Here is a 72,089-nt window from a genome sequence, read left to right as displayed (position 1 = left end):
TGTGCATTTATGTGCTTGTCATTTCAGCTTTCTATATGAAGGTTCTGATGAATGACAACCATTATACTGTTTTGAGAGCAATGAGGCATTCGCCGGTATCAGTAATACTCATGGCTTATTGTTTCATATCTTTATGGTTTGTTGGTGGACTCACTGGCTTCCATTTGTACCTTATCAGCACAAACCAGGTTTGTCATGCTAGCATGGATATTTATCTGGAGAAGTACATTTACGTGTTTTTTCGTTCACCCCTGTATTTTTCATACATTTTTGTGAATGTTCCATGGCTGCTTGTATTTTCTGTCATAAGTTACCTCTTAATGTTTTCTCTTTGTATTGCTGCTTGTTCACCTGAAAAGTCCCTCAAACCTTATAGATGTAGCCAACCAATCCTGAACAAACTAGTTGCATTGGCTATGTGCCTATGTGCGCCTTGCATAGAAGCTATATGTAACATCCATGGAATTTTTTTGAGAAGGCTATGAGGTACGAGATTCAAACTGCAATTCTCCCCTAAACATCAAGCAGTTATGCGGTTGAAATTTAAAATATTGCGGGCAAGCACTCCCCGTCCACCAATACACATGCATGGGTTTATGGGAAAGATACCATATGCTTTTCTAAGCTTCTGCATGTATGGCTAAGCAGAGTTACTATGACAAGTTTGATGAGAAGTCATCCTTGGCCAAGTTAAATTTTTTGTTGGAATGAGTGGCCTGTTAACACAAAAAGACTCTTTGACTTGATTACATGATCAAGTCCTTTGGGAGAGGCTGAAAGAGTGAGTGTTGATGTAGCGTCTGCAGTCTGGGACTCTGTTATCTCTCTTGACTCTAAATGTCTATTCTGGGTACTCCTAACTTAGATGTTGTTCTACTCCCTCTGTTTTGACAATGATTTTTTATTGGTTTTTACTGTACCATTTTATTAGACTCTATGCTAGTTTATTCCTTTGTTATATGGTCAAAAGATCATTTTGATGCAAAGAGTGACTTAGGCCCTGTTTTTTTGGTTGAATTTCACGACTTTCAGTTCAGTTAATTCAATTATTATTATTCAGCAATTATATTCAGTTCAATTCAGTACTATTCAACTCAAAAGAACAGGGTCTTAGTGTGTTTGGTATTTGGAAAGGTGTGTGACACGTGTATCATTGATGATGAGACAAATCAAATAGAGGAGTAACAAAGCCCTTCATATATTTCTCTCTTTTTATCCCTTTTTGGTGTGGGGAGGGTGAGTGTAGCAGTGGCTTTACTAAAATCAACTTTCAAAATCTGAATGTGATAGATGATACTCCCTCTGTATTTTATTAAATGGTGCTCTTTGACCGGCACAAGTTTAAGGAGGTGAGTTGATTTTATTAAAATAAGATAGAAGTGGGGTAAGTGGGGAACAAAAAATTATAATAAGAGATAATGGGGGTATTAAATTATTTATAAAATGTAAAAGTTAAGGAAGAAATAATAAAATAGATGAGGGGTGGGGACCATGAGAGGAGAGAGATATCTTATTACAATGTAAAAGCATACTAAAAATAGAAAGTGCACCATTTAATAAAATACTGCCGCTTTAGGAAAGTTCACCATTTAATAGAATAAGGAGGGAGTAAAACACACGGGCTTTACATGTTTTTGAGTTTGATGTCCTGTAGTGTATGCATCACAAATCTGGAATATTTGTTCTTTTTTTGTTTTCTTTGCAAATGAAATGATTATTCATTTATCTAGGAATAGGTGGATTCTAGCAATTTTGGTGTTCTAAATTTAGATCCCCTTTTTACTTAGGCTGAATAGTAAGTTTGGCTTATGAACTACAAAGAAGCTTATACATGATTTAGCTAGGAGAAGATGTTAGCTGTTTAATAAACAACAAACTTCTTGTTGAAAAATCCCAGTCAATGATGATTTCTAGTAACCTGATGGGAATGAAATGGAGAATGATGACAATGATTAAGATATGGTACTGCATTTGTCCGCTTAGCAAGCGGCTTTGTTTATCTTCTGACTGCTTATCATGATGGAGATTTACATGAGTTGGAAGTCTGCAAGCAATTGTTGCTGGTGAATAAAATTCAAAGTTAAGATGTGAGCAATTTGTCTGATAAGTATTTTGTGATCTATCTTGCATGTAGATCAGCTATGTCATCTGAGTTTCTCGATTTTATTTTATGATGCATATATTTTCTTGTTTATCTATTGGTCCATAAAGCCCCACTCCCTCCTTCCCCCTAATTGGTTACTGTTCCTTGTCACCTGATGTACTTTCATTATGTGTCCAACAGACGACATATGAGAATTTCCGCTACAGAACTGACAGCAGGCTTAATGTCTACAATCGAGGGTGTTTCAATAATTTTGCTGAAGTGTTATGCTCAAAGATCAAGCCATCAAGAAACAAGTTTCGGGCTTTTGTTGAGGAAGAGGTCCAACGTCCGCCACCTCCACGTACTACCCCAGAAAATGAAACTGTGGATGATACAGGTGACCGGCGCACCAAGGTAGAAGATGACTTAGAATTTGGGGGAGATCTGCTAAAAATTTCACAGCGCCGTAGTATTGAAGATATAGAGGATACTATACGCAGTGGAAGAAGCAATGTACTTCATAATGGTTCAGAGGGTGACTCTTATGTGGGTTCGGTTCGTTCGGAGTATCATACTGCTCCAATCCGCGCAGATCTGCGGCACCCTAGTAGGGGTAGAAGTGATAGCTGGGAAATTGCATCTGATGTCTCAGCAAGACATGGGCATGAAGGATGAAGCTATTGCTGCTTCTAATATGAAGTCATGCATGATTGGTGGAAGTTGGATATACTTTTGTACATTTTGATATCTGGGATTTAAAATCTGACCCCCATTTCGGTTGGTAGTTGGTACTCTCTTGCAGCACACTGCACACGCATGCGGCCCTGGCCCCTGAATCTTCATTTAGGAATTTCATCCTCCAAGTTGTATCTTCTTGCTTCGTATTATTGACATTTATCTGAAACAGTGGTGAATAGAAACGTATGTGAGATCTAGAAAGATTTAGTTTTGACATGATCTGCTGTCTTAATTGGAATTGTATCAGCGTTGCTGGTAGTTCTTTTTGTAAATACGAATTTGTAGGATGAAATATTGTAAGTGGTATGGGATCTTTATGCATTTTACTTTCTGTCACTGTTTCTGATTGAATCAATTTTTTCTGATAAATGTTAATATTTAGCTTTTGAACAGTAGCAAGACTAGCAGCAGACGAGTAGAAACTTCAATTCTTGCAAGATTTGAGTATCACATATCGGCCTTATTATGTCGTTAACTAAATTGCTGTATTTTGTCAAAAACTCATGGGCAATTTCTGTTGTTAGTTTCCTTATGGTATGGAGGGAAAGAGAAGAGAATTATACCAAATCCTTTCAATGTTGAGAAGATTTGGAAGGAGGCCGCAAGCCCGCATCTTCCATCCCCTCATACCTTAACTAAGATGGATTTCCAATCTGATACAAAACACGAAAAGTACACAAAATCTCGTTTACAATGGGTGTACAATAAATTATTGTACACCAAACCCAACTAACTGACTTTCATTATTTTGGGCTGGACTCACACGTGTGAGTAAGGAACGTGCTTTCTTCCTTTCATCTTTTTCTCTACTCTCGTCATTCTCGGTTCATCCTTTTTTTCTCTCTCCTCTCCCTCTCCTTCTTTTTGGTGATTGTTCTGCGATTTTCTTCGATATTGCTGCGAATTTCTCTGCAATTGTTCTTAACTGATTCAACTTCATAATCAAGGTTAGTTTTCTTCCTTTTTGTGTGTTTTTCTCAATTTTTTTCGTACTTTGGTATTTTGCTATTTAGGTTTAGAAATTTTAGTTTTGATTTAGGTTTTTTAGTATGATTTTCCACTTAATGTTTGCGATTTGGCTGTGATGATTTCAATGTTACGTTCGAAACATATGATTTAATTAGAGTAAGAAAAAAAGATATAGATTATACCCAGCAAACATGATGATAAATAAGACGGTCGATCCAACGACAAGACCTGCAAGCTCTCCAATCTGTACAAACCAGGACATGAAAATACAATTAAAAATATAACCTAGTATCAAGAAATCATATCATCATATCTCATACACATACGATTGTCAATAATTTCGATATTTACGTCAATTATTCTCCATATTTTTAAATGTATACAAAATAAATAAGTAATCATTGTTGTTTTAGATGTGATTTTTTGGGTTTTAATTAGTTTTAAGGCTACAATTTTTTTTTTTAGGTTTTCTTGATTATATTTTTGTGTTTAGTTTTCATGTTCATGTGTTGCTGTGTTAAGAACATAGAGGAACATGAAATAAAAGTTAAAAAAAAGTTAAGTTAAAAGTTAGGAATATTATGTTAAAAGTTACATTAATTTTACTTTATTCTAAAATTGTGGTTATGTAGGTTAAAGTTATGGAAATTATTCTAAAAGTTAAGATATTCTTCCGTCGTACCAAGCCTAACTTTTACTTTTAATAACTTAACTTTAACGATTAAAAGTGTGACTTTTATATTTCTACCTTTTTCCAGCTAATGTGAGTCATCCAATCTTTTTATTGCACACATTGTAGTTTTCTGTGTTAAAGTTGTAGTTTTGTAGGTTAAAGTTATGGAAATTATTCTAAACGTTAAGACAATCTTTTTCATCTCAAACCTAACTTTTACTTTTATTAACTTAACTTTAACCGCTAAAAGTCTGACTTTTATACTTCTCCCTTTCTTCGGCTAATGTGAATCATGCAATAGTTAAAGTTGTGGTTCTGTAGGTTAAAGTTATGGAAATTGTTCTAAAAGTTAAGACAGTCTTCCGTCGTATCAAACCTAACTTTTACTTTTAATAATTTAACTTTAACTGCTAAAAGCTTGACTTTTATATTTTTACCTTTCTTCAGCTAATGTGAATCGTGCATTCTTTTTATTTCACACATTGTACTTTTTTGTGTTAAAGTTGTAGTTTTATAGGTTAAAGTTATGGAATTTGTTCTAAAAGTTGAGGCAGTCGTCCATCATCTCAAACCTAACTTTTACTTTTAATAACTTAACTTTAACTGCTAAAAATCTGACTTTTATATTTTTACCTTTCTTCAGCTAATGTAAATCGTGCATTCTTTTTATTTCACACATTGTACTTTTCTGTGTTAAAGTTGTAGTTTCATAGGTTAAAGTTATGGAAATTGTTCTAAAAGTTAAGGCAGTCTTCCGTCATTTCAAACCTAACTTTTACTTTTATTAACTTAACTTTAACTGCTAAAAGTCTGACTTTTATATTTCTACATTTCTTCCGCTAATGTGAGTCCGTCAATCTTTTTATTGTACACATTGTAGTTTTATGTGTATTTAGTTGTAGTTCTGTATGTTAAAGTTATGAAAATTGTTCTAAAAGTTAAGACAGTCTTCCGTCATCTCAAACCTAACTTTTACTTTTAATAACCTAACTTTAACTGCTAAAAGCCTGACTTTTATATTTTTACCTTTCTTCAGCTAATGTGAGTCGTGCATTCTTTTTATTTCACAGATTGTACTTTTCTGTGTTAAAGTTGTAGTTTCATAGGTTAAAGTTATGGAAATTGTTCTAAAAGTTAAGGCAGTCTTCCGTCATCTCAACCTAACTTTTAATTTTAATAACTTAACTTTAACTGCTAAAAGTCTGACTTTTATATTTTTACCTTTCTTCAGCTAATTTGAGTCATGCATTATTTTTATTTTCACACACTGTACTTTTCTGTGTTAAAGTTGTAATTTTATAGGTTAATGTTATGGAAATTGTTATAAGTTAAGAAAAGTTTTGTACCAATCTACCCAATATGCAAATGTTTGAACACTAAGGCTATTAGCTCAAATGGTAGAGCAATGTGCATTTATGTACATGGTATGGGTTCAAGTCCCATATAGCCTACATACTATTGGGTTGGGTTGTGTTTTGATATATTGTGAAACGACTATCAAACCTAACTTTTACTTTTAGTAACTTAACTTTAACTGCTAAAAGCCCGACTTTTATATTTTTACCTTTCTTCAGCTAATGTGAGTCGTTCATTCTTTTTATTTCACACATTGTACTTTTCTGTGTTAAAGTTGTAGTTTCATAGGTTAAAGTTATGGAAATTGTTCTAAAAGTTAAGGCAGTCTTTCGTCATCTCAAACCTAACTTTTAATTTTAATAAGTTAACTTTAACTGCTAAAAGCTTGACTTTTATATTTTTACCTTTCTTCAGCTAATGTGAGTCGTGCATTCTTTTTATTTCACACATTGTACTTTTTTGTGTTAAAGTTGTAGTTTTATAGGTTAAAGTTATGGTAGAGCAATGTGCATTTATGTACATGATGTGGGTTCAAGTCCCATATAGCCTACACATTATTTGGTCGTGTTTTGGTTCGATATAATGAGAAATGACTAACAATATAAAGTCACCCACAAATAGGTTAATGGAAAATTACCTTGCCGAGATAGCCTCTGATCGGAACTTGACAGTTTCCAAGTTTACTCTATCTGAGCTCATTCCTAACTGCATATGTTGTTATTGACCATGTCCTCAAGCTAGCTTGTATCATGTTATCTAACTGCATATATTGTTTCTGTTCTTTTTGCTTCATATTCCGTTCGTCTTAAAGTAATTATATATTCTCTGTTCTTTCTTTCTATCAGACCAAAGACCATCAGATAATTCTGCTCGTCCAAAGTATCACTCTTTTGCAACATAAGTCAACATTTTATCTACCACAAAAATTATCTGATGGATTGTTTGTTGATCTGTGAGATCAACTGTTTCTCCCAATTTTTGTAGTCCAAGGAAAGAATTTAATCATGTATAATACATCATGTACATGTATCACTTTCAGTTAGCTCTAGATATTCAACATATGAGTCAGAATTCTCTTGATTATCACATGGCAATCTAAGAATTACAAGAAAAGACATATGTCCATAAAATAAATTGCATTTTGATTTTTAATTGAAAGCAAGTCTTGTATAAGTTCGTGGCATATGATGAGAAATGACTAATAATATAAAGTCGCCCCAAAATAGGTAAAAGTTACCCCAAATGTCGATTTATTTTTCATAATAAAATCAATAGCCTATGTAGGATTTGAACCTACATCTCCGCGCAAATTGCACGGTGCTCGGCCAGTTGAGCTAATAGGCTTGCACACGTTAAGGAGCAGTGCTGATATCCAAAAGAAACTAGGCTTCTTAGCGCTATGAAAGTTGAAGAAATAGAACAATAACATAAAAACAAGTAAGAAGACAGCCAAAGGAGGACCAAATAGTCTGTCTCTTAGTGCCTAGAAACTCAGTGCCTAGAAACTACTGCTCAGGACTGCATCTCACACAACCCACATATACTCCCAAAAACAATTATTTTCTAATTTTAACACAAGATGTAACTTCACCCCTTCACCCCCAACATATTACTGAAAATCACTTCACGTTTTACACCTAAGAAACATGATTTAGAGCTGCAATTTACATCAGCAACTGGTCCAAAATTGGCAGCAAAATTGGAGTAAATACCACTATTTCCTGAACTTTTAACTAGCAAAAAATGAATTTATATAATCTAACATACCAATTACAGTTATAACTAGACATAAAGCATATGAACTAACATGATTTGGGGCAGCAAAACACAAGCCAGAAACAGATCAAACTTGCAGAATGAATCGGACAATATAAACTCTAAATCGCAAATTTTAATTAACATAATAACTCTATAATCTGAACATGCTAATTACCATTATATATAAGCATGATAACATGATAAAATATGGAGCTTCTGTACTGGATTCAACTCCTTTTCGCCAAGATCTTCCACATAAAATGGAACCTAATTACTCAAATAAAAGGAAATAATTTAATCAATGCATTAAAGAAACAAAAATCAAACCTAATTAATCGAATCGTAGATTGGTGCGGTTTTGGCGGTGATTCGAACCTCTATCCAGCATGATTCGATGATCTAGTGGTGATTAGCGACGACGAGTGATTGAATTACATTAATTAGTGGGGACATGTTTCTCATTGCAAATTTGATCTTCATCTTCATATGCGTCTTTCCCCTTTCTCTCTCATCTGGTCTTTTCCTTTTTTTTTTTTTTTTCTCTCCCGTCTTATTATTTTGCAGGTGAAATGGTTATGCGGCTGTATTGAAAATTTTCGCACGTGTGAAGCTTTTGGTGTACATTAATATTAACGTACACTTGTTGCGCGCAAGACCGATTGCGAAAAGTAATTCCCTCGCATGAAACACACTTATCTACTGAGAAACAATAATTGGCTAATGTTGTGAAAACACTACTTATTATATCTTCAAAAAGTTGTTAATGAGATATACGGAATATGATTTATGCCATGTTCTTTTGAGCTGAACTGAATTGAATATAATTGCATTGAACTAAACTGAATGTTCATGAACTTAATTGAACTTAACTGAATTGAATTGAACTAAACTGAATGCTCATGAACTTAATTGAACTTAACTGGATTGAACTTAACTTAATTGAATATTACTGAATTGAAATAAATAATGAATACTCCATCCGTCCCTTAATACTCGCCCTACTTCTATTACTATATACTAAAAGAGACACCAGGAATGACACGTGTCAATTCCTGGTGCAATTTTTTCCCGCCAAAAACCCCATTCCTAAAAAAAATATTTACTTTATTCTATTTTTATTTTCTCTCATTTTGTATAAATGTTTATAAATAGAAAAAATTATAGGACTATTAAATATGACATTATTAGACAATTTTGGTAATATTTAGTCAGATAGTCATATCAATAATAAAATACATTCTTACCCAATATTTTGTTCATATTAAGCATATCAAATATTTAATTTGGTCAAATCATCATATTAAACATATAATATGTAATAGAGTAAAAATTGTATATTATATGATAAAATGAGTATGTTCGAGATTTATTAATTACGCAATAGATTTAAGGGATAAATATTTCAGTTAAAAAAGATGGTCAATTTATAATTTTTAAATAACCGTGCGTGCACGGGACCTAATCTAGTTCCTTATAAAACCGTCCCTTAATACTCGTTCCGTTTCTATAAATGATATACTTTTACTAATATTATATTATTTCTCTCACTTACCATTGTCCCACATTTATTCCTACTTCTTTAAAATAACACTAAAAATTTCAACCTAACCCCACCCCAACCTCTTTGTTTGACACATTTTCCACTAACTACATTAAAAAAATACCCAACTATCAACTATCACCTAATAAATTAATAAGTCAATTAAATGGCCTAAAATTTTGTGCTGGTCGAAGTGGGGCGAGTATTATGAGACGAACGGAGTAATAAATAATTTTCCTCATAAAAAATAAAAAAATAAACACACCGTGGCCATGTAATAAGTAATAAAATATAAATCAAATATTTATCATTCTTTAAGAAAAAATCGATTTTATCTTAAAATGTGAGTATATCTTTTTTTTAACAACATATTTCAATACTTAACCAAAATTTTGTACTTTTATTTTTAATATTGTAAAATTAAAATCCTATTTAATATTTCAATGCTTTTTGAAATAACTCAATACAATATTAAAAATAAAAGTAGAAAATTTTGGTTAAGTATTGAAACATTTTGTTAAAAAAGAAGAAAAAGATATACTCACATTTTAAGATAAAATGGATTTTTTCTTAAAGAATGATAAATATTGTAAAGATTATTTGATTAGAGATGTATTTATACCCATGGAATCCACCTAATTATCAACCCCACATCCCGCACCGTGCCCCTAAGGAAATACAGAGTACTTTTTTTTTTGGCAGTAATTACAAACAAAAGAAGGAAACAAGCCATGCTTTCTAGCTTCTAAACCTAGATCATGGGCACATCTTACTCTACCTCTAGTATATTTAGTTATACTACAACTGTCAAAGTTACGTTCCAGGTATTTGACTTCACTACAAATAGCAGCTAGCTCTAATCTGCAGTATGGGTAGTCCCTTATCGAAGTGATTGCTTCTACATAGCCAGTAAGAATTTTAATCCTGCTGATTTGAAGCCCACTAGCATGATGCAACCCCATAAGAATAGCTTTCATTTCTGCATGACAGGGATTAAGGGCTTCAACTCTAGTGCCCTCCTTTGCAATCACTCTGTAGTTTTCCTGCAAAACCCAGTCTACTGCTGTTGTTGCAAAACCTTTTTTCTTTACTTTTTTCCAAGCTCCATCAACATATAAGGTAGCCTCATTTCCTCTATCGGTTCCTGCTAAAACAACATTCAGTTTGTCAGATAATTTGTGTTTGCTCATCGTACCCTTCTTATTTTCCAATATCTTGTTCCTTATGGATGATGCATCAAGCACCACTCTGGTATTCTTGTAAGCCAACTGCACCACCTTTTCGGGATCTTGGTTTATGTGTCTAAAAATGATACTATTTCGATGGTTCCATATTTACGAGAGAACAAAAACAAATGAGATGGCCCTCTTGATATCTTTCCCATCTTCGTTTCAGAAAAAACACCAAGAAATTTCGTATCCAATGTATAACATCAATGTGATGGATGTGAAGCGTAGAAATGCCTAACGAAGAAGCTCTCCAAACATGTTCAGTAAAAGTACAGTCTCTGAATAGATGGGAGTTATCCTCTACATGAGCAATACAAAAAACACATTTTTCCTCCACAACCATACCTCTTCTTCGTAAATTATCCTTAGTGGCCAGTGCATTGTTGAGTAACTTCCATATAAAAACTTTCCATTTTGGAAGGAGGTCACTTCTCTACAGCTTTTTCCAAAAAATATCTTGCCTCTCAGCATGCTGATTTTCTTCTTTGTTTAACAATAAAAGTTGTATATTTCTTTGACAGTGGATGTCCATTCCTGTCAGCTACCCATTGGGTTTAATCATCTTTATCTTCAGTTGGCAGGTGACGGCATAAGATCTACCTGGCATTCTCTTTTTCAATACATTTCCAGATCAAGTGTGCATTCCAATTTTTGCGTCATTTCACATTAGATTTTTAACCTGCACAACCCCAACATGTCTTATTTCATTCAAGTTCTTATAATGAATTTTTCTCGAGAGTAACCATACATCCTCCCCAATTCTACTATTCCTACGAAATATAACCTTACCAAAACCTTGTTTTGCTAAACCAACACTCTTATACATTTCACTGTAGCCTTAAGAAGCTTTCATGTGGATATCATTTCTCATTACTGCCTCAATTGGAGATCTTTTATAAGCAACTTCCATTACTCGTGAAATAAGAAGTGTAGGAGAGTTATGAATCCTGGCTGCCTGTTTCACAAGCAAAGCTTTGTTGAAGGTATCAACACTTCTTAATTAACCCCACACCCCCATCCCTTTGGGGAGTTCCAACTTAGTCCTTTTAGCCCAACACATACCCTTCTTTTCTGTCGATCCTTTCCACCATTACTGCATCATAATCGAGTCAATTTTCTTTGTAATATTCTTTGGCACAAGGAAAACAGCTAAGACACTTGAGCATAAGGCAGCTAAAACCGCATTTATGAGTAGTAATCTTTCTGCTTATGATAAGCATAAGTGCTTCCAAGAGAGAAATTTTTGCTGCACCTTATCCACCAATGGCTAGAAAGCCTTAGAAGATATTCCATCAATCTCCACATTACATCCAAGATATTTTCCTAGCCGATCAGTACAAGGGATGCCCAGAATATGCTTTAATTCATTATTCATATTCTCTGAAGTATTCGGGCAGGATGACATTTGTTTTATCAAAATTGATGGCTTCCCCTGAGACCTTGCAAAAAAGGTCAATGATTTCTCTAATCTTTCTACAAGTCTTCTGATTGGCCTTGAAGCAAAAAAGATAATCATCTGCAAAAAACAGGTGGGAAATAGAAGGAGCAATCCGTGAAATTTTTATCCCCCTGATATGTCTTTCCTCTTTTTCTTTAAGTAACATTCGCGAAAGAAGCTCCATGACTAGAATAAATACATGAGGTGACATTGGGTCCCCTTGCCGTAGACCACACTTGGGCTTGAAAGGCTGACTTGGCTCGTTGTTGATAAGAATCGAGTATGAGACCGTTGTAATACATTATATAATCCAATGCCTCCATCTTGCTGGAAAGTGCATGTTATCAAGGAGCCATTCCACAAACTCCTAACAAACTCTATCGTAAGCCTTATTCATGTCTATTTTCAAAATCGCATAGCAATCTCGACCTCTTTTCCTTCGATTGATGTATGTTAACACCTCATGAGCCAGAAGACAATTATCACCCATATATCTCTTTGGAACAAAAGCATTCTGAAACGGCCCCACAATTTCTTGCATAATTGGCTTAAGTCTTTTCGTGATACATTTGGATATTGTCTCGTAGATAACATTTCAGAGGATTATGGGGCGGAATCAGGTAGCCTTTTACGGGCTTTCAACTTTCGGGATGAGAGAAATAAGTGTTTGATTCCATTCTTTTAAAAGAAATCCTGGTCTGAAAAAAAATGTAACACCGCATCAGTAACCTCCGTGTACACAATACTCCATGCTTTATGAAAGACAACAACAAGAATTCTATCTGTTCCCAGAGCCTTTTGGACCCCCCATTTGAAAAACCGCATTTCGAACTTCTTGTTCATCGAAATGTTTATTTAACATACTAACATGATGTTCTGATAATGTAGGAACTAGAGAAGCTAGACCATCAGGAATAGACCAATTAACTGGCCCATTTTCATCAACTTTAAAAAGATCTTTGAAATGTTTTAGAATAATTTCATGAATTTGGGCTGGATCTTAAGCCCAGTCTCCACTTTCATTCTGAATGAGTTGTATTTCATTTTTGGACTTTCTTTTCTTTGCACATATTTAGAAGTAGGTTGAATTGCTATCTCCAAGTGCTACCCACTTTCCTTTTGCTCGTTGTTTCCAATATGCCAATTTAAGCATAGCTTGCTCAAGGCACTCATCTCTTATCCTTTGATCATGACCCATTTTCACAACATCATTGATTTTCTCTTAAACTTTAACATATTTATCTACTGCTTCATCCCATGTGATATTATTTGTCATTCGGAATTCCTTACACCAACCAAAAAGATCATGACGAATTTGCTGTAATTTCTACGCACACCTACACATTGGAGATCCATCTTGCTCTCTTTTCCAACCTAAAGATATCAGCTCCCTTGGGTTCTCCATATCTAAACACCAACTTTCCACCTTATTAATCCGAATTTATTTTATTTTATTTTTATTTTATTTTATTAATCTTTTGGCTTAGTATCCAACAGAATTGGTGATTGATCCGAAACCATTATTGGAAGATTTAGAATATTTGCCTCTGGAAATAGTTGCAGCCAATTTTCAGAGGCATATGACTTTCATAAATACGATCATCTCCTTTTCTATTATTGCACCATGTGAACTTGGCACCATGACTTGGAATTTCAATTAAATTCCACGATTGCCTCCAATCCACAAAACACCCCCCTTCCCAGTATGCTTAATGACCCCCCCCCCCCCCCCCCCAACTTTTGCTCATGAAATTCTACCTGATTAAAAAATCCCCTAATAACATAAACTTTTCAGAAGAAGAACTGATTAATTTTTCCAAAGAAGACCATACCTCATTTCTCTCCTCTACATAGGGTGAGCCATATACCAACAAAAGATCTCATTCATTCAGATTTTTACCCATTACATCTGGCACTTTAAAAAGAAAAAAATTACTGGACTTTTCGGCTACAGTTAACTTCACGAAAGGGCACCAAAAAACAGCTAAGCCACCTACATACCCAGGTGCTTCAACATAATTATATTTTATATAATTTAAAATTCTAGCTATATTAACTATAAAATTCCTATCCGCCTTAGTTTCCATAAGAAAAAACACTTTTGGAGAAAATTTTCAGATGATCCAAGTTAAAAATGGAACTGTAGGGTCATCCGATGAGTTTAACCCCCTACAGTTCCACGCCAAAATCTTCATTGAGCTCCATGAGGTTGTTCAAGCCCAACCTCAAAGTCATTAACTGACATCAAAGTAGAAACTGAAACACTTTGGTATGTTGTCTCAATATCATGATCATTTGATAAAGCCTTATTCCCCCTGTTCATAATAAAGTTTCCCTCATACATAGCCTTAAAGAAATCTCCCATTACCTTCTTATACTCTGGATTTTCCATTGTAGTCTTTCCTATACCCTTGCATTTCTCCAACGCCATGGTTGATTCACTCGTACCATCCGAGCATACCTCCATTGACCTTTTTCTGGCTGGTCGTCTCACCTTCTTCTTCTCATTGAATTGCTCCTGCACTGGTTCTCGGATCTGCAGAGGTTGTTGTACCTTCCATTTCGCCGGAATCAACCGGCCACCAAGAAAATATTGTTTTATTCTTCGGTATTCACACGTTGTACTTTTTACCTTCTGAGCTTTCTTTCCTTTTCTCGCAATTATAATGCCTTCATTCGAACTTGGAGTGTTGATTTGCGTTAAACATGACACCCTTAATTTATCTGCCTACCGATTCACTTCTTCAATTCCCATAATTTGATCATCCATGATAGCATTGAAGATTTTCAAGTTTTCAAATTCTTCCCTTGATACATCTCGCTGCGGAGAGTAGTACGTGCTGGAAGAGCCTAACTGAAGGGAGGCATGAGAACTTGGAAAGGAAAGTGGATATTTGGGTGAAACAAGATTATTTATATCTTCCCATAGTTGGGACCATAACTCTGATCCAGAACCAGGAATTGTGTCTTCTGATATATATCCATAATATCCAAATCCCAAATTCTGATTGTGAATATCATTAGGGTTTTCTAGAACTGGGCCCATATTGTCATTCTAGAATGGACTCTGGTGAGGATCAACAGATCCAAAGGTGTGTTCATTGGACTCAAACGGTACTTGATTCGGATACTCCCATTCATTATCATCATGTTGATTCAGATCCTCCTCCATATAATCTTCTTGGATTGGCACGTAGCTGTTCGAATTGGGCTGCAAAGATCCTTGTGACTGGACTGACCCACCTATTGGCATGCTCCTCATCCCTGAAGTTGGTGTATCTGATGGCGAGCTCGGTTTTTTGAGGGTAATAGGTGAATTATATATTGGCGAGTTAAATAAATGTGGAGTTTTATATGGGCTAGTGTGAGAAGATAATTGTGGATTTATGGATGGAAATTGAGCAATTAGCCTTCCCATTTTGGCCCAATAATTGCTTCCGACTTTTTCTCTTCCAAAATAAATTCTCTCGATCTTCGCAATCTTCTTCTCTCACAACTCAGCATAGTAGATGAACTTTTGGGAAACCACGTGTCTTTTGGATATGAAGGAATTTTTTCTACAAGGCTTTTTAAAACAAAGCGTATTTTTATCCTTGAGTTTCCACCGTGGAAATTCCTTGGGAATCTCAATCTCCCCCAACTTTTGTTTTCCCTTGCCACGTTGGATCCCACCACTTGTCTTTTCCCCATTTGCAGCAGGTTAATCCATATCCATTGAAGCTGCCCTGTTTCCACCTTCAACTGGTTCCATAATGACTAAATTCATTTTTTTGCTGAACATTGTGCTCCACTGGGCACAATATTATAGACTGAGAGCGTCTCTTCGCTTGATGATGAAGACGATTGAGTAGAGCTGGACCACTGCTGCCATACTCTCTTTCTTCTTCTATGCCGGCGACTTGATCCCGCCTCATCACCACCTTCGTTAGCTGAGTCTCTCCCACCCTCACTATCATAATCCGACCCACTATAAAGATTTAGAACTGGCAGAGTCCCCAAAGAAACACGACTAGTTCTGAATAATTTGGAAGCCCTTATAATTTTATTTGAGTACATTGGTGAACTTTCTCGGCCATACATTACTCGTAAATACGTTTACTACTTTTTCAAAAAAAAAAAGAAAATGGTTGATTTGTTCATGAGGTGCGTTTTGTTGTTTGGGTTTGTAAAGATATATGTTTACAGCTTTATTTTTTTATTTTTTGTTCTCTTTTTTTTACGGGGATTTTATTTGTTCTCATGAGGTACTTCTTATATTTTGTTGTTTGGGTTTGCTTAGCTAATACATTTTTTCGGTGCGAATGAGATACAAGGGGCAATATAAATCACAAAGGGCGTGGTGGATTCGAACTTGTGAGTTGTTGTACATAAACCCTCATTCTTAACCCCAGGCCATGACCTCATTGGTTGTTTGGTTAATACTTAACACTGAGTGTACTTCTTTTAATATTTTTTCACTTTTTCATACTTAATAATTTGTGTGTATCATGTAGTATATTAACTTATACAGAGTACAAAGTATATTTTAAGAATAATCGAGGTATGGTTTCATGATTTTTTTGACAAGTTGTAACTATTTGTTTTATCATGTCTTAAGTAATAAATTATGTGCAGGTACAACTCTTCATATAATCAAGGTTTCATTCAGTAAAAATTTAGATTTACTACGAGTATAGATAATTTCATGGATTAACAAAACCAATATATTTGCAAAATTTGATTTTAGTTCTAGGTTTTTTTCCTTTCAGAAACATAGACGGGTGCTCATTAATTAAATATCGACCAATTATTAAAATACAATCCAAAACAAAAAATTATTAAAATAATCTGTGCATCGCACGGGAATCAAAACTAGTATTAAATAAAAAATACTATGTAGTAAATAATTAATAATTAATAACTAATTACTAAATAATAATAATAAATAATAAATAATAATTTATAGTAAATAATAATTTAAAAAAATAATAATAAATAATAGTAGTAGTAAATAATAAGTTTATAAATAATAATAAATAATAAAATATAATAAATAGTATTAATACTAATAAGTTGAATTGAATTGAATAAAAACTGAACTGGACTTAACTGGACTTAATTGAACTAAACTTAAATGAACTGAACTGAAAAATAAGATTTGAAACTGAAATTATAAGCCAAAAAAATCATGGCCTTAATAAAGCATTTAAGCATAGAAGATAATTAACGTCTTTTATTATACATCTCCCACTACTATAAATTTGGGAATAAGTAACGCGATAAATTAAACGCCTCTATAACATAACTGTTCTATATAGAATACAAAACATTCTTGTAAGATTACTGTTCTATAAATAATAATTTAGATAACGTGGACGACATTACACCGTTTTATATTCCCTCTTCAAATAAAATATTTTCGAAGATATATCAAAGCACAATATAGAACTGTATAACATCCGAGACCCACCCGTTCTATATACTTCGTACTTCTTAACTTTACGTTTATTTCGAAACAAAATTTTAAAAATCCCTCTTCTAATTAAATAAAGCCAGTTTTCACGCTTAATTTTTTTAGGAAAAATTAGTTTTAATAATCCAACCTTTAAGCCATTTGCCAAAATTAATCCAACCTTTTGATTATTTGTATTAATCCAACCTTTATACCCCTTTAACTTTTGTTGCACCTTAGAGGTTACCAAGCTGGTTTGGCCGGTCATAACTGATGACGTGGCATGTAATTCGTTGAAAAATTTCGTGTGGGTCCCATTTCTCACGTGAATCTTTTAAAAAAAACCCTTATTCCTATTTCTTTTCTTTCTCTGATTCTTTCACCCTTGCTTCATCATCTTCCTTCACCCCCCTTTCATCATCTTATTTCACCATCTCCATTGAAGACTTAGCTTCAATGAAAAAAAAATTAATTTTTTTTTTGAAAATTCAACGTCGATGGATTCTGTGGGCGTACTGGTACTAAAGTTTCTCAAAATTCAATGTCAATTTTTGTTTGATTAACCTTAATCTTATTTTCCCCCTCTTTATTTAAAATTGGAGTAGTTACGAAATAGATGACCATTATTAGAACACACATGAGAGACATTGGTGTATAGTGTTTGACAAATTAATTAAATTAAACAAACCCCTCAAATCCTTGATCTCAACGACGTAGTTTTTTACGAGAGATTTAGAAGAAGAAGAAGGAGAATCAGAAAGAGAAGCTCTTGAGTTTATTTTGGTGGGAGGGTTTTAAGTGTGGATGATGATGATAGTGGGTTGGAGAAAGGAAGGATATTGGGGTGTGGAGTCAGAAGAACGAGATGAAGGAGGAAGAAGACGCATTAAGGGGGAAAAAAAAGTGACCTCCCTAGCCAGTTTCAAGTCACCCGGGTGTAATAAAAGTTAACGGGGTATAAAGGTTGAATTATTAGATAATAATTCAAAGGTTGGAGTATTAACGGAAAATCATTGAAATGTTGGATTATTTAAAGTAATTTTTCCTACCAAGGCACAAGGGCCCATGGCCTTGTTGTGTTGGCCATGCGCAAGATTATAAATTGACAATTGACAATTGAAGATTATATATATATATATATATATATATATATATATATATATATATATATAGGTTTTGGTTCACGTGAGAAGTGCATCTTACGTGAGAAGTGTGAGAATTAATCTGGGCCGTTAGATCTGTATATTGAACATCACCTTCAACGTCGCTGATTAAAACCTGAGAAAAGAAGAAAAAACGCGCGGTTGAACATCACCTTCAACATTTAATTGCTTACTATGCTTCTCTCCTACTTCTCTCTGCTTCCTCTCTCTACATTACAGCAGATTCTCTTAGCTTCTTTCTTCAAATTTCTCCCACAATATATTTCAATTGAATGATATTACTTCTCAATTTCGGTTTTCCGATCAAATTCTGAAAACGTTGATGGTGAATGTTGAATGCGAATCGTATACCCTAAATTTTGAGGTAAAAATCATTACTGAATTTGTCTCACCTCTTTCTATTATTCGAATTTCTAAATTCCGGGTTGGATAATTGATTTATTGTGTTCAAATTGTTGTATAATCGATCTTAATCGAATATTTTAAGAGTCTGAAGTAAAGGTGCGATTTTCACCTACTATCTTATGTTTCTACAATCGGTATTTCGAGTAGCTGAGAATTTTCATTTGTGATTTGTTCAGCTGCTATGGCTTCATTTTAATTTGCATTTGCTATGGATCCGAATTTTCGAATTTGCATTTGTCATTTTTTGAGCATTTTATCACATTTATTTTTGCAAATTGTGCTAGATTTTGCATTTAGGTGTGGTTTTGTCGGTTGTTTGTTTTCTATTGAGATATAATACTGATGCTTAATCAATTCAATTCATGATTTTCTTTCAGTTATGTTTCATTAATTGTAAACGTTCACGTTTAGCTAGAGAATCTTGGCACTGCATTTTGACAACTTGCTGTAGTTGCTTATTTTGTTTAATTTCTTTTCAATTTAGTTCTTAATTGAGGGAAACTCTATCCTAATAGAGTAATTGAGTTGCGTAATCGATGAATTTAGAACACGTGTTTATTCATAATGTACCCGCTGGTTATTAGCATCATACTTGTAAGGCTGTTTTAAAGTTAAACATCTTCCCAGTAAATAAAGCTAATTTCAAGGATTACCAGCAGTAGAGAGTGGGAATTTGTGAGCTTCTCTCAGTGATTTATATAAATTATGAGGTTTTTCAAGTTGAAAAAATGCCCTGTCCCCCCCCCCCCCCCCCCCTCCCCCCCTGTTAGAGTTATTTGTTAGGCTCCAGTATATATGGTCTTCTGATTATGTCAGTTTCGTCAGCGACCCCATTTTCAGTAATAATAAACGGTACGTTTAAATGCTTGTATCTCTCATGGAACTGAAGAAGCATACGAAACAAGCCATCAGGATAGACCCCTCGTCCAGACTCACTGTATTCGTATGTCTCTACTAGCTTTAATCCAGCACCACAGACAGCTTCCTGATCAGCAACAACAACAAATAACTGAAGAAGTTAATTTCATCCTTTTGTAGGGACATCTTTTAGAAACAACTAACTAGGGTAAACAACAACCTGCCCATAATAATTTAACTCAACATAGTCCATCTTCTTAGATATGCTGTCCATAAAGGGGTAAAGAGTCATGTAGTTGGCGATTGTGACAGCAGCAATATCAAAGAGGCCATAGGGTCGCATAAATGAGACATGATGAGCAACGCCAACAAGTGGCTTTGATATTTTGCTGCAAGAAAACAATTTTATAAGTTAATAGCTACTTAGATTTTCTTCTAGAGGCTTGCCCTGTTGAATAATGTATAGACAACAATAAATGACATTTAAACCACCATAAGACACAACATCTGAAACTTGGGGAACCTAGTAGTGGTGAAAGTCTGCTCCTTAAACATAAACTTATAGGTAGAAACGGAATCGTAAATTCCTTTCATTTGTTCCTTGTTTTCCTATTTCTTGTACCCTTTAATTCTTATAGTCTTAAGAATTGACTTCTCTAGTGTTAACTTTTATACTCTGTTAGACATGTCCAATGTCACTCCAACAAAGTTCTTACCATTTTATTTATGTTGAATATTCTGTTTCAACTAGATGATCACCAGAAGCTTCTAAAGTTCTCTAAGCATTGATCTATTCGAATGTCTAGGGACTAGACTCATTCGATAATTAAATGGAAAAAGATATTAGGTTGTTAACCATTGGTAAAGCTGAGTGTTAAGCTCAATGGTTTATGATCTCAAAACTACATTGTATTTTGAATTCACAAGCACCAATCGGTTTGCCATTCGACTTTGATATTCGAAAACAACCATAAAATTCGCTAAAAGAAATGTACATTTTAAATTGCTCATTTTCTCTCATTTCCGTAAATAGTTCTTGGATTCACTACCAATCGAGGAAATTTATTGTTACCCTTCTAAAAGGATTTATTGCAGTAAAAGATATTTAATTATAAACAATAATTAAAACATACATTGAGGCATGCTAAGTCTAAACATTTATCATGAGTAATAACTTGAAAATAAAAGAAATCATGCAATTTAAACAAGTCATTGGCATTTTATTCGAGTTTTGTGTTTCGACGGGTGTGAATAAAATGAATCCAAGATCCTTAAATCATTGAAGAATTAAGCACATTATGTATTTAGAGTCAATTTTAAAATATTTTAGGTAAGCAAATCCTTTGCTAATAGTCTAGAAACTATTCTTGGTTGATAGGTACGTCTAAGAACTTATTAGGTAAACCTATCTAATTTTCCACGACATAAAAGGACTCCTTACTTATATCGTTGAGTTTTACCAAAACTAACATGTACTCACAATTATTTGTGTACCTTACCCCTTTAGGATCAACAAGTAACACCTCGCTATGGCGGAAAACTATTACTTAGATTGATGTAAAGGTTATCCAAGTAAGTGTTATTTTGGCATGGCACCTTTTAACTCAATTTTTAAAGTTTGGATCTTAAGGCTCTTACTATGTTGGTTAGATTTTAAGTGAACTAAAATCCTTAATCATGCAACATAATCAAGCCATAATCTCATGCATAATTAAGACATATTTAAAGCAAAAAATAACTTAAAGCATGCATAAGATATAAATGTGATCTAGTATGGCCCGACTTCATCTTGAAGTTTCAACTTCAAACTCCGTCTTGAAAATGGATTGGAAACTCCGTCTTGAATTTCACCATGGGAGGCGCCATTTTCTTCAAATAGGATATGCTATAATTAAAACTAATTACAACTGTTTGATGGTACGCAGACCATATTTAAAATAAAAACTTTGGTGCATTAGACCAATTTTACATTCAAATTAATGGTACGCATACCATATTTTCTATCCTATTTGGGTCATACTAGTCACTTTCCATATCCTACAAAACAGTACATTTACAATATACCATTCACCCATTCATTTATCAATAAACGGCCCATATAGCAAGTTAATAAAACAAATTACGCATCACATAAACATTTGCGTCAACTAATCAAAGGTTCCAATAATCTACAAATTATTCAATCCTTATTAGTTTTAATCGAGTTGTTTTAACCTTAAAGGAATATAGACCTAATCAAGAGTTTAATGACTAAAAGCTCCCACTAAAATCAAGAAATTTACATGCTTTACAAATTTTAAACATAAAATTGTATTTCCTAGTCCAACCGGAAACTTATAAACTTAATTAAAATTTAAAGCTCATATAAAATAATATTTAAATCCTTTAATTTTATTTTCAGTTGATTAAAATTAATTAATTTAAATTTTATCAAGGTTTTAATTATAGTAAAATAATTAGGATAAAATAAATTTATAATAATTAAATTAATCAAAATTATATTCCGAGAAAAAAAATTAAATTACGAAATTAAATTTAATTAAAATCATTTTCAACCGAAACATAAACTAAACGGCCCAAACATACCAAGGCAAGGCCTTAGGCCGAAGCCCAAGCCTCGCCCAAGCACCAACATCCGCAGCGCCATGGGCCGCGTGCACGAAACAACCCAAAGCCTGTGTTGCTGTGGCCTAGTGACGCACCCGCAGCGCAACAACTGCTTGTTGGCCTGCTGCCTGCTCGTAGCTGGCTGTGCGCTGGGCTGTGGCATGCGCAGCGGCACGCGAGCTCCCTTGCTCGTTTGCTGCTGCCTTGCCTCGTGCCTAGCGCTACGATGCATCGCTGCCCCTTTTGCTCGACCATCCACATGGCACACACGGCACAGGCCTTGCCTGTCGCGCATTCTTGCTTGCTCATTGCCTCGTCCGCATGGGCGACGAGCTCCCTTGCTCGTCGTCGCATGCCCGCACAATGCAACACCCCTTAAGGGTAACACTTAGCTTCCATTGCTTCGTGCGTGCAAGATTTGTGATCGGTTTTATAAAAATTAATAATTTTTATACTTTAATTTAATCGACAAATTAATAAATCATATTAATTTCATTAAATTTGGGCAAAAATCGAAAATTTATTATTCAAATTAATTTCCGATTACATTTATTTTTAGGGATTCAAATCTGGGTCATAAAATTTTAAAACTTTTCAATTTTAACAAATTTTATGGTGCTTTTTAATCATAGGATCCTAATTAAATTGCTAATTAATTATGAAAATCAAAACAAATTCGAAATTATTCGAAATTCAACAAATTAATTACAATTACAAATTAGGTTGTATAATTAACAAGATTAAGCCTTAAAATTGTTAAACATATACAGTAGGTCAATCATAGATTCAAGATTTACATACAAGATTCACAAATATTTAATTTAACATCATAAAAATTACAAAATTTGCGTTCGAAAAACTAAAACCTCCGAAAAGTCTTAGTTAGGCTTCGAATTTGGGAATTCTGGGTTTGGTGACAAATCTTTGATTTTTGTCAAAATTTTAAAACGTCGTTTACATGCGAAATTCACTATAAAAGTATAAGATTCAGACCATTATTTACAAAACTGCCGAAAAATCCTGCGAACATATAATCAAATAATCGCACGAATTTGCAATTAATTACATACACGAAATTAATCACCCCTTTAATTCATTGCAAATTTATAAAATTTATCCATGTTAACTATAATTGATTATATTATGGAATTAATTAGAGGCTCGTGATACCACTGTTAGGTTATGAAAAATATAAAAATATAATTCATGCGGAAAAACCATAAAGCCAGGAATCCAAATTAATTACCACATAGTCAATTAGCATAATTAGGATACATGCAATGTGATGCGTGCCTTCCCTAGCTACTCCCTAACTAAACAAGAACAAATTTAGGGATGCAAATGTCGCCCCTCCGTAGATAGTCCACATCACTTTCGGATCCGCCTCAGATTTAATTAACTAGAATATTATCTAAGGTTTTATGTGCACTCGGAAAGCTTATTATTAATTTTAGGCTAATTATTAAATTCTCTCTTGAACTTAATGTATGTGAATACTTATTAAATTGCCTTGTAAATTGTGATCATGAACCACATATTTATAGGGTGGAAATAACGGAGTTAGAATTCTACTAGGATTCCAATAACTAAATCCATTAGGATTCTAGTTAAATTATATCATTAGAATTTTATGTTTAATCAAATACCTAAGTATTTCGGATTTAACTAAAATATCAAATTTGAGTAGAATTAAGAAAAAGCGATCACTTGACGACGAAGTAATCCTAACCGGCCAAGAGAATGCATGCGTGGCCCTTGAGCCCACGCTGCTATGTAGCCAGCAGCCACCCCTTTGCGCAGCCCGCAGCACGCAGGCCCAAGGGCGCTGCTGCTTGCTCGCTGGCCCAAAGGCGCTGGCAGCATGCACGCGGCCTACTTGGGCGTTGCTGCTGCTCGGCCTGCCTTGCTCGGCGCGTGCGGGCTTGCTGGGCGCTGGGCCTGGCTTCGTGCTGGGCCTTGCGTCTTGCAAGCTCGTTCGTCGATCGTTTCGTACGTCGCGCTTCCGATTCGTTTTATGATTCCGGAATTCATTTCCGACGAATAAATATTTAATATTTCCTTTTTCGGAATTTATTTCTGATTCCGACAATATTTCCGATTCCGGTAATATTTCCGTTTCCGGTAATATTTCCGTTTCCGGCAATATTTCCGATTCCGACAATATTTCTATTTCCGATAATATTTTCTGATACGTACCATGTTTTCTTTTCCGGCAACATCCATGACTTAGATAATATTTATATTTCCGTCATGATCCATATTTCCGTTTCCGGCAATATCATCGTTTCCGGAGCATTCTATATTTTGCCTTTTGACGATTTCAGCTCCCACTGGAACCGAGATCCGTCATTTCCGAATGTTCATAAATAGAGTATTTAATTCACCTAAATACTTGATCCGTTCACGTACTATTTGTGTGACCCTACGGGTCCAGTCAAGAGTAAGTTGTGGATTAATATTATTAATTCCACTGAAACTGAAGCAGCCTCTAGCTAGGCATACAGCTTGATCTCACTGAATTATTAACTTGCATAATTAATTAATACTGAATCGCATTTATTAGACTTAGCATTGAATGCATACTTGGACCAAAGGGCATTATTTCCTTCACAATGGCATGTAACAGATCACCGGATTAAATGAATCGGAAATTCATTTAATAGCTTTTCGGGAATTAGTTCGGAAAAACATAATATACGATACGACCTTGCATCGGAATCGTATATCGTATCGCGAATATTCATAAGCTGGGGAAAACGAATAATCGTATCGTACGACGGTGATTCGTCGTGTACGATACGATAAATAATAGCCGTAAGGCGTTAGTCGCGAATACGAGCCGCAACGGAACTGCCGGCTCGTCGAGCCAAGCGCGCATGCGCGCAAGGCCCAAAGAGCCAGTGAGCTCGCGCAGCAAGCAAGCCAGCCCGCGGCACAGTGTGCGCGCACAAGGGGCAGCAAGCAGCGAGGCCCGCGGCCCATCGCTGCTGCTCGGCTACTGTGGGCTTCGGCCTGCGGTGGGCTTGCGTGTGGATGTGGCTTGCGGTGAGTGTGAGTGTGTGGCCGATCAAGGCCTTGTTTCTTGACCGGTTACAAAATTATAACCTAGGTTATATTCCACACTCACTAATCAGTTTTTCCAACCCTAAACCTAATTCTGAAAATTACGTTCTTTCAGTTTTGCTCTCTACACAAAACTGTTCTTCCCGAAAAAGAAAACACTCTTGAATATTGTCTAAGCTACCATTATCAAGACGGATCTGAACGTGTCGGTGAACCAAATAGAGGAACGACAATTGGAGTTTTTTGTTCGTGTTCGTTGATACTAAACTCGGGAAAACACGCTTCGAATGTAAGTTTGCTTAATCTGTGCTTTATACATGTTTCCTGGCTTTGGGGATCTTCCGCACATGTTATATGTATTTAACTGTATTCACCTACAGTTTCTTCTTAGATTTGGTCTTCGGAGGTTTCTTAGGAGGGGGGGGGGGGGGAATCTGGTGTTTGTGATTGTGGCTGAGAAACCCCAGGAAACACCTCATCAGCATCCTGTGTGTCACAAATCCTCACATACTCAATCACATCATCCTCTACATCCACCACTGTAACATCCACAACAACTGTGTAGCTTAATCGTTCCTCCATTTCCTTCCTCAACCTCTCCCTTTCCTCCTCTGCCCTCCACTACTACAAAACCCGCAGTTTAGAGACGCGCTTTCAGCCTTTTTTCGACGCCTAAAAGTGTCGACCATTTTGTCCTCGACGCTTTCAGTAAGCTCCTCTGTTCTTCTGCCTCTTTTTACATCTTTAAAAGCTCTTCTTGTCTCTCCCTTAACTTTCTTTCTTCCTCCTACTTGTGCCTCTCAATTAAAGCTACAACAGACCTAAAAGCTACCCCTGAAGAATCTGATTCCTCTACCCACAATTCTACTGTGTCCTTGCCCCTATTCTACCCCCACGTTCTCATCATTACACTATCATCTAACAATTCTACCCTCTCTTTAGGTGACTCAGTGTACAACCTAAACTTATCAGGCAAAAACATTTTGCCTAGACGATTCCTCAAATATATCCAGAAAAATGTCAATCAACTGACATCTATCAGTGTCAACAACCCTCACATCAAAATCATGAGACTTATAGTGCAGCAACAACCAAATAGCAGACATCCTAACACACAAAAGAACATCAAGAAAAAACAAAAATTTTCATTACCAACTTGACATGCAAGACATTAAACAACTAATTCATAAACTTCAACTTCTACAGCTTCCTTGCGCAATTCGCCAAAACCCCCTTTCTGAGAAATCGTGTGTGGTCAAAAACCTAGAAAATGACTTCACCAACACAATGTGTACCAAAACATTTAGGCTTTTTGTGTGATTGGTGATGCAGTTATGGTGGAAGAATGAGGAAGAACAGGGGAGAGAGGAACATAAACAATTTAAGGGTCGCAAATTTTTTAAACTGTAGAATGAGTAACCATGGGTAGGGATGAGTTATAGCGCTCAAAAGCAAAATAAGGGCAAAATGGTAAACTCTCTCTAATGGAGAGTTATCATCTGTTAACTGTGTGGGCATTCAATGGTACTGTACGAATTGTGAGGGATATCTTGTAAATTATCGAAACTTGATAGGCATTTGGTGAATTATTGCAAAAAACTCGGGGATGTTTAATGAAAAATCCGATTAATTTAACTAACCGGTTCGATCCGTTCCACAATTCCACATGTCTAGGGAAATTATAACCGACGTCCTAAAAAAGTAAAAAAAAAAAAAAAAAAAAAAAAACCAAGTAGTAGTCGAATTTGCGACTCCAAATGGTATTTGTAATTGGTACAGCACCTACCCAGTAGGGCACTACCCCACCATGCCAGTATCACCCATCCTACTACCACTTGGTTGTTTCATTCCCCACCCAACTAGCCGAAATATGTAAAGGTCGAGAATCGAAAGAGCATTTTGGTTTGTTAAACTAAATTGAAGTATGTTCCTTTCACTTTAAGCGCCCACCAGTACGGACAATCCAATTCCAATATTATTAAACATGCATTTCAATACACATGTTAGTAAGACTACAACTTTGTATCTTAGACTAAAAACAAAAAACAAATAAAGTTGAAATATATGTGAACATTAATTCACTAAATTCTCTTAACTTAAAAAGTTTGAAGAATAATATCTTGAAAAGGCAAGTAAAGCCATCATACTCGATCGATATCCTTCTTTATCCAATCATTTACTACATGGACAACTATATCGAAATTACTCGGTTTACAACGTTGCTATCATAATCTAATTGAATTCCGACGTCTTACTTTGTCCTTTCCCATAATCAATTGCGGATCCAGGATTTTAGAAATGGGGGTACAAATAAAAATTCTTATAGTCTACTAACGAAAAAACTCCAGGTCTAATTCCGTTATAAAAAGATCCAAGAAATAGGTCTAATTTCGTTATAAAAAAAAAGGAGTTGAAATTACATTTGTTGTAATATTTTAGTCCAAATAATTAAAATGTAAACCCACCGTTCACCTCATTTATATTATCAACGATTTACTAGTCTTTTGGTATATTCAGTAAATAATTGAACAATTAGAAAAATAAAGGGAGTAGTGAACTGTGAATATAAAAACCATTAATGAAATTGAAATCATATCAAATTTCAATAGAGTTGAAAATATTATTTTTCACTATGTATATTATATCTAGCATTGTGTTCACAAATTTTATTTTTTTTAAATTATGTAACCCATGCAACTAATTTTAGCTAGGTACAGAAGTGAAATTCACAATTAATCATATATTTGTTTAATTGAAATTAAACTAGAGAAAAAGAAATAACTCGCAAATGATATAGCTACAGCTAAAATCATTAAAGAATTGAAAAAAGGGAAGACTAAAATCAATAAATAGTTTAACGGTGGAAAAAGTATTAAGTGCTAAACAATGTGAAAGTAAAACATTAAGGAGCTAAATAAATGGAAAAAGAGTGGTGAAAAATAAGAGTAATCAAGGACTCAAACCCTGAATCTCTTTGCTCCAACATGATGGGGCTAAACACTCAACCAACTGAGACAAACTCATTTATCTGATACATGATAGGAAATTTCAAATCTATACAAAATACCTGTTATTGTTATATATTTTTCTGCGGATCTAGAGACTGGGGGGCATCGGTTCCCCTTGTACCTCCTAAATCCGCCACTGCCCATAATTAAGTCACCACTCGCACCAACATGCAATCTCATTTTCTTCTACGGAGTAACCTCGTGTTTTTCATCTTCTACATTACACCTTTGATTTTAGATAGGGGTGCAAACGAGCCGAGCCGTGCCGAGCCGAGCCGAGCTTTACCTTGTTCATGTTCATGTTCATTTAACTTATGCGAGCTCGAGCCCGAGCCCGAGCCCGAGCTTTTAACCGAGCTCAAAAATTTGTTCAAGCTCGGTCATTTTAAAAGATTTTGTGTTTGCGAACTGTTCGTAAACGACTCATTTATTAATCGAGCCGAGTTTATAAATCAGCTTTTTTCATGAACGAACTTTCTTAAACGAGCTTTAGAGTATAACCACTTGAAAATCTAACAAATTATAACCATATCTAATAATAAAGATTAAAGTACATTACTTTATTTGATAAACAAACTAATAATTTAGAAAGAGTCAAAGAGCACTAATTTAGCAATTAAAATTTTATTTCAAAATAAAAACATGATTTTATTTATATTTGAAAAACGTATATATGGTAAAATATGATACATAACATAACTAGACGAACGTGTTCACGAACATAAATGAACGAGTTGTTCATGAACATAAATGAACGAGTTGTTCATGAACATAAATGAACGAGTTGTTCATAAACTTAAATGAACGAGCATACCTATGTTCATGTTCAAGCTTGTTTATTAAGCGAGCTTCAAAAGTTGTTCAAGCTGGGCTCGTTTAATAAATGAACGAATTAACATGAATGAGCTTTAAACAAGCCCGAGCCCGAGTAGTTTATTGATCGGCTCGGCTCATTTGCACCCCTAGTTTTAGAATTAAACTTCTACTACATTATTACTCCCTCCGTCCCCATACTCGACCTGTGTTGACCGGACACGCTTGCCAATGCACAACTTTGACCACCAATTTCTTTAACTACATATTATAAAAACTTATAAAAATATTAATATTTTGAAAATATATATTAAGATGAAGGCAACAATATATTACATGCTACCATTTGTTTTCATATAATAGAAATAAAATAAGGTCAAAGTGAATTATGTGAATAGTAGAAAAGTCAAATTAGTTCGAGTATTAAGGGACGGAGGGGGTATATACTTCGTGTACATTATACATTGTGTCACTCTTAGGGTTACGATCATATACTTACATTATGTGCTCTTAGGATTACGATCATATACTTTTACTAGGAGCTAGTAGGACGTTGTTAACATTTTTTAGTGAAGTCCAAAACTTCAAAATTATACCTTAATATCAAAAATCTTATAATGCATTATTCTCAACAAAAACATGTTCACGTTTACAAAACGATATAAGAACAATATATAAATGAAACGTTGCTAGTTATAAATTAAAGATGGTTGCAGGCCGGGCCGACATGAGGCCCGACCTGACACGGTACGGGCACGAAAAAACACATAGTTATGCACGAACACAAATTAAAGTCGTGGGTCATAAGTTAGGTCGTGACCACATTTTTTTTGGAAAAGGCACGACAAGACATTACACAACTCGATCCGACAAGACAAAGTACACTAAATTTAGTAAAATTAGGCTTATCACAGCGACCTGACCTGGCCCGTGGCCCTGGGCCATATTTTGGAATTTATGGCCCGACTCGGCTCAGCACGATGTAGAATACATCATTGCCACGGCCCGACCCGGCCCACTCCACAACCCTCTTTAGTACTCCCTCCGTCCCTTAATACTCGCACCGCTTTTCTTTTCGGGTCGTCCCTTAATACTTACACCGCTTCTATAAATGGAAATTTATACCAATATTATATTATTTCTCACACTTACCTACTAACCATTACACCCCTACAAAAAATCATTTAAAAATTCACACCCCACACTCACCACGAGGAAGTACAAGCGCATATCAGATATATATGGGTAAATACATATCAGAACAAAAGACAAAATAGGAAAAAGGACAAAAAAGAAATTAAATGGTACTTTTTTAAACAAAAATGGTACTTTTTTTTTTACAGAATGGTACTTTTTTTTACAGAATGGTACTTCCTTTTTTGTCTGAGCTATTTATCTTTTAGTTGATATGTGTGTTTCCACACATATCTGATATGCGAAAAAACAACCTCCACTCACCACTCCCCACCCCTTACACATTTCCCACTAACTATATTAAAAAAACACTCTACTATCAACTAACACCTATTAAATTAATAAGCCAATAAACTGTATGTAATACCCCGAAATTTTTAAACTCGATTTATTAAAATTAATAATATTTTATTAACGTAATTTCGTTTTAATTATTAGAAATAATTTAAAATTTTCGTTATTTTAAACGTTTTTACGATTTATTTTAAACGATAAATTTATAAACGAAAATTTATTTATTTTTCGTTAACGATATTTTTATAAAGAATTATTTTAGCTTAACATTTCTATTTTTAGTAGTTTCCAAAAATGGCAACCAAATTTCTGAATTTAATCCAACTATGTAAAATTACAAAAATGCCCTTAGAAAATCAAAAATTCCATTTTTCCTCTTCTCTTTGCTCTCCACGTACATTGCAAGAATGAAGAAAATTCTTCATTCCTCTCCTTCCCCCAATTCAGTCTTGATTCATGCCTTGCTCCTCAAGGATGTCAGCTTCTCTTTCACTCTACTTGACTATACAAATCAATCCTAATTCCAATTGAATTTTCAACATCAAAAATCAGAGAAATTAAAACCAATTTTTACTCCCTTTTGCTCCTGCTCCGTGCGAACCACCACCACCTTCAGTGGCTGTTGCCACTGAAACCACCACCAATCGCCAGCTCCTCCACCATCTCAACACCATCGCACCACCATCATCCCTCACCTCTCATGCTCTTCTCCTCCCACGCACTCCCCTGCCTCGCTCTGTCTTTTCCCTTTTTCGGCACCACCAACGTCGCGCCACCACTCCTAACCTCCCCCACCACCTTGCAAACCAACTCCCGCCCCCACATACTCCGGCGAGACGCCGCCCAGGACCGCCCTAGAACACTCCCAAACTCCCCTGATTTCTCCCCTGTTCGCGCCCCTCTCCCCCTTCCCTCGCCTGTTTCTGCCGCCTCAAATCACCATCACCGTCGCCTCTCGGCGCGGTTTCACCGCCCAGGCTGAGCCCCCAGCCTCCCTCCTCTCTTCCTCCTCCTCGTGTTCCACCTGTTCGTGTTCCCCTGCTGCTCGTGCCCTTCAATTTCAGAAACAAAGTTTCTGAAATTGAAACTTTGTTTTATTCCCCCTTATTCAAGTTGGGCCAAATCAATTGGGCTTTGGGTAAGACAAACCTGAATTTCAGATTATCAATTCCTTAATATTCATGTTTTAATAAATTTTATGATATAATTATTTACTAATGAATTGTTATTATTTTCAGGAAATAAATAAATTTGATTATCGAGTTTAAGAAAAATAAATTACCGTACTAAATTTATCAAGGACATAAATTAAATAAATCTTGTGTAATTGATTTAGAATATATATATATATATATATATATATATATATATATATATATATATATATATATATATATATATATATATATATATATATATATATATATATATATATATATATATACTTCGATTGAAATTTCCATAAATTATATATATTACTAAAATTGGTGTTTAATTATATTTTCATTAAAACTATGAATTTATATATTTCTAACTTTATTTTTAGAAAATTCGTTATTTATAATAATTCGAAATTTCTAAGTTAAATTATTACCATATTAATAACTAATTCAATTATTTAATATTTTGAAAGAAATTGGACTCGGAGTTCAGGAAGAACGATCCATCGAACAGGAAGTATAAACTACGGTTGAGGTAACATCTATTGCTAACACCCACAATCCCCTTATTAACTGTGTTTTATGAATTTATGAAATATGTTTATAATGATATGTTTTAATGGATTGTGGGATATGAATTGTGTTTATAAAGTGTGTTTTATGCATGATGATATTCAAATGTGCTTATGAATGATTTTATAAGAATGATGAGTTAAGAATAAGATACGAAACATGATAAATAAAAGTGTAACCGGTTCTGGCAGTTAGTGGGGTTACTATTTCTAGGTCGTGCACGTACCGCCGTACCGCGGGACACCCAACAAGGTATTAAGGATATTAAGGTAGTACAAAGATAATAATGAACCTAAATAAGAAGATTACAATCAACTAAATATGGTAGTAAATACATTAGAATAAAATCTATACTAAATTAAATTATTCTGATTGATTGAAATCAATCAATTATTATATTCTAAGTCTATAATCAAGGAGATTATATCTCCTTGATATACTATCCTTAATACGCTCCCGCAAGATGGACGGCCAAAGGGAAAGTCCAATCTTGAAAATAAACGTACATGTGATAGAGGTACATTTGTAGTTCAATAAGTTGTGGACATAGGTGAGTAGCGACATGCAGGTTGCGCCATTTGACAGCTCTAGTATGAGTTTGAGCAACAACGAAGACGATGAGTATAACCAAGATGGAGGTGATGAGCGCTCATGTCGGGGTTTATTTGCACCGATGTGCCACTTATCCCACTAGTAGAGAAGGATTTTTTTTTTTTTTTTTGTGTGTGTGTGTGTGAGAAAATATAGAAATAGGAAGGAGAAGTTTCCTTAGTGGTAGTTTTTTTTTTTTTTTTTTTTTTACGATTGTTGAACCATATGAATCATTTATGGCCAAAAAACGTAATAAACATAAAAAAAGTCATATTTTGGATTGGGAACCCATCTTAATAAAGCATGAGAGATTGAGTTTTTTTTTTTTTTTGGCTAGCATTTGCCTGTAACGTATTGGTGAAAGGGGAGGAAGGTTCCATAGCCATGCAACATAGAATGAGAGGAGATGGTCGTGGTGTGATGATAGTTTAATTAAAGGGTTTTGTGTTTCTCCATAATGATTTGGAGAAGGCATATTGGAGTTTGGCTTGGTAGGTAAACTACGGGGTGCCAAAAAGTTGAGCGGAAGTCTTAATTTGAAGCTTTTTAGAAATGTTCGGCTTGTTTGGGTGTGAGAACGACACAACCACGCCATTAAATTAGAGGAGAAAAAGAGGGGAGAAAGAAAGTTATGGATCCATGCACCATTTGTCAATGATGGTCAACATGGGTTATGGTGCCATTGAAGAAGACGAATAAGGGGAAAGGGAGAAAAAAAATGTAGACGGATCAAGGCTGTGATACCATGATAGAGTTATGAGAAAGCTTGATTTTATTGATGTATATGAAGGAGTATCTATACAACCTTCAAAATATTACAAAGATAATAATGAACCTAAATAAGAAGATTACAATCAACTAAATATGGTAGTAAATACATTAGAATAAAATCTATACTAAATTAAATTATTCTGATTGATTGAAATCAATCAATTATTATATTCTAAGTCTATAATCAAGAAGATAATATCTCCTTGATATACTATCCTTAATACAAGGGAGAGTGCTCCTTGAGGGTTACCGCAAGCTAAAAGAGAAACTATTTAGGTACGGGCGTATGTCCAACAAGGGAGAGTGCTCCTTGAGGACTATCGCAAGGTGGGAGACGTTCCGCAAGGCTAACTTGTCAGTTACCAAGTAAAAAGAAGGTTTTATGAAAGATAATGGGAACTATCAAAGTTTCAAGTTATAAATAATGTTTCATTGCATTTATGAAAATGTTTTACTATGTTCTATTCTCCCTGATTGCAAAGTAAATAAAATGAATTGAAATGAGTTTACGCTGTTAGGGTAGTATGTTACTGGGCCTCGGCTCACGATGTTGCTTTTGTTTTAGGTACGAAGAAGATCATGTGATGCCTTAGAGTGAGGATGCAACCATCAAAGTCACGATCGATGTTTAATAAAGATAACTATGTCATTAGTAATAAAGGGATGTATTAATTAAACTCTAAGTTTGATTTCACGATTTGAGTTAGATTTTCAAATTAATGTTTAAACATGTTAGAAATATTTACTAAGGTTTACTTAGATTTCAATGTAATTTTTAAAGAATTAATCGAAGTGAAGTATAATTATTGTTACTCAACATTAGTCAGTAAATGTAAAAAGGTTGTGTCGCCTTGTATTTCCCACGAGGGAGATACGACAAGTGACGCTCCGACTAAATTAGGGTTTCCGCTGCTAATTAAAGATAATTAACCTAATTAATGGTGTTTAGAAGTCGGGGTGTTACACTGTATGTTCTTATCTATGGCACAAATTAAATCATCCAAATTGAGCATTCAAAGCTTTTTGATTGTCATCAAGATCCAGCTATATCTATATATATATATATAAATTTATGTATCACATGTATGATGTATTCATGTATCAGATTAAACTATTAAAGAACATCAAAATTAAAAATCAAAATCACCACCACATCCTATTTATGCACCTACATCATCTACCACAAAGTTATATAAATGACGTGGTGATTTTGAAAGATTTATGATGTGATACGAACCAAGTAATGAAAAGATTGTGTTGGCCTCCTAAAAACAAAAATTTATGAATGATATGAAAATAAAGAATTCAAATTCTAGCTGGAGGAGGATGGTGGGTGGTAAGGACTACCATATTGAGACCAATAACCTCCCGGAGCATTCGAACCGCTACTGCTACCACCTTGTGACGGTGGCCGGAAAGTTGTTTGATCACCGGGGAAATTTGGGGGTAACTGCATGTTAGATGGAGTTACAGACGATGATGACGATGATGATAATGGCGGTGAGGAGAAAGAGAGGGATGGAGGACCCATCAACTGCCCAGAAATTGAAGGGTAGAGTATATGCTCTAACCCAGGAAAATTGAAATCCCCTGAACTCTGTAACAGCTGAGAGTACTCCCAATAGTCTCTTGCAATGTCAGAAGTAGTATGCTGTTGTTGCTGCTGTGGTTGGAAATTGATTGTTTGAGATAGCCTGCTCGGCGGAAACACAGATTCCGGTGCCGGGGCTGGTGAGATGTTGGCGGTGGTTGTCAGTGAAGGACGAGCGGGTGGAGGAACTGATTGGACGAATTCTGGGAAGTTTAGCTTGGCGCGGTTGCCACGGAAGCGGAGGGCGGCCTCGTCGTAAGCGCGAGCGGCAGCCTCAGCGGTTTCGAATGTGCCGAGCCAAACCCGAGCGGCCTTGTGTGGGTCGCGTATTTCAGCTGCCCATTTTCCCCAAGGTCTCTGTCGGACTCCCCTGTATCGCCTTTTCCTCTCTCCAACTTGGGTTTCTTCCAAGGCTGAGGTGGTGGTACCGGTAGTTATTGGAGGTGGTTGGTTGACTGACCTGGGTGTGGAAGAGGTGCTGACTGTGGAGCTGGGATGAGAATGGGAATGTATTTGTTGTAGGGGACTTGGTGTGTGCATTTCATCTTTCACTGTGGACAACAAAAACCACAGCAATTTTAGTGCTGTAACAAAAGTTACTACGCAAATTCTTTAAAAAACACTTTTACAGATCACAAATCATTCACTGCTGTAACAAAAGGCAACAAGGTAAATAAGTTCAAAAGGTCTTGTGCGCATAAGGTGCACAATAAATTTATTGTACACCAAGATAACTTTAACCATTTTTTTTTGTAACTTTAACTTAGTTTTGATTAACTTTTATATTTGTATAAAAAATTGATAGATAAATATTTTAAAGGGTTAAATTATTAATTTTATACATTTTTAGTGATTTTGAAGAAATAAGTTTTACTAAAATGAAAAAATTTATCACTTACAGATAGATAACTTTTACATATATATGCTTAACTTTTAAGCATTTTTAGTTAACTTTTACTCTGGTGTACAATATTTATTGTATACCCATTGTAAATAAGAATTTGTGAAATCAGTTAGTAGTCTAATGATATACTCCGTACTATATAAAGTATAAGCCGTTTAAAACTACAAAATTACAGAACAATAAATTAATAAGTCAACTAAATTGTCTAAAATTTTATGCTGGTCAAATCGGGACGAATATTAAGGAACAGAGGGAGTAATACTCTGTAAGAGACGAGCTATACAATCAATACATAAAATAAAATAATCTCGTATGTTTTGATTATTTCTTTTTACCGATAACCTACTTTACGAGAAATCTTGAGAACCAAATGATCACGAACAATGTTTTATTTGGTTCCACATCTAAACTCCGTTTAGTTTGGTGTAAAATGTTTTCACGAAGACAATTCTACATTTTTCAATCATTTACGTTGTTTGGTTTGAAAAGGGATGGAAAACAAATTTTCATCTCTCAAATGTAGAAAAACCTTTTTCCAATTAAAAGGAAGAGAAACCAATTTTCTTCTTTACCTCCCTCTTCCTTCTTCCAACCAATCTTCCCTCACCTTCTTCCAATTTCTTTTTATTAACTTTCTAGTAAGGAACCAAACAAACAAAAAAAAACTAATAATTGTGTTTTTCTGGAAAAAAAATTCAATGAAAATTACTTTTCACTAAAAACGTTTTATGCCAAATTAACCAAACGGTGGCAAAAAAAAAAAAAAAAAAAAAAAAGAAGTAAAGAAACACATGCAATAAACATGTTGTTACTCCCTCAACATCATTCTAATTTCTAACTACATAATCATTTTCAAGAGTATCAAATAATTAACGACACCTAGCTACTTAGCTAGCTAGCCGCTGCCTAAAGGTTTATCCTACAATAATTATCATGGATAAAGAACGAGGTTACGTTATGACGAGTGGCATCAGTTAGGTAAAGATTATTCTAGCTTCTTTCTTCTTTCTTCTTTCTATTATTATGTAATACGAAGTACTATATAGTATATACGGATAAGAGCAATAAACAATACCGATCAATTTACCCACATATGATTGAATCTCGCCTACACGATTAGATAATCAATAATATAGCAAATGCATGCACTGTGTGTCTGTGTTGATTCATGAATCTAGCAAATAGTACTCGATCTAGACTGAGTATCATGCACCATGAGTTTTGTTTCTATATGAATTGTAAAGCATACGTCGTACATGAATTATTTCTTTCTATATATGGCCAGTACATTTATTCCTCTCCGGAATTGAATAATATCAAAGAAAAACCCTACTCTGCTATTAATTTATTACAGCATCTGTAGATTATATTATATGGAGAGTTGATTAATTATACTCAGTAAATATGATTTTTTTAGAAACAAGAGGCCAAGAGAGAAGACATTAACGACACGACATAATTTACTATGCATTACTAGTTTAATCAACAACGTACCTAAGTACGTAGACTTGGTCATTGATTAAGATAACAAGGTTAACTCCTCATTCCTCAAGGATATGTATACAACTTATCCAACCTAAAAACAGAATAATTATAAATTTATATTTTATTTCACATTCCTTTTACTAAGAAATACTCCACTATTAAATCACAAATTGATACTCCTTTCGATTTTAAAGAGAGACACAGTTTCTTAAACGATCATATTTTTAAAAAAGAGATACACTTTTGTTTTTTTTTTTTTACAGGTCCCAACTTCCCGTTATATTAATATTTCTCGATATTAAATCATTACCAATAAAAAAATACTTTAAAAACCGTGATTCTAGAATGGAATTACACGATGATAATTTACGTGCTTTATTGAAATATATAACCATTTAAAATAAAACAGCGTTTCAATATTGAATGTTCATAGTAGTAATTTGGCCTTTAAAGCCGCCACTATAGAAGCATTATGAAGCTAGCTAGAATAAGAATAGGAATATAGGATGTTTAATGTGTTGGTTTTAACAAGTCCAAAAAGACAACTTTATGGTTGATTTTAGGCAAGAGGCAAGAGGCAAGAGCACATGTTCTAATGTTCTATGCGTATCTAACGAATTACTGTTGTAAAACTAGGAAAATCAAACCATTATTATTATACGGAGTAGATAATGACAACATAGATACTTACCACCACTTGCACTAGATGACGACTCTCCTTCACCACCACCACCACCCCCACCACTTGGTGATCCTTTTGCCTCACCTCCACCAAAACCACCATACATCATCGTTATATCCCCTAATTCACCACCGCCCCCGTCACCGATTCCACTCTCTTCCCTCTCTCTCTTCTGTCCCACAAGCGACGTTGTTGTGAATCCGTAATACGGCTCATTCCATCCACCACCACCACCACCACCACCTCCACCTCCTTCGGTATCATATCCGCCTCGGCCGGATACTACATCAGTCAAAGCCATAACCATAGCAGAAGTCTCCCAATTAGGTCGAAACGCGGGTACTTCTTCTCCACTGCCTACAGCGCTATCTCTCTCCCCATCTCCACCGTTGGTTCCTCGACCACCGCTTGATGTAAAGCCCTCGTACTCCCTCTGGTTCGCCACCTTTGGTACACACATGTATGACTAACAAACACGTTTCCTTTTTCTTTTTTTTCCTCTCTATTTTATAAAAAAAAAAAAAAAAAAAAAATAGTTCTCGATAAAGAAACTATCCAAATTAAGTAAAAAATAGCTTTTCTATAATTTCTATTTAATTTATTTTTGTGTGTGATTTAATTTTTAGAAGAATTTATCTAGAGAAGAGGGTGGGATTATATATGATAGTGCACACAAACTTATTGGTGGTGCCGCAAGAAGAACAGGGTTGTTACTCTGAACCTAGCCCTGTTTTATCAGAAGCTTTTGATATTTATTTATATTTATATTTATATTTTATATTTACTAAAAATAAATTGGAAAGAAGAATTCAAAATGAAAATGGAAATAAAAATGGGTTTATTTAATTTGAGCATGTGATATTATAAAACATGAGAAAATGATAAAAAGGAGGGAGCAAATTTATAAAACAGTTGCCGACTAAAAAGAAAAGATGTGTTCGCATTAGGAAATAGGAAATGAGGTGAGAGAGGTTAGCTCCTGTTATGTGTTTAGAGACATATCGGTGTGAAACTATAATAAACACATCATCATCGTTTCAAATTTGTATTCCTTTGCTTTTATTTATTTATTCTCAACATAGTAAATACCAATAAACTATCCGACCCATAGGTCACAACATTTACCTTAGTCCTCATTAAATATGGTTTAATTGTATAAGTGGCAGCCGATTTAAAAAGAGATCAGATGATCTTAATACACGGGTGATATACATGACTACATGAATGGGATGGAAGTCGCGAGGAAGGACACAAATAACAAGGAACCAAGGATCGAATCGTATAGGGTCATAGTAGACCTGAAAAAAATGACCTGGATTCGAAAAACCTATCTGATTGACCCAATTATTTATTCAATTTTGACATCAAGCAACGACTTGTGATCAAACCAAAATTCAAAATGACCCGAACTGAAATCGAAATCGACCATTGCTTTGACCCGATTAGTTATTTTTTTTTTTTTTTTGACATGAGCTCAAAGAGACAAACTAAGAACAGTTAGAAGAAGACGGGAAATTACTAAAAGACACAAGATAGGTTGAAGCCGCTTTCGCTAATTCATGTGCATCTTGAACTCGGTCTCGATCCACCTTATTGATGCAACACCAGTTAAAGGTCTTGCCAATCCTCCGAATTTCAGCAAGCGTCCAAATGAGTTGAATGTCCATAGCAGCATCCGAATGTAACAATTCAACCAACCGATGAGAGTCTGAAAGACTTGTAACTCTTCCGATCCCTGCTTGAGATGCCCAACGTAAACTGAGAAGACAAACCAATACCTCTGCCTGAAGAGTCGATTCCGCCGTTCTAGCTTGCGCTCCTCCTAAAATTCTATCATTCGGAATATGTTGGTTCTCAAGAAACCAACCCATACCTGCATTTCTAGTGTTCTTGTGCCAGGAACCATCAATCACAATTGTGGAAATCGGACCTCGATCTTCAACTCCGGCTAAAATAACCGTGAAGAAACCCGGTGGGAAAGCAGTATTCCCCTCTGGTGGATGCAGAAGCCTTACCAAAGGCCTACGCTGTTGTTGCAGTATTCCATGTTGATCCAAGCCAATCTTAATGAAAGCAAAAACAACTGAAACAATGGTAACCTCATTTCTAAAAATGCGGTTGTTCCTAGCTAGCCACAAACCCCAAAGAGTACTAATGAAGTAAGTACATCTTGGGATATTCTTCCCATCCTGACGTTGGAATAGTCGCACATAAAACATGAACCATTCTTTGAAAGACATGGTTTCGTTGATTTCTGAATGGATACCTAAAGATCCACTCCTCCAAACTTGTTGAGCAATATCACAAAAGCGGAAAAGATGTTGAATATCCTCTTCCCCTGCACCACAAAGGTCACACGTCATAGAAAGTTGAATCCCTCTTCGCCCCAGATTAACCTTAGTAGCGATACCATTGTGAAGAAGTTTCCACAAGAACAATTTCCATTTAGGAAGAATGTTCATAGACCATAGAGTCACTAGTGGAAAAAGGCTTATTTGCATCCCCGCATTTGCCACGCCATTCTGAACATGTGACGCAAATGACAAATTTTAGCATAAAATTTAGTCATTTGCGTCGCAGCTTTGTTAAACTGCGACGCAAATGACTCTAGGATGCCCCCCAGAGTCATTTGCGTCGCAGATTAACAAAGCTGCGACGCAATTAACTCAATCAAGTGCGTCGCAGCTTTGTTAAACTGCGACGCAAATGACTCTGGGGGGCATCCTAGAGTCATTTGCGTCGCAGTTTAACAAAGCTGCGACGCAAATGTGTTTTGATTTTTTTTTTTCGAATTCGCGCTCAGCTTAATTGCTTAGGAACATTCTGACTTAGGTTAATATTGCTCGACACTGCTTCCCTCCCAAACCAAACCAACACCAACACTAGCTGCGTTGTTCTCACCGGAGGCTTCACCCGCGGCTTCACCTTGTTCACTGCCGTCGTCGGTGCTTCACTGCCGTCGTCGTTGCTTCACTGCCGCTCACGGCCAAGGAAGTCCTCCTGCTCCCTCTTCTCTGTCGCTGTCACAAACTGCCGCCGCGGTGTTGCACAGTGTTGCCGCGGCACAGCCGCCCCTGCACACTTCCCATACTACCACCGCCCCCTGCACCACCGCCCCCTGCACGTCCCGTTGCTCTCACATCTCTCCTCTCTTCAATAATTAATTAGGTATTATTTACATTTAAGATTGAATTTTAATTGAATTTTAATTGTGCATTTTAATTATAATTCTGGATATTTTGATTGGAATTTTAATTGTACATTTTAGTTGAATTTTAAGATTGAATATATTATGATTGTGGATATTATTTAATTGAATTTTAATTGTGCACATTTAAGATTTAGGTTTTGTTGAATTTTAATTGTAGTTTTTGATGAATTGTAATAGGTTATTATAATAGTTGGTTTTGTTGAATTTATTTGTTTATTACATTTAGGTTTTATTGAATTAAGGTTATGAAATGAAATTCGGGTTTGTGAATTTGTGATGTGAAATGAATTGTACTATGGGAACTTGTTATTAGTTATGGTAGGTTTTGTTGGAAGCCATGGATTTATAATGATATGAATAGCCTAGTTTATATTCTAACCTTTGACAAAATTTGGTCATATTGTTTTATCTTTGGTGGTTGAAAATGGATCGGAGTTGGATGTATGGTAGTAAACGATTTTCTACAAGGTTCTTACAAGGGATTCAAGAGTTCATTAAGGTTGCCTTGAAACATCAATCAGAACATGAATCAAGTTTAATTCTGTGTCCTTGTTGTGATTGCAATAATTCAAGGGGGTATCGGGATATTGATGATATTGTTGATCACATAGTTCGTCGCGGTTTTAAGGGTAACTACACGACGTGGACATGGCATGGTGAGAGCATAGATCATGGGGCAAGTTCTAGTATGCCGAGCTCGAGTCAGCATAATCATTGTGATAATGGTGATGATAATGAAATTGAGGATGATATTGGTGTTGAAAGTGAGGAAGAAGAGGAGAAAGATAGGATAGATGATATGATGCATGATGTGGAAGACCATCATTTCGTTGAGCGTCCCCATATGTATGATAGTATAATCAAAGCTTCCGCAACACCATTATATCCTGGTTCTACACAAACTGTACTTGGTGCCGTCATCGAATATTTCAACTTAAAGGTGGAAAACGGTTGGACCAACAAGAGTTTTTCACAGTTTTTGGAGGCCACGTCTGGTAATCTTCCTGAAGGAAACAAACTTCCAAGGTCTAACTATGAGGCCCAGAAGCTTATGTGTCCTTTGGGTATGGATTATGAGAAGATACACGCGTGTCCAAATGATTGCGTGTTGTATCGAAAGCAGTATGCAAATCTGCATGAGTGTCCAAGATGCGGATTGTCCCGTTACAAGATCGTGGAGAATGATGCAACATCAACTAAGAAGAAACCTTCTCCGGCTAAGGTGCTTTGGTATCTTCCAATTATACCAAGATTTAAGCGCCTTTTCTCAGAAGAGAAAACTGCAAAACTCTTGAGGTGGCATGCCGAAGGGAGGAAGAAAGATGGGTTAATGAGGCATCCTGCTGATTCTCCACAATGGAGGAACATTGATCGAAAGTACAAGGTCTTTAGGGAAGAAGTTCGGAATCTCAGGCTTGGTCTTTGCACGGATGGAATGAACCCATTTGGGACACTTAGTACCCAATATAGCACTTGGCCGGTTCTTCTCACCATATACAATTTGCCTCCTTGGTTATGCATGAAGCGTAGATACATCATGTTGTCTCTCTTAATCTCTGGGCCTAAACAACCCGGAAATGACATAGATGTGTATCTAGAGCCACTCATTGAAGATTTGAAATTGTTGTGGGATGAAGGGGTGTTGATGTTTGATGCATACACCAAAACCAATTTCACTTTACGTGCCATGATTTTTTGTACGATAAATGATTTCCCGGCTTATGGAAATTTGTCAGGGTATTCTGTAAAGGGAAAGAAGGCATGTCTAGTTTGTCATGATGATTTGGTCTCGAGGCGCCTAAAATTTTGTGGGAAAGATGTGTACATGGATTACCGGATGTATCTTCCTGAAGATCACCCATTTCGAAAAGAGAAGGAAGCTTTTAATGGAGAATTGGAGATGAGAGAAGCTCCTGCCCCCTTATGTGCGTGTGAGGTTTATGAACGGGTTAAAGACATTGAGACAGAGTTTGGTAAGCCTTATAAAGGTCAGCCAAGTGGTGGTTACAAGAAGAGGTCTATCTTTTGGGATCTCCCATATTGGAGAGATTTGGAAGTTAGGCATTGTTTGGATGTAATGCATATTGAGAAAAATGTTTGTGATGCCATTGTTGGGACATTGTTGAATATGCAAGGGAAAACGAAGGATGGGCCTAAAGTTAGACAAGATATGGCTGCTATGGGTCGCTCCGAGTTGGCACCTCAAGAAAGGGGAAAACGCTGGTACCTTCCCCCAGCTTGTTTCACCTTGTCTAAAAAGGAGAAAGTTAGCTTTTGTGAGTCTTTGCATGGCTTAAAGGTCCCTGCCGGTTACTCTTCAAATTTTCGTAGACTTGTGTCCATGTCTGACTTGAAATTAGTTGGAATGAAATCTCATGATTGTCACGTGTTGATGCAACAATTGCTGCCGGTTGCAATTCGAGGGATATTGCCGCCACAAGTGAGGTATACCATTACAAGATTGTGTTTCTTTTTCAACACAATTTGTAGCAAGGTGATCAATCCAACAATACTGGATGATTTGCAGGCTGATGTACTTGAGACCATGTGTCGGTTTGAAAAGTATTTTCCGCCATCATTCTTTGACATGATGCCTCATTTGATTATTCATCTTGTTCGTGAAATTAAGCTTTGTGGGCCAGTTTGTATGAGGTACATGTATCCCTTTGAACGGGAAATGGGTACCTTGAAAGATAGAGTGATGAATCCGGCCAAACCTGAAGCTAGTATTGTCCAACGAACCGTCGCGGAGGAAGTTGCTGCATGGGTTTCTCAATATATGGCACGTTTGAAAGAAGTCGGAGTACCAAAGTCTAGACATGATGGGAGACTTGGGGGTCAAGGTACAATTGGCAAGAAAAGGATATCAATCAGTTCTGAAATGATGTGTAAGGTTGAGCTGTTTGTGGTGCAAAGTCTTAGTGAAGTCCATCCATACGTGGCTGAGCACATGAACTTTCTTAGAGAGCAATATCCTTCAAAAAATGGTCCTCAACTGATAAAAGAGCATAATCGTTCATTCCTCACATGGTTCAAGCGTCGAGTGATGGATCAATTTTCCGACACGCCTAATGAGGTATCTGACATGGTGAGATGGTTGGCATATGGTCCTAAATGTCAAGTCATATCTTATGAGGGGTACGACATCAATGGCTATTCTTTTTACACGAAGCGACAAGATGACAAAACGACGATGCAAAATAGTGGTGTTACGGCAATATGTTTGTCTTCAGAGTATGCTAGTGTAAAAGATAGAACACTTGTAGATAAGACGAACTCTTACTATGGAGTCATTGAAGAAATATTAGAGTTGGAATATAAGTATTTTAAGATTCCTCTATTCCGGTGCAAGTGGGTTGATATTAGTCGCGGTGTCAAAAAGGATGAACATGGGTACCTGACACTTGTAAACTTTAGTCGAGTTGGGCATCTTGCAGATCCTTTCATATTAGCATCACAGGCAAAACAAATCTTTTACATGGTTGACCCTGCCGATCGTAGTTGGTCAGTTGTTCTAGAAGGCAAAAGAAGAATACTTGGCGTTGAGGATGTAGATGATGAAGAAGAGTATGATGAGCAGTTTAATGAGATTCCACCTTCCTCCTGGCATATCCCTCAAATGATTGACGATGTTGACATGAGTTATACACGCCGAGATCATGATGAAGGATTTTATGTTGAAAAAGAGAAATAGTGAGATAGGTACTATTTTGGCAACTATTTTTTCACCAAGTTAATTTGTAGTTTAGTTAAAAGTTGGGTTCGAAAATGTCATTTTTGCTTAAATATGTACTATAACGACCCAATTACCCTTAAATGTGGAATAATAGATTAGTACGAGGCTTAGAAAGTTATAACTATGCATATGAGACATGTAATAAGTTTGAAAACATTCCTTAGGTTGTTTGGTTAAAAGTTGGGTTCGAAAATGTCATTTTTGCCTAAATATGTACTATAACGACCCAATTACCCTTAAATGTGGAATAATAGATTAGTACGAGGCTTAGAAAGTTATAACTATGCATATGAGACATGTAATAAGTTTGAAAACATTCCTTAGGTTGTTTGGTTCAAAGTTGGGTTCGAAAATGTCATTTTTGCCTAAATATGTACTATAACGACCCAATTACCCTTAAATGTGGAATAATAGATTAGTACGAGGCTTAGAAAGTTATAACTATGCATATGAGACATGTAATAAGTTTGAAAACATTCCTTAGGTTGTTTGGTTCAAAGTTGGGTTCGAAAATGTCATTTTTGCCTAAATATGTACTATAACGACCCAATTACCCTTAAATGTGGAATAATAGATTAGTACGAGGCTTAGAAAGTTATAACTATGCATATGAGACATGTAATAAGTTTGAAAACATTCCTTAGGTTGTTTGGTTCAAAGTTGGGTTCGAAAATGTCATTTTTGCCTAAATATGTACTATAACGACCCAATTACCCTTAAATGTGGAATAATAGATTAGTACGAGGCTTAGAAAGTTATAACTATGCATATGAGACATGTAATAAGTTTGAAAACATTCCTTAGGTTGTTTGGTTAAAAGTTGGGTTCGAAAATGTCAATTTTGCCTAAATATGTACTATAACGACCCAATTACCCTTAAATGTGGAATAATAGATTAGTACGAGGCTTAGAAAGTTATAACTATGCATATGAGACATGTAATAAGTTTGAAAACATTCCTTAGGTTGTTTGGTTCAAAGTTGGGTTCGAAAATGTCATTTTTGCCTAAATATGTACTATAACGACCCAATTACCCTTAAATGTGGAATAATAGATTAGTACGAGGCTTAGAAAGTTATAACTATGCATATGAGACATGTAATAAGTTTGAAAAAATTCCTTAGGTTGTTTGGTTCAAAGTTGGGTTCAAAAATGTCATTTTTGCCTAAATATGTACTATAACGACCCAATTACCCTTAAATGTGGAATAATAGATTAGTACGAGGCTTAGAAAGTTCTGATCTGAGCTGTGCAGATCAGTGCACAGAACTGGTCAGCTCTGATCAGTTCTGTGCACTGATCTACACAGTTCTGATCTAAGCTGTGCAGATCAGTGCACAGAACTGGTCAGTTCTGATCAGTTCTGTGCACTGATCTGCACAGTTCTGATCTGAGCTGTGCAGATCAGTGCACAGAACTGGTCAGCTCTGATCAGTTCTGTGCACTGATCTGCACAGTTCTGATCTGAGCTGTGCAGATCAGTGCACAGAACTGGTCAGCTCTGATCAGTTCTGTGCACTGATCTGCACAGTTCTGATCTGAGCTGTGCAGATCAGTGCACAGAACTGGTCAGTTCTTTATTTTTATTTTAAAATCCTGCTTTTGAAGGTATGTAATTTTGATGATTTTCCAATGCAGTAGCGTCAGGCATGGATGAAGATCAACACGCAAATTCAGGTCCTTCTAACAAATCACCAAATCAAGTGCCCCAAAAGCAAAAAAAAAAGCCAAGAGGCCCTACAAAAGGAATAAAATCCATGCCCGGGGTTCCAAGAATAATTGAATGGGATCACTTGGACCGACCCACAGGGAAATGGGCAACGGATTACAAGAATCACATTGGCGAGATAAGTCGCGCAAAGGTTTCAATATTGATCAGAACCTGGGAAGATGTTTCACAAGGAATAAAAGACACTTTGTGGGAAGACGTCAAGGTAACCGGTTTTATTTTGGAAATTCAGTTGTACATATCTACGTGTCTTTTTCATGTGCTAAAAGACTTTCTTGTTCCTTTTCTTTTTCTTTCATTTAGAGAGAATTTCATATCACAGATGAAACTAAGAAAGAAGTTGTCTTAAAGAGTTGTGATAAGCGTTGGAGGGAATTCAAATCAAGATTGACGACTGGTTGGATCCGGGGTACAAGAAAAAGGCCAAAAGATGAAAAGATGCCATATGATTTGTATAGTTATATAACTAAGGATATATGGAAGGAATTTGTGAAGATACGTACCTCCGAAGAAGCTGAGGTATAAAAATTATTCTTATTTAAAGTCTTGTTATAATCTAAGTTTTATTTTGTTGTAATAATTTCTTTTACCCCCCTAAAATTAGGAAATAAGTGAGAAAGCAAGACAAAGTCAATCTTTCAACATATATCCTCATCATATGGGACAGAAATCATATGCTGAAATGACAAGTGAATGGCAGAGAAAAGGGTACATTCCCTCAGTTTCTTCGTCATCTGAAGGTTCCTCTGCGTCTACAATTTCTTCAAGTTTGCCGAGTAGGACATGTTTATGGCTTCTTGCAAGATCGGTACCAGATGAGAAAGGAAATCCTTACTTGCCGGATCAGGGCACACAAAAGGTCAAAGAAAATATTGTAAGTTCATTTAACAATTTTGCGTAATGTTGTGATTCCTCTAATTTCATATATGTTCTTAACTATGAAACCAAGTGTTGAACTTTTCTCAAAACCATTTGATTTCATGTAGGATGAATGGAAAAGGAAACAAGATGAAGGGGAATTTGTTCCCAAAAGTGCACGAGATGATGTCTTATCTCGTGCACTTGGTAAGACTAAAGAAGGGAGACCACTAACATTTGGTGGTGGAGTAGGCATCAAAGCTGTGTGGGGGACCGGAGAGCGGCGTAGCTTTCGACGGTATGGAGATGCGGAGATGGAGGAAATGGAAGCAAGAGTGACCAAAAGGGTCAAAGATGAGACAATACAAGAGATGAACTCCAAGATGGATGCCATGGTCATGGAGAAATTTATCACATTTGCTAAAGAACTTGGTGTCCAAATACCAAGCCATATGAGGATAGACGCAAATGTTCATAGTAGTTGTCGTTCCGGGGGTTTAGATCCATTTGCCGACATTACGGTATGATAATTTGTGTTTTTCAAGTAATTTGTTTCTAGTTAATTCTATTGAACTTTTCTAACATGTTACATTGTATTTGCGTTATTGTTCAAAATAAATAATAAGGAACCTGTCCCGTGCCATCTATACCTGAACATAGGCTCGGAGAAAGTCTTTGTTGCCTATGGTACCATATGTCCAGAGTTGCTCCTTGATCACCACAACGACGTCACGTCCGATAACGTGAAAGTGAGCGTTGATGATTTTGAGCCCGCGTACAAAGAAGCTCCCGTCCCCGTGCCTTCTCAATATATTAAGAAACTTGCTCAAGCTCATGGTACCTTCACTCAGTGGCCAAAGCATTTGGTGTCGCTTATGAATGAGGAGGTAACTAACATATGCATGATAATTTGAAGTAGAACTATTATACCATGTATGCTCACTAATATGTATATCGTTATTTGAAAATCATACCTCAGGTAAACAAGCCTACAAGTAAAGAGCCTAAAGGGAAAGGGAACAAAGGGAAAGAGATAGTGGTTGGGGGAAGTGGAACAAAAGCGTCCAACACTAAATCAAAAACCTATTTCCTTGAAAATTATAAAGTGCAAAATTTGAGTGGTAAGTGCAATGTGATGAAAACTATGATGTTGGGATTAAAAGAAGGGGAGCACGTTAAGGTACATTGCACTAAAAGGACATTCAATATGGAAAAGGACTTTGAAATTAGTGTCACCGTTGAAGACACCGATCAACTTCTCTCGGGAGCATGGCTCAATATATCAATAATACAAGTTTTTGTTACGTGAGTTACCTAAATTCATATTTTGCCCCTAAATTTGATTTTTATGATTGTCTTAACGTTCTTACACTCTATATTATAGGGCTTTGAGTGAGTTGTGTTTTCACGATGATTGTCACCCCAATAGTATTGGATTCATGTGCCCGGAGATGATCTCGGCCACCATGTTAAAGTCCGATGCAGATCGAATTCTATTGTACATGACGAGGTCCATGAGTGCACTTAGTTCTAAGACATTCATCTTATGTCCATACTACGAAAAGTATGAAAATTACTTTGAACTTCGTTTTTAATTGATTGTTATAAATTTAACTTTTTTTTTTCTAACTACATACGTTTATTGTTTGTATGTAGGAGTCACTGGATGCTTTTAGTTCTTTGCTTGTCTAAACGTGAGGTCTACATATTTGATTCTCAACAGAAGAAGAGAAATTTGATGATTAAGGAGCCACTAAACAAGTAAGTAAAGTATGCATATGAAAATGCCATTTTTGCCTAAATTTTTGCCTAAGGTTCTTTAGTTCAAAGTTGGGTTCGAAAACATCATTTTTGCCTAAAAATGACCTAGGACGACCCAAATAGCCTTGAATGTGAAATAATAGATTGTAAAGGGCCTTAGAAAGTTATAACTATGCATATGAGACGTGTAATAAGTTTGAAAACATTCCTTAGGTTCTTTGGTTCAAAGTTGGGTTCGAAAACATCATTTTTGCCTAAAAATGACCTAGGACGACCCAAATAGCCTTAAATGTGAAATAATAGATTGTAAAGGGCCTTAGAAAGTTATAACTATGCATATGAGACGTGTAATAAGTTTGAAAACATTCCTTAGGTTCTTTGGTTCAAAGTTGGGTTCGAAAACATCATTTTTGCCTAAAAATGACCTAGGACGACCCAATTAGCCTTAAATGTGAAATAATAGATTTTAAAGGGCCTTAGAAAGTTATAACTATGCATATGAGACGTGTAATAAGTTTGAAAACATTCCTTAGGTTCTTTGGTTCAAAGTTGGGTTCGAAAACATCATTTTTGCCTAAAAATGACCTAGGACGACCCAAATAGCCTTGAATGTGAAATAATAGATTGTAAAGGGCCTTAGAAAGTTATAACTATGCATATGAGACGTGTAATAAGTTTGAAAACATTCCTTAGGTTCTTTGGTTCAAAGTTGGGTTCGAAAACATCATTTTTGCCTAAAAATGACCTAGGACGACCCAAATAGCCTTAAATGTGAAATAATAGATTGTAAAGGGCCTTAGAAAGTTATAACTATGCATATGAGACGTGTAATAAGTTTGAAAACATTCCTTAGGTTCTTTGGTTCAAAGTTGGGTTCGAAAACATCATTTTTGCCTAAAAATGACCTAGAACGACCCAATTAGCCTTAAATGTGACTACTACGTATATAATTGCATTTACATGTGTAAATAAAGTATATAATTGCACTTACATGTAAAATATTCTTTGCATTTACATGTGTAAACAAAGTATATATAATTGCATATTTTATCGAATGTGTAGTGCTTTTCGGAGTTACAAGAGACTAGGTGGACAATCTAAGGGAACTAAATTAACATGGATTCCAGCACAGGTATATATATATATAATTAGTTTATTATTTACCTAAGAAATAAGTTTTTCAAAATTATAACATACAATGTGATAGAAATTTTACTTGTGTTATTTATTTTAATGCATTTAGTGTGCTCAACAACCGGGATCACTAGATTGTGGCTACTACGTCATGCGTTTTATGTACGACATAATAATGAATCATGGTAATAGTCAAGATCTTACTAAGGTATGTTCTCATAAACTACGTACTTTATATAATAAATTGAAGTACACAAAACTATTATATTGATCAATCGTTGATAAATTGAATTATTTACACTTTTTTAGGATTTTTCAAGAACATTGCCCTATTCACCGGAGGAGATTAATGAGGTGAAAGATTTTTGGGCAGATTACTTCATGAACAATGTCGAATTTTTAGCTTAATTTGTAATATGAACTTGATCTCTAGCTAGCTACGTACCTTTGTTGTAATAATTTTATGTTTGTTGTAACATGTTGGTTGATCGATCTATGACGAATTTAATTGCCTTTTATTGGGAACGTTAATTACGTTGTAAACTTTAGTGACAGGTATTAATTATAAATGTATTCCCGGTATTGGGAATGAAGCGTCTAATTTCAAAGACGATCATGTCGGAATTTCCAACTAAAATATTAAAAAACGAATATTTTTTTTTAAAAAATAAGTCATTTGCAACGCACGTTAGCTCAATGTGCGAGGCAAATGACTTAATTTTTTGGCGCTAAAATTGTCATTTGCAACGCACATTTAGCTAATGTGCGTTGCAAATGACTTTTCAGCACCATGCCTAAAAAGTTATTTGCGTCGCACATTTAGCTAATGTGCGACGCAAATAACTTTTCAGGCATGGTGCTGAAAAGTCATTTGCAACGCACATTAGCTAAATGTGCGTTGCAAATGAACCTTATTTGCGTCGCACATTTAGCTAATGTGCGTTGCAAATGACTTTCAGCACAATGCCTGAAAAGTTATTTGCGTCGCACATTAGCTAAATGTGCGACGCAAATAAGGTTCATTTGCGTCGCACAAATGTGCGACGCAAATGACTTTTAGTCATTTGCGTCGAGAGCTTTTGCCACGCACGATGTGCGACGCAAATGTGCTTAAAAGTGCGATGCAAATGACCCTTTTTCCACTAGTGAGTCTTGAAAAATCCATCACCCGTTTCAACACAGAGTTCATTTACCTCTTCTGTTGCAAGCATAGCGTCGGTTGTTTTACTGTCAAATTCCCTGATTTATGAAATTTCCAATAAAGGAAATCCTCATCCCCATTAGAGGGAAGTTCAAGACCTACTATCCTTCGAGCATCGGAGAATTCAAAACAAGAACTAATTTTCTCATGATTCCAACCTCTACCCAACGGAAGGATAAAATGATGAACCTTCCAATCCTTAGTTATTCAATTTTGACTTAAACCAACGACCTGTAATCAAACCAAAAATCAAAATGACCCCAATCAACCATTGCTTTGACCCAATACTCGAATCGTCCCAAACCGAAGCAAATCGAACCAATGTTTACCTGAAATCGAAATAACCCGTACAAAAAATAACTATAAAATTTGAGTCAACCTGAATCTATCCAAATCGAAGACCCCGAAACCAGTCCGAACTAAATAACAACTCAAATTTACTAATACTTTAAACTAAATGATGCAACTTGATGTGGCCTAAAAGAACGCCACCTGGCTGTACCATTAAAGCCCAGAAAGAAGGCCCAAAAGCCCATCAGCAGGCAAATCTCAAGCCCACATGCACACGCAGGGCCAAGACCCATCAGTGGGTCATGGGACCCACTTGCTCAGGAAGGAGCCCATTCTGCTATTTCCCAAAGAGAAAGGCCCAAACGCCTAAGAGGCCCACTTGGTCTAAACAAAGCCTCCAAAACTTAGCAGGACACGTGTCCTGATCTTGCATAACATCCAATCATGCAGGACCATTTCCCAAGAAACCCTAGCACTATAAATAGTGCAGATCCCTAGGTAAAAGGCAATCAATTCATGCCCACCAACCTAAAACTATCTTTGCTCTGCCTTCTCTCTACAAATTACTTATCTCTCTAACTTATACTTACTTAAGCATCGGAGGGAATATTCCTACGGGAATATTCTTGTTTTGTAGGTTGCCAGAAGTTCGTGCCAAGTCATACTTGATACCTCCGAGGAACGCGTGCCACGTCAGCACCGTAAAAGATCCCACAACACAACTTTTGTTTTAAATTTAAATATTTATAGTACTTATAATAATGTGAAAACATTATAACCCTTATCGATCGTTTACTATAACTCTCATATCATAAATTAGTAAACTCCGAACCGTATATATTTTAGAAAATATTGTTACATAATAATAATTGAATATTTTTATGAATGACGACGTAATCAAAACTCGAAACACGAAAAGTCGACATAACCCGAAAAAACTCAATACATCCCGAAAAATTCGATCCGATATGAATTGATCTGAAATTGACCCAAACCTGACCATCATAAAACCGAATTAGACTAGAAAGGACCAAAACCATATCCGAATTAATAGTGACCCGAAGTGACCCAATCTGAAACGACTTGATTTGAAGGATCCGTTTGCCACGGGTAGATATGGGGGCAAATGTTGGGTGGATTTATTGATCATTTGAGATAGATAAGACTTGGTTCGAACATACGTCTAACTTGAATGATAAGAAGATCCAATCATATTGGTTTTTTATGTTTAAAATTTCATTAACTTCAACTATTAAGAATTGACATACTACTACATATCTTTCATAAATTGACTTTGGCCTATTTTTCAATTCGATTAGACTGTCTTTTTCTAAAATCTATATGTCAAAGTTTAATTGACAATTATTTGTGATATTTCTGGACGATTAAGTATTTGATCCAACAAAAATGAGAGAATTGACTAATATGGATATGGTAGTAAACTAGTAACAAAAAACAATTTGCAGTTAATTGTACAAGTTGCGTGAATGAATTGGTAAAGGACTAAAGGGAGGTTACTCTGGCCCAACCGAATTTGAGTTGCATGATGCATTTGCTGCACTGGCCCCATCGCATATAGGATAAGCTTGTTAGGGAATAGCCGAGTAGGGACTATGGAGGTTGGTTATATTTTGCCCACGTTTCAACCGATTGCCTTTTCCGATCCTCTTACTCTTATATTGTGCTACAAGCCTAATTTATGGGTGATGCTTTTTCGAGTCCAAATGAAAGTATAAAATGCAAATATATAGAGAATGAGATTAACATTTACGCAGATTTTTAATCTTAATGATTAGCTCCAAAGCATCATTAGTAAGGACTGAGGCTTTTAAACTAATAATATGGATAGATATACTCACTACCCGACCCAAATATTATGGTCATCTATTGGTTATAAATAATTTTAATTTCAGCGAACAAAAAAGTTATTGAATATTTTGATTAATTCTTATAAGTTAAGGTGTGATAAGTTGTTCATCTTACCGGTATTAGTTAAACAAATAAATAAAGATAATCAAATGACCTACTTCAACATTTTAATGCAATTAAGAGTACTCGCACTTATTTGAGAGTACTAGTTTTAGGAAGCAAGTTGGTTGAATTAAGTATCCTACATATGATCATTTGGTGAATATTTATACGAGATTGAAGACAATCAGATGAAAATCATATCTACAAATCAGGGACGAAGCCAGAAATGTATCTTAACGGGGGCTGAAAAATTTCGTTCATTTTTAATATGAAGTCGTATTAATTGCTTTTTTTTTGAGAGGAAGTCGTATTAGTTGTTGTGTAAAGATATTCAATTTTCTTTATAAAATAAAAAGATTAGAAATGGAAAATAAAAAAATAAAGTAAAAGATGATAAACCAATACAAAATTCTTAAAGGAAAGAAGTATGAAAGATAAAAGAAACAATAACAAATTCTTAAAGGAAAGAAGTATGGAAAAAAAACATAAAAAAGCTTCTTAAAAGAAAGAAGTATGAAAGATTAAAAAAAATACGAGTAGTAAAATTTGTGGGGAATTTAGGTCGAACTCTAGACTTGATTCTGGTTGTGACAGGTAGCTTCATCCCTGTCCACAACTACAACATATTATAGACTCTATCTTTGACGACGGTATGAAACAACGATATGAAAAAGGGCATAAAGGATATTCGATGTGCAACAATCGTCGACCTAATTTTTGTTGATTTCTTTCATCCGATTTCTTATGTATTTGTTAAATTCAAATCTCCTTAATAAAAAATGTATGACTTTTTATCAATTACTACCTCCATTTCAAAAAGATCTTTACACTTATTATTTGCACGGGCTTCAGTTCAATATTTAACCGTTAATATATCCAATTTTGTATGGCAAAAAATTATAAAAAGTTGATATTTAAAAAATACATTTTGAAACAAATCTAACAAGATATCTTATGATAATTTGTATAGATATAATAGTGAGAATTTATGGTCAAAATTTTGATTGTTAGAAACATTTTTCAAAGCATAAACAACTTAATAAAAACGGAGGTAGTAATTAATTTAAGTTTAAAAAACATATGCATACTACGTAACTGTATAAAAAATATGGAATGTGGTCAATAACTATACTTTTGTACGTGAAATATTCCGTTATATAATACAAATGGTGTTCTTTCCTGTACTGCATAAACGAAACACTAAACATATATTTTATTAACATTATGTGATTATGTTCCCTTGAAAATTTTATAAATTAGAGGATGCACGGCCTAAATGTGTTCAATTTCACGGGTGGGTGGGAAGTGGGAACTGGGAACTGGGAAGAATGCTTGCTCTTTAGTCTTTAGTCTTTTCTTACAAAAGTTGCTAAGCTGTTATAATTTCATAATAATTAATTTATAATAATTATTAGTTTCTCCGTTTCTTTTTGTTCTTTACGTTTGCCATTTTATACGTTTATTAATAGCTAATTAATGTACATTGAGATTCCTCTATTTTTTTTATTTAAACAAGTAAAATTACGTTTATTTATAATGTTTTCACTTTTATCAAAAATCTGATATTGGAAAAATGAGAAAAATTTAATGTTTTAATAGAGAAGTGGAGATTAAATGACCCAATGAATTTAATTGGTTAAAATAATCATTGGACACAAATTTTGATAGAATATTAAAGCATTTGTGTGATAATATAAAATGAAATGTAAAGAACATTTTAAAATACCAAAAAAGGAAAACGTAAAGAACAAAAAGAAACGGAGGAAGTACGTAATACGGAGTAGTGCAATTGAAGTGATCACCTTTGTACTTTAATTACATTTAATCTATACTATATATAAAAAGACGTCTATAAGTAAACATACGTGACACGTGACGCTCTGTTAATGGATCATTCGTTCTATACATAAAAAAATGTCAAACATAGTTTGCATAAGGTTTGAACCCGGACCTTAAATTTAAACAATAAAACCTTTACCACTAAGCTATTACATATTCCATGTTACCATTGCCAAAAAAAAATATACGGAGTAAGTAAATGTGAATGTTGTTAACGTAGTAACCCGGGGCATAATCCGTGCCCAAAAACTAGTTAATCATCGGAACACGTTTGTTTGGATACTTTTGCACCATTGAATTGAATTAAGAAAGCACAAGTGTTTATAATTAATTTGATTCCCTTGCGGAAGTTGCAGTTAAGGACTAATAAATTGATGAAGGAGCAATTAAAGATTGTTAACTTAGTTTGACTATTGAATTGAAGAGTTGTTTGCCAACAAGTGTGTTCTGGTGAGATTTTGTTTCTAGTGAGATGATGATGTTTGTGCTCTATCGTTTAGATTAAGGTTTAAAAAGATTGGAATAGGGCGTGCAAATGACTTAATGAGTGACGCAAGCGATTCAAGATAGAGATAATGATTAATGAGATGGAGCTGCTAAATTTACCCTCCATGGCTCCATTTTTCCCCTCTCCTCAAATACACTTCACAAATATTTGTCTAACAGGTTGAAAAATAAAATAAAAATAAAACTTTTCTGCCCTCGTATTGAAGCTCAATGTTAGTCACATGATTACAAGAGAGATATTTTCATATTGGACAAAAATGAGTGAAAATATCAACTTATAAGTTTGAAGAGTTACTCCTATTACAAAGTATTACCAGTTGATTTTAGTAAGTTTGATGAGTATAAATTAAGGTCCAATGCGACTGTCTTTTTTTAGTGTCATTTTCCGTAACATTCAATGATTCAGAAGTAACATTAAGGAAAGTTGGTCACAAATCTGCTGAAAATCACTACAAGAATATGTATCTTTAACGACAACCTATTTACGACGGGTCAAAAATCCCGTCGCAAAAGCCTTTTGCGACGGGGTTAACAACCAAACAAGGACGGGAATAACCGTCGCAAATGTCTTTTACGACGGGCTTACGACGGATTTACGACGGGATTCCTATTTACGACGGCCCCCTTTTATGACGGGTTCGCGACAGGAAATCCCGTCGTTAATCAACGACTATTGGCCTTTCGCGACGGGATTTCCCGTCGTTAATAGTACAATTTCTTGTAGTGAATTTATGTATTACATGACAACATTAGGGAAGGTCAATGACGAAACCGTTAGGGCAAGATTATTGGAGAGGATACATATATCCTCCCTTCTACTTTCTCTCACTTTCTCATTTTGACACATCATATTATCTTTCTTCCACCTTATTTCCCAATATTTCATTCCTCTTCCTATTTTTATTTTTTTCCACACATCAAAGAGGATCCTCTCTTATTTCTTCTCTCCTACTTACATACCCACCACATATTATCTTTCTTATTAAAACATTTAATTTAGGAATAATAATGATAATTTTAAGTGTTTAAAAAATAATTTAGCCTAATTAATTATTTTTTCATTAATATTGATAAAATAAATCCACATGTAACCTTTAAATAAATTACATTATAAATGAAATTTGCATTAAATACTCGATCATTAATTACTTACTAAGATGGTAGTACATTAATTACTAAAATAACAAGGTAGTACATTAATTACTAAAATAACGAAAAACATGAAAGAAATTAAGTGACTAAAACACATATTACATTAAAAATATACTCCGCAGACGATCTCCTGGACCTCCCCCATAAATGTTCAACCAAGTCGTTTTTCAATGAGAAATGAGGTGTTCTATCACGAAACTCTTGTCTTGTATCCATCAATCTACGTAAATTTTGTGGGTCATAATGCCTGGGGTATAACAGTGAATGTTTTAGCGTTTTCGGTTTATGATCCCGCCATATTTTCAGGTTGTTCTTGGGCAAACTCGTGTGGATCTTTATAATGCAAATAAATATCACGCTCATCTTCAACAATCATGTTGTGCATGATAATACATGTCATCATGATTTTTCATAGCATATCAACGTTCCATGCCAAAGCAGGTTTCCTAAGTATTGCAAATCGAGCTTGTAGCACACCAAAGGCACACTCAAGATCTTTTCTGGCACTCTCTTGGCGTTCGGTGAACAACCTTTTCTTAGCGGTTTGTGGGGCAGTAATGCATCCACAAACGTGGACCATTTTGGATAAATCCCATCAATGAGATAATACCCTTCTTGTAAGTATTTCCATTCACGGTGAACTGAACTTGTGGAGCTTGGTTGTTTATAATATCATTGATAATCGGGGAACGTTGAAGTACGTTTCACTAGTACAAATATGCATAATTGCGTCGGCATAATTGCGTCGCACTTTATAATGTGTGATGCAAAAACACGAATTTGAGTTAAAAATATGACTTGCGTCGGTGTTTTACTAACCTGCGACGCAAATATTTATCGTAAGGGTTGTTTTTGTCATTTGCGTCACACATTAATTAACACGGTTGCTAAACGCAGCCTTGTTTTACTTGACACAACCCTTTTTACTCTCATTTTTTTCATTCTAAAAAAACTCTAACCCTCATTTTTACTATTTTCTCTCAACCATTATTGATATTATTTTGGTTCAAATATATTTGATTTTTATTAGTGTCACGTGTATCTAAACAAATTAGAATACATATTTTGGTTGCAATGGACAATAATTTTGACTGGGAAGACCTTGGAATTAATTGAGGTAATTTTCGGTTTTTTTCCCTATTTTTTTGAGCCTTTTCATGCAATTGGTATGAAATAAATACTTATATTTTGTACAGATTGAACATAATATAATTAACTAGTTCTTACATATTGAACAAAATATAATTAACTATTTCATATAGATTAAACATAACAGAACTAAAATCTCGTACAAATTGAACAAAATGATGATACTAGTTATTTCAACTGTCTATAATGAAAGAGATCTCTAGTGGAAAAAATACCTGTTGAGGGGGGCATTTTGGGTTTATTGAGGCGAACAAGGCCCGCTGCGACAGACGTAGCTTCAACAGCTCAGTGATCTGTTGAGGCGGGCTTTGTTCGCCTCAACAGGTGATCTGTTGTGGTGGGCTTTCAAAAGCCCGCCTCAACAACCTCTATAGAAAAGCGAAAAATAAGGACCTGTTGTGGGGGGCTTTACAGAAGCCCGCCTCAACAGCCTCCTCTGTTGAGGCTCACTTCTTAAATGCCCCCCTCAACAGACCTGTATTTTTGCGCCTATACCTGTACATTGGCGGCATAAATTCATATGTTGTTGAGGCGTACATTAAAAGCCCCCTTCAACAACATTAATTTTTTTTTCCAAATTCTTTTAAAATATAAAATAGGTGGCAATAACCACATCTAGATATATACTCCATTGAGTATTGAAACCTGTACCCAATCAACACCAAAATAGCAAAGGTATGAATCTGCTTATCTTTGATAAATAAATCATTACATTAACTTCATTTATATTAACCCTACAGAGCAAAGCGTATATATAGTACGTACGTTTACAATTTTTAAACACCTAGCTAGTCTAACAAATTACAACTAATATTAACAACTAAAGACAAAAGGCTAGAGAGCTAATCTAACAAATTTCTCTAATCCAGCCACTTAGGTCCCTTTAGATCATGCATTACAAACCTTAATTAAGGTCAGGTTGACTTTCTTCCAATCGACTCGATCCCTAGCCTGCAAGTTGCATGGAAGGAAAATATATATGAGTACCAAAGTTTACACTCACGATATTGTCTTTACATTCCATTGAAGCATAAAATTAAAAGATATAGTTGCAGACTATAGAGATAATTAAGTACGTTGTTGAGAACCATGCAAATAAACGTGTACTTCTAATTGCTCTGTGAGCATTCAAGTGTCCGGGAAAGCTGATGCCTGTCAAACCAAGATTAGTTGGTGAAACAACTCTAACTTAGACAGATCTAATGCATATTAATTTAATCATGTAATAAGAATCAAATGAGTCCTTAGGTTCTTTAGTTCTAAACATGACCTATAACGACCTAATGAGCCTTAAATGTGCATAAATAGATTCGAATGAGTTTTAGAAAGTTAAAATAATGCATATTAGTCATGTAATAAGAATCAAATGAATTTATGGCAAGACGACATGGAGTTATGGCCTTCACAAATAAATTTACAAAATTTCAGAAATCACTACAAAGTACAATATTAAAAACCTAGCTAGGGGTGTTTTGAGTGTATGCACTATAGAGAATATATACCTTCAGCTCGCGTGGTTGCTGCGATGAACTCGGACAACAGGTTACGAGTGCACGGTTAACATCAAACTCATCACTTACAAGAGCAGAATCAAGTGCGGGGGTAGAGAGGGTGTTTAGTTGACCGGTTGCTTTCAATGTGGATAGTTGGTTTTGGAGGGCCTCCGCCACCTTTCTCTCTAATTGATCTTCAAACTCCCTTCTCACCGAAGCTCTGATTGATTCGACTGCCTCCGGTGATGGTTCAATATGGCCACATCTACTACTTCGGTCTATTGGACCGAAAGCAACTTTGTAACCGACATTAACTCCACCTGTTGCCTTGACACGCCCACGGTGATCCTTTTTTCCCATAGCCTTGGTGAGGGCATCTTCTCCCTGGGTGAAAGAAATATTTTCTTTTCCCTCTTCTTCTATGTACTCCAACTATAAGAATTAGGAAAGTAAAAATTAGATGGTATACATGATGGAAAGGAGAAGCAAAGAAAAGGATATAGAACGTAAAATTTCATATGCACTTACAGCCATCTTAGTAATATTTACGGCTTCCTTATCATTCGGGTCAACTTCCCACTTTCCCTCTTTGTTTTTAACTTGATGAGCCAAGATCCACTCTACTGATCTAAACTTCTTAAATCTATCTGGCGCTGTGGTGAGTGATGAGGTCACTGAGGAGGAGCCACTTGAGAGGGTTAAAGCTGCCTCTGGCGGTAGTCGCCCATCATTTATCCACTCTGGTCTCTTTCTAACATAACCCTTTTGGCCTGTGCGATGTGGGTGCTTGTTTTGTAATGCACTTTTACTTGCTTTTTCTCTACGAACCTGTAGCGGAAACACATAAAGAACATGTCGAACATTTAAAGATGGCAACAACAAACTAATCATATAATTATATAAAAAAATATCTAGCAAAGTAAATTCATTATTACCAACATCTCCGGCTTGTTTCGTTCCATCACAAATGTTTTCCAATCATCCTCTGTGATTTGATGGTAGATGTCCCAAGGCATGTCATTTGTCTGATGTTTCGGCATTTTTTCTTTCTTAGTTATCCAACGCCGCGTTAACCTGGACTTGAAAGCTCCAAAGCGTTTCGCCACACACATATGAAAATATTTTTCTCTCCTTTTAGCCGGATCATCAATAATGTGGAACATAAGCTGTTAATTTTATGGATAAGAGATTGTTAGAAACGTATGCTACACAAATAGATAATCTAGGAGAATACAAATCAAGTTTTTATTCAATGTTTACCTTGGTCTCCTCCCAAAACCCCTTCTTTGTGTGTTCATCTAACGTTGAATATTCTTTCACATTAATGTTAATTCTAGCAGCACAAGACCCAACTTGCTTCCCGTATTCTCCTGACCATTCTCCATCGGGGATTCCATATTGATTATACTGAAGATGCATAGGCTTTTTGGCTTGAACTCCTTTTGACGGACCACGGAATTTGGTCTTTTTACTAGTGTTGGTACCTTGTGATTCCCCCGTAGGATGACTAGCTCCATCAATTCCCTGTATTTCATTATCACGATGATCATCCATGCTAGCTACGGTCCTGCAACAAAGAAAAGAGAGCAATACTTAGTAAAGGGAACAATACTTAGTAGAAATTTAATGCATGATTACAACTTATAGAGCTTAAGACTCTCCATATGGATAGAGTGTACGACTGTACGTAAAAGTGAAACAGTTTTTTAAAAAATAAAATCAAAACTGAAATCAGTTTTCAGTTTTAATAAAACAAAACTGTGCACTATATGCACAGAACTGATCCGAGCTGTGCAGATCAGTGCACAGAATTGATCAGAACAGACCAGTTCTGCGCACTGATCTGCACAGCTCCGTTGAAAAGTAATCGAGTTTAGTGCACAAAACTGATTAGAAGTAAGCAAATGCTGTGTTCTCAGTGTTATTATTGCCAGCTAGTCAGCTTCATATAAGCATAACCCACTGGTTGGTTAGGAAAACAACAACTAGTAATCCATGATTTGGACTTTTAAAAACAACAGCCCCAGCCTGAACACCTGACCCTGCAGCAAACTGGTTCACTACTGAGTTAAAATCAAAGTAACACTACTGAACTTCTAAAAACTGACTGGTTCTCTTGGATTGATAGTGGCTAAAAGAGTTCCCATTGCAAGGCTATTAGGCTATTAGCTATAAGTAAAGATACTCGCTAACCGCTTGTGTTTCATCACTTCCATGTACCTCAACCAATGTTTGGTCAAACTGGAAATAGCAGAAACAAGATTCAAGTCTACACAACCAAGAGATATTGTTTTGAACTTTTGGCACACACCTCCGTTTTTTTAATACGTGAATGAATTAAGATGATTTGCAAAATATGACAGGGGTATTAATTAAAATAGAGGTGGGTTGTATGCTTGGATAGGGTGATGGCAAGTTAGATATCAAGATTCAAGACTCGGGAGTTCCACAAGACGTCTGCATATCCAATGGATTTCAGAGAACCCATTTATATACCTCAGAGGATAAGTGAGAAAGGAGGTAAAAGAAACAAAAGCTCTAACCCAACTCAACTGCTTCCATTCTCTAGTAACAGATAATTCAAAATAAAATAACAGATGTACTTATAGCTATTTGTACTTTTGAAAGATCAAACAAGAGTGCCACAATCTATCTCGCTGGTCTCCTCATGAAAAACGGGAGCTGAATATCAAGTAACAGAACTTAACACTGCTAAAGTAGTTATAACTATTTCCTAAAAATAAAATAGGGTTTCAGAGAAGAACTCAAAATTTCAGGTAGTAGTTGTAATTGTAACTCGTAAGTAAAACATACGTTCCAAGCAGCTGAGATCCAAGCAGCTGAGATCCAAGCAGCTACCTCAAGCTGTTGTAGACTAGTACCAGTTGCCTTACAAGTATTTGATTTGATTTAGGTCAATTGCCCCCAAAATCCCAGCTGAGCCTAACTACAATTGATTTATCCCGAGCAGGTGATTTCTATTACAACATGAATATCAACTACAACCATGAACCCATGACAAAATTGTGAGGTATTAATCTCATATGATAGCTCCACAGAATGAAGAAAGGATTGCCTCTACTGACAGGAAAACCTCCAGAGTTGAGACTTGAAAACATTATATTTTCCTAAGAGAGCCATATTCATCAAATTCAGCCAACTCCTTCCCTTCCCCATACCAAGGGAACCAGCATTTCCAACTTGGCCATTTTTGGAATAGCTAATACATCTTGAGATCAACTTCAAGTAATGGAAATCATGACTATCTGAAGAACTTAATAGGATTTTTTCCAACTTCTAGGTTGCAAAAGCTGCATTCCATCCTTAGACTAGGGCATTTTAAATGCGACCAAACAGAAACGATCTATCACAAACTATTCTCTAGGCCAAATGATAGACGCAACTCCAGACACTACCAGTACCTAATGGCAACAAGCAAAAGAAGTTGGTCTAAAGTAAGACTGAACACGCCATACGGCAATACGCTGACAGATAGTGGCAGATGGTATGGCGTATGTTAGTACTGAACCATCTGCCACTATCACTTTGTTACCACCTGCCACTAAATTATCTAACAGAAATTAAAGCATAGTTAGTACTGAAATAATAGTTATACAAACTAACAGATTACAGCTTGTTTGAGCTTAAAAGTTTAATGAATAACACCAACTAAGTAACTAACTAATACTACCATGATCATGATCATGATCATAGACAGTGGCATGATACTTTGTTTATAAATCACATACGAGTTAATTCATTACCGTTGCTACTCTGTGTTTTTCATGGTATTTAAATATTTAAACCCATCCTTACTCAAAAGAAAAGAAGATAAAGGACTAAGAGTTACTCTGAAGCTTGATCAAGCCACTATGAAGGCGATACGGCTATCAGCTTAAGAAATACTCTGTATTCATGAAAACACTTTGCTTCAATCAAGAAGATTTCTCAAAGCAAAGCAAAACTGCAGGCCATATTAAATACTATCAAATTTCTTTACCTTGGAATTCAGGAAAAGACGATATATTTGTATAGAGTAAATGGTTTCAAATCAAAGTTTTCAGAATGTATCTGAAAAATTATTGCTAAAAAACATAATACGGAGTAATGTTGTTTCCATTTATCTTTGAGGTGGGGGTTGCGCAACCTCAATACTAACAGCAATTAAATCATATAATAAAAAAATGCTTTCACAGAAGTAACAACAAATCCATATCCAAAATCCACATCAAATGTCACTGCACCCATGATTCAGTAAAAGTGATCACACTATAATAGGTAAAAGTAAAAGAAGGATTACCTTGTGTAAAAGGTGGGGTAACAGATTTATTTACACTGTATAGTCCTCCAGGTTTGCGAAGAAAGCACAGCTTGAGTGTGAAGAAGAAAACTTGTCCCAACTAATAGTTATTACCAATCCCTAAAACAGTAGTGGAAAGTTCTGCAGGATCTGCATCATATGACAGAATTTATTGTCAGTTGGGAGTGAAATCATAATCTGACATATAACTGACACCTACCATGTATCCATATGTGAGGGCAAAAGAAATAGCATACTAGATTTTGTTATCCAATGACAATGTTGTTTGTTTGTAATGTTTATCCTAATAACAGTTTTTATTTGCCAAAAAAAGACCAATTTACCAAAACAATATGAAATCAAAGAACAACTAGAGTTCAAATCAAATTCCAAGGCGCACAGGCTGTCAGCTATGAATAGAAAGAAAAAAGTCGAAAACTTCAACAATGCATCAGAAGTGAAGCCCGAACTTACACATGTATGTTTCAATTACGATTTGTAACCCATATTCCTTCCGTATGATCTGTACGCATATGATTAGTATTATTTGCATCCTCCTCTTCTGGCAATGGTTGAACAACCATTGGTAACGGAGGTGTGTCATCATACTCATCATACACATCTTCATCTACAACATCATCAATACCCAAAATATGTCTTTTTCCTTGGGCAACAACACGCCATCTAGGATCAATATTGTCAACCACATAAAAAACTTGCTTAGCTAGTGATGCTAGAATGAATGGCTCGTCACTGTCACTTAGTCGATCAAAGTTCACCAAGGTTAAACCCGGGAAAATTTCATCTTGCTTCACACCATTGTGGTTGTTAGCCCACTGACACCGAAAAACAGGGATCACAAAATAGGTATAATCAAGCTCCCATATTTCTTCGATAACACCATAATATGATTGTGTTGAATCAACCGGCCTTTTATCCTTAGCGCTTGCATAGACCCTAGATGATGCAACAACTTTTACTCCACTATTTTGCACTACACTCTTTTCATCTTGCCTTCTAGTGTAGAATGTGAACCCATTGATATCATATCCTTCAAAAGATCGAACACATAGTCGAGGACCTCGAGATAACCACTTGATCGTATCAGAAACATCATGGTCTTGTTTCTTGCCAACTTCCTTCTTAAACCATTCAACAAACGTGCGATTATGTTCCCGCATCAACGCTCTTTCCTTCAACTTAGGATTACAATGTTGCAATTCAAGCAGATGTTTTTCTAAATAAGGATGAACCTCTGTAAGATGCTGCAACACACAAAGATGTGCCTTCTTCTTCCTCTCCGATGGAGGAGATATCACATTTTTACCAATTACTCCCTCCCCTGCGAGCCTACCAATATGTCGAGATTTTGGAAGTCCTATTGGTTCAAGGCTTGACAAAAACTCAGCTAGATATCCAGAAATCTCTTCTTTAAGGACTCCCCGAATGATACTACCCTCTGGATTAGCCGGATTCCTTGCTTTGTCCTTTAAAGTCTTAAAAAATCTCTCAAAAGGATACATCCATCTTAAGAACACCGGACCACATAACTTGACTCCGCGAACTAAATGGACAATCAAATGCACCATCATATCAAAGAAAGAAGGCGGAAAATACGTATCAAATCGACATAGAGTTTCAACAACATCATTTTGCAAAGCATCCAAAGTCTCCGGATCAATCATCTTAGCACATATGGAATTGAAAAACAAACAAAGTTTTGTTATAACATGTCTCACGTGTTTCGGCAATATCCCACGAAGTGCAATCGGCAAAAATACATTAATCAGTGCATGACAATCATGAGACTTCATACCAATCAACCTAAGGTCCGAGAGAGACACTAGGCGCTTAACATTTGACGAATATCCCGAGGGAACCTTAATGCCATGTAAGCACTCACAAAACTTCTTCTTCTCCTTTCTCGACATTGTGTAACACGCTGGAGGCAGAAAGGTCTTTGTACCATCCTTTTTTTTAACAGGCCACAAATCTGGTCGAATATTCTTCTTTTTCATATCTTTCCGCACATTCTCATTGTCCTTGGTCTTTCCTGGTATGTTTAGCAAAGTCCCGATGATAGCATCGCACACATTTTTCTCAATGTGCATTACATCGAGACAATGCCTAACCGAAAAATCTTTCCAGTAGGGAAGATCCCATAATGGAGACACTTTCTTCCATAAAACACCCTTTATAGACTTGGACTTGAAGCACTTACCGTATTTGGTTTCAACATTTTTGATACGTTCATAAACTTGTGATCCTGTCAAAGGTGTACGAGCTACTCCTTCCTCGGTGAACCCATTGAATTCCTTCTTCTTCTTACGATAAGGATGATATCGACTAAGGTGCTTCCTGAAATCTGGGTAGATATTTTTCTTGAAATGATCCAACCGTGTGGGCTTCATGTCCTCTTCACATATAGGGCATGCTTGTTATCCTTTGGTTTTGTACCCAGACAAGTTTCCATAGGCCGGAAAATCATTTATGGTACAGAAAACCATTGCCCGCAATGTAAAGTTTGAGTTGGTGTAAGCATCGAACATTGGAACACCTTCATTCCACAACAATTTCAAATCATCTATGAGTGGAGCGAGATACACATCTATGTCATGTCCTGGCTGCTTAGGCCCTGAGATGAGGAGTGACAACATGATATACTTGCGTTTCATACACAACCATGGAGGAAGATTGTAAATTGCAAGAAGAACCGGCCAAGTGCTATGCTGACTACTTAGAGAGCCGTATGGATTCATCCCATCTGTACATAGAGCAAGTCTCAGATTTCTAACCTCCTTGCCAAATTCAGGATACTTCTTATCAATAGTTCTCCATTGAGGAGAATCAGCCGGATGTCTAAGGAATTCATCTTTCTTCCTCTCTTCCGCATGCCACCTCAGATACTTAGCATTCTTCTTTACGGAGAACAAGCGCTCAAACCTAGGTATGATCGGAAGATACCACAATACCTTGGCGGGCGGTCCCTTCTTAGCTGAATTGGCCCCTTTACGCTTGTAACGCGACATAGAACACGTTGGACACTTATCCAAATTTTCATACTCTTTTCTGTAAAGAATACAATCATTTGGGCAAGCATCTATCTTGACGGCCTCTAAGCCTAAGGGATTCGTCAATTTGTTGGCATAATAGGCAGAGGTGGGAATGTCATTGCCATCGGGAAACCAAAGACCTAGTCGTTTCAATAATTTCGTGAAACTTTCTTCGTTCCAACCACTCTCCGCTTTCAAGTTGGAAAGTGATGCCACACATTCTAACAATTTGAATTTTGTACACCCAGGGTACAAAGGCGTCTCAGCAGCCTTTAATACCTGCTCGAGTATGTGAGGTCGTTCATTCAAGTGATCTTTCACCGCATCCATCATTTCATTTATTTCATTATCTTCTTGCTCATCATCATCCATCTCATTATTCTCAGAAATATCAGAATCACTCTCATCACTCTCATCACTCTCTGCCAGAACATCAAATTCATTCACACTAGAACTTGGACGATCAAGTATTTTCTCACCATGCCAAAACCAGACATGGTAATCTTGCTTAAACCCACGACGAAATAAGTGATCCTCAATTTCATCAATATCAGCTAACCGCCTTACATTGTTACAATCACGGCAAGGACAATAGATCTTTGCGGCTTTCGTACTCCGTTGGTGTGTTAAAGCACATCTAAGGAACTCCTCAACCCCACTCAAGTATTCCACCGTAGTATGGTCACCGTACATCCAACGACGACTCATTTCTAATAACACAAGGTTTTACACAAAATTAGATAAATTAAGCCACAAATTCTTAATTTTGACACAAGAACAATACATCAGAAAAATGGTAAGACCTCATCTCAATTTTAAAAACAAACAAAACAGGAATATGTGTCAACATTAACATTTATTAGCTTCACATAAGATTTCATAGGAATAAACTAAAATCGATTTAAGTATAAACTAGCTTGGCATAAGATCTTTGTTCTCTAATGATGCAATCTTATCCAAAGATAAAATATCTGTAAAAACCATCCTCCAGAACTCAATCAATAGATCCCAGCGATGCTCATGTTTAGGTTTTAAATTAGTTACGAAACCCGCATTCAGTGTAAATAAACCCATTTGCACATTAGTGTAATGAAAGAAATAAAATCGGCCAGAGTATAGTCCCAACAGGCAGCATACCCACGAAAAAAATCTGCTCAATAACTTCAACAGCATAGGACCAAAAATAAAAGGCAAACAGATTAAAATATACATCGAAAATGATAACCCCAAATTAAAGAAATTAAAAGGAACAAAATCATACAAGTTAACAAGATTTAGGATAAAAATGGTGGTAGGTGGAAATTGAAATTACCTCAATAACAACAATATTGTAGGAATGACGAAGATCGCAAATGGAATCAGGAAACCCTTCCTCACAGAATGCTGCTTAATGGAAAGGCAATCTTGTTTATGAGACTCAAAATGTCGCAACCATTTCTGTCATACACCATCAACCAAAAAAACTGAATAAACACTAAACTCCATTACAATGACCCGATAAATAATTCAATCCTCTTTTACAGTTTACAATTGAGAGACCTAATTTTAGCAATAAATAATATTGACAGATCGATGAACAAGGGAAATCAAACTAACCTAGCTTGACAGATCGATTGTGTGAAACAGAGTCGCGCGGAGGTAGGAAAGACGACGGTCGGGGGCAATTCGCCTTCAGATGGTGGTGGTGGAGCCGCGCGGTGAGGAAGGTGGTGGTGGTGATGGTGGAGCCACGCGGTGAGGATAGGTGCGGACTCGCAGAGACGATGTGAAGGGATTGTCGGTGAGGATAGAGAGATCTTAATTGTTTGGCGGTGTTTTAATTGTTTTAAAATTTAATGTGCCTATTGAGGCGGGTGAAGGAAATAATGCCCTTGGTCCAAGTATGCATTCTATGTTAAGTCTAATAAATGCGGTTCAGTATTAATTAACAAGTTAATAATTCAGTGAGATCAAGTGAGCTGAATGCCTAGCTAGAGGCCGCTTCAGTTCAAGTGGAATTAATGATATTAATCCACAGCTTACTCTTGACTGAACCCGTAGGGTCACACAAATAGTACGTAAACGGATCAAGTATTTAATGGCATTAAATACTCCATCTATGAATATTCGGAACCGACGGATCTTGGTTTCAGTGGGAGCTAAGATCGTCACAGGCAAGGAATGAATACTCCGGAAACGATGATATTGCCGGAAACGGAAATATGGATCGTATCGGAAATATAAATATTATCCAAGTCGTAGATGTTGCCGGAAACGGAAACATGGTACGTGTCGGAAAATATTATCGGAAATGGAAATATTGCCAGAATCGGAAATATTACCGGAAACGGAAATATTGTCAGAATCGGAAATATTACCGGAATCGGAAAATAATTCCGGAAACGGAAATATTAAATATTTGTTCGAAACGGAAATTAATTCCGGAATCGGAAATATTAAATATTGTTCGTATCGGAAATAAATTCCGGAATCGGAAAATTTAATCGGAAGCGCATCGTACGAATAAGCATCGGACGAGGCCTGCCGGACGAGGCCCAGCACGAAGCCAGGCCATCGCCCAGCAAGCCAAGCGCGCCGCACAAACAGCCACGCCAGGCCCAGCGCAAGGCCAGGCCCAGCAGGCTGCGCGCAGCGCGCAGCGCGCACAGCGTGCACAGCACGCGCAGCGCACAGCGCGCACAGCACGCGCAGCGCGCAGCGCGCGCGGGCGCTGAGTGGGCTGCTGCTCGCGCGCACGCATGGGGCCCATCGTGGCTGCCGTGCGTGTGTGTGCAAGTGTTTGTGTTCATGCACGTTTCCTAAAACATGCAGAGTTCGGTTAATGATTAAATTCCTAATTCTATTTGATAAATTAATTAAATTAGAGTTCTTGTAGGATTCTAGGTTTAATTAATTTGTATCTGAATAGGATTTCGATTCCCTTTCCATACCGCTATAAATATGAGGCTAGGGCTCACAATTTAAAAAACAAGTTTCAAAGTATTCAAAGTGAGTTTTTGAGAGAAAAATTCAGTCACACATTTGCCTATAAAGTGCCGAAAATAATAGTACCTTAAGGGCGATTCTAGTTGGTCAATCTTAAGGCGGATCCGGACGTGCTGTGGACTATCTACGGAGGGACGACACTTGGAGTCCTAAAGACTTGTTCTTGTTCGGTTCGGGCGCAGCTAGGGAAGGCACGCAACAAAGAGTATGCATCTAATCTATGCTAAATGATTATGTGTAAATAATATGTTTTCCTGGGTTTATGGTTTTTCCGCATGATTTATGAATTGTCATATGTATCATAACCTAACAGTGGTATCAGAGCCCCTTATTATTTTCATAATCTAAATTGCATGAACATGGTTAAATATTACAAATTTGCAAGAATTAAAAGGGGTGATTAATTTTCGTAATTGTTAATTAATTGCAAATTGCGTTTATTTAATTATACGTACGCAGTTTTTCGGCAGTTTCTTCGTTACTCATCCGAATTGAGTGATTTTTGTGTCAATTCCGCATGTAAAAGGCATTCTAAAATTTTGACAAGAATAATATTTTTCTGCCGAACCCAGAATTCTCAAATTCGAAGCCTAACTATGACTTTTCGAAGGTTTTAGTTTTTCGAATGCAAAATTTCGTAAATTTAAGATGTTAAATTAAATATTTGCGATTCTTGTTGATAAATCTTGAATTTTTGATTGACCTACTGCATATGTTTAACAAGTTTGAATGCCTAGTCTTGTTAATTATGCAATCTAATTTGTAATTATGATTAATTTGTTGAAAATTAGAATAATTTAGAATTAATTTGATTTTCATAATTAATTGTAATTTAACTAGAAACCTATGATTAAAAAAAAAACCACCATAAAAATTGTAAATTTACGATAAATTTTAAATTTTTATGACCTAGACTTGAATCCATAACAATCGGAAATCAATTGGATAATAAATTTTCGATTTTCGCCCTAAAATTATGAAATTAATATTATTTATTAATTTGTCGTTAATTTTAAATATAAATTTTAAAATTTTATGCGATTCGTTCATATAACTTGCACGCACGAAGCAATGGACGCTTCGTGTTACCCTTAAGGGGTGTTGTATAATGCGGGCATGCGACGACGAGCAAGGGAGCTCGTCGCCCATGCGGCACGAATGCAATGAGCAAGGGCGTAGTGCACGAGCACAAGGCAGCAGCCCTGCCTTGTGTCGTGTGCCACGACCAATGGACGAATGGGCATGGGCGTAGGGCGAGCCAAGGCAGTCGCGTGTGGGCAGCAAGCGAGCTGCGCCACAACACGCGCTGCCTCGCACAAGAGCGCGCAGCCTCGCGCGC

General features: G+C 35.9%; 6 protein-coding genes across 7 annotated transcripts in view; 3 read left to right on the top strand and 3 right to left on the bottom strand.

The window, feature by feature from the left end:
* LOC110777956 (protein S-acyltransferase 8) overlaps nucleotides 1–3,160 on the top strand; it is a 19,016-nt gene extending 15,856 nt beyond the window's left edge. Inside the window, exons 4-5 of the mRNA XM_021982526.2 lie at nucleotides 1–188; nucleotides 2,285–3,160. The exon at nucleotides 1–188 is cut by the window's left edge and continues 46 nt beyond it. Of these exons, the coding sequence (XP_021838218.1) occupies nucleotides 1–188; nucleotides 2,285–2,761 (665 nt within the window). The 3' untranslated portion in view covers nucleotides 2,762–3,160. The remainder of the gene's footprint in view (nucleotides 189–2,284) is intronic.
* A 15,293-nt stretch (nucleotides 3,161–18,453) lies between these two features.
* Nucleotides 18,454–34,646, top strand: LOC130460148 (uncharacterized). 2 transcript variants are annotated; one of them, XM_056827833.1, is made up of 4 exons: nucleotides 18,454–18,745; nucleotides 25,430–25,603; nucleotides 32,257–32,318; nucleotides 34,284–34,646. In XM_056827833.1, the coding sequence occupies exons 1-4, from the start codon at nucleotides 18,704–18,706 to the stop codon at nucleotides 34,309–34,311; spliced, it is 306 nt and encodes a 101-aa protein (XP_056683811.1). In that variant the 5' UTR covers nucleotides 18,454–18,703; the 3' UTR covers nucleotides 34,312–34,646. The 2 variants fall into 2 exon arrangements, 1 of the variants encoding a protein (XP_056683811.1); XR_008920093.1 differs by lacking the exon at nucleotides 25,430–25,603 and having other exon boundaries at nucleotides 18,462–18,745.
* A 158-nt stretch (nucleotides 34,647–34,804) lies between these two features.
* LOC110780193 (ethylene-responsive transcription factor ABR1-like) lies at nucleotides 34,805–39,369 on the bottom strand. Its single transcript, XM_021984617.2, has 2 exons — nucleotides 38,390–39,369; nucleotides 34,805–35,860 (listed from the first exon to the last, which is right to left on the bottom strand). Exons 1-2 carry the CDS (start codon nucleotides 38,838–38,840, stop codon nucleotides 35,031–35,033), a joined length of 1,281 nt encoding a protein of 426 aa, XP_021840309.1. The 5' UTR covers nucleotides 38,841–39,369; the 3' UTR covers nucleotides 34,805–35,030.
* Nucleotides 39,370–39,867: 498 nt separating this feature from the next.
* Nucleotides 39,868–40,842, bottom strand: LOC110780192 (uncharacterized). Its single transcript, XM_021984616.1, has one exon. The coding sequence runs from the start codon at nucleotides 40,840–40,842 to the stop codon at nucleotides 39,868–39,870; it is 975 nt and encodes a 324-aa protein (XP_021840308.1).
* Nucleotides 40,843–46,883: 6,041 nt separating this feature from the next.
* On the top strand, nucleotides 46,884–50,802 carry LOC130459411 (uncharacterized). Its single transcript, XM_056826782.1, has 8 exons — nucleotides 46,884–47,261; nucleotides 47,360–47,575; nucleotides 47,661–47,930; nucleotides 48,043–48,801; nucleotides 48,894–49,219; nucleotides 49,299–49,478; nucleotides 49,571–49,675; nucleotides 50,738–50,802. The coding sequence occupies exons 1-4, from the start codon at nucleotides 46,977–46,979 to the stop codon at nucleotides 48,439–48,441; spliced, it is 1,170 nt and encodes a 389-aa protein (XP_056682760.1). The 5' UTR covers nucleotides 46,884–46,976; the 3' UTR covers nucleotides 48,442–48,801; nucleotides 48,894–49,219; nucleotides 49,299–49,478; nucleotides 49,571–49,675; nucleotides 50,738–50,802.
* A 9,245-nt stretch (nucleotides 50,803–60,047) lies between these two features.
* On the bottom strand, nucleotides 60,048–64,966 carry LOC130472082 (uncharacterized). The gene is made up of 6 exons (XM_056842505.1): nucleotides 64,713–64,966; nucleotides 61,673–61,979; nucleotides 61,348–61,578; nucleotides 60,941–61,240; nucleotides 60,422–60,844; nucleotides 60,048–60,071 (listed from the first exon to the last, which is right to left on the bottom strand). Exons 2-6 carry the CDS (start codon nucleotides 61,964–61,966, stop codon nucleotides 60,048–60,050), a joined length of 1,272 nt encoding a protein of 423 aa, XP_056698483.1. The 5' UTR covers nucleotides 61,967–61,979; nucleotides 64,713–64,966.
* Between the last annotated feature and the right edge of the window lie 7,123 nt (nucleotides 64,967–72,089).

The sequence above is a fragment of the Spinacia oleracea genome, chromosome 4, assembly GCF_020520425.1.
Source record: "Spinacia oleracea cultivar Varoflay chromosome 4, BTI_SOV_V1, whole genome shotgun sequence".
Taxonomy (NCBI): Eukaryota; Viridiplantae; Streptophyta; class Magnoliopsida; order Caryophyllales; family Amaranthaceae; genus Spinacia; species Spinacia oleracea.
This window is presented reverse-complemented; position numbering and strand designations above follow the sequence as displayed.

What these genes read in the sequence shown, in the direction of transcription:
- LOC130472082 (XM_056842505.1), bottom strand. Translation starts at nt 61,966, where the DNA reads ATGGATGATCATCGTGATAATGAAATACAGGGAATTGATGGAGCTAGT. An exon ending in TAAATATTACTAAGATGGCT is followed by an intron (nt 60,845 to 60,940) that starts GTAAGTGCATAT and finishes TAATTCTTATAG; the next exon opens with TTGGAGTACATAGAAGAAGA. An exon ending in AGCAACCACGCGAGCTGAAG is followed by an intron (nt 60,072 to 60,421) that starts GTATATATTCTC and finishes TTGGTTTGACAG; the next exon opens with GCATCAGCTTTCCCGGACAC.
- LOC110780193 (XM_021984617.2), bottom strand. Translation starts at nt 38,840, where the DNA reads ATGTGTGTACCAAAGGTGGCGAACCAGAGGGAGTACGAGGGCTTTACA. An exon ending in GTCATCTAGTGCAAGTGGTG is followed by an intron (nt 35,861 to 38,389) that starts GTAAGTATCTAT and finishes TGTTGTCCACAG; the next exon opens with TGAAAGATGAAATGCACACA.
- LOC130460148 (XM_056827833.1), top strand. Translation starts at nt 18,704, where the DNA reads ATGGTGAATGTTGAATGCGAATCGTATACCCTAAATTTTGAG. An exon ending in CGTATACCCTAAATTTTGAG is followed by an intron (nt 18,746 to 25,429) that starts GTAAAAATCATT and finishes ACGTTCTTTCAG; the next exon opens with TTTTGCTCTCTACACAAAAC. An exon ending in CGGGAAAACACGCTTCGAAT is followed by an intron (nt 25,604 to 32,256) that starts GTAAGTTTGCTT and finishes ATATTTTGAAAG; the next exon opens with AAATTGGACTCGGAGTTCAG.
- LOC130459411 (XM_056826782.1), top strand. Translation starts at nt 46,977, where the DNA reads ATGGATGAAGATCAACACGCAAATTCAGGTCCTTCTAACAAATCACCA. An exon ending in CTTTGTGGGAAGACGTCAAG is followed by an intron (nt 47,262 to 47,359) that starts GTAACCGGTTTT and finishes TCTTTCATTTAG; the next exon opens with AGAGAATTTCATATCACAGA. An exon ending in GTACCTCCGAAGAAGCTGAG is followed by an intron (nt 47,576 to 47,660) that starts GTATAAAAATTA and finishes CCCTAAAATTAG; the next exon opens with GAAATAAGTGAGAAAGCAAG.
- LOC110780192 (XM_021984616.1), bottom strand. Translation starts at nt 40,842, where the DNA reads ATGAACATTCTTCCTAAATGGAAATTGTTCTTGTGGAAACTTCTTCAC.